The following is a 71423-nucleotide window of genomic DNA, read 5'->3' as shown; positions in this document are numbered from 1 at the left end:
AATTTATTATGATTTGTGTGTAGTTATTTTACTTGGTAGGGGATGAAGCCATTAATGATATCATGAGCCTCTGAGTCATATTATTGTTGTTATTTTAAAAAAACGAAATCAAATAAGCAATAGGGGTTCTATTGTTTTTTTTTTTTTGTGATTGGCCTTCATGGAAACTTAATTATTATTCACTTCAATGAATGATTGAAAGATGAAATTGAAGAGTTGACTCCCTATATGTTCATTTAACTAAACTTGCATGAAAATAGTAAGGGATATATTTAGTCATAATGTTATTCATACTCTTGAGTTGGGGGTTTGTTGCATGAAAATAGGACATAGTCTCCAATTTGAGTAACCCTCTTTAGCTTGAAAGAGTAATTAGGAATTTGTTAGATGATCCCTTTGATTCATTCTCTTTACACTACCCCCTCATTTGCCTAATTGTTCTCATGATTGAAATTTTTGGTGAATTCCCCTACCTTAGTTCCTTTTATTTCATAGTTTTTAGTTGATAATTGACAAATCTCTTAACTATATCTTAGCCTAGCTTATTATAATTAATATTTTTGGTGATTACCCTTAGTCCTTGTGGAAGAATGACTTTTTTTTTTGCCATTATACTTAGGTTAGTGGTTAGTTAGGTATTTTGGTTTAGGAGTTTTGTCCAACGACCAAAATTTCTATTATCACCCTCTGGAGCCAACATCCGCCCACCGAGGCACCTAAGTTGCTCGGCTAGGCTGCTAGGGCTGACAACACTCTTTCGCTCCTTCTTCCTCGTGCCTTGTGCTTCACCATCGATCTCCACTCAACCCAACAATCTCCCACCTGGAGATTTATCGATTAAGTAAGAGAATAGTCTACCCATAAGTACTTGAAACGATCGGCATTATCCCTCCATATGTACCATCTTCTCCAAGAGAAGCAACACCGATGTCTCAACCAATCCCAATCCAACATCTCTCCAAACCCATCATGCTTATGCTCTCACCTAGTTGTAAACCTAAGCATCGCTACCATACTCCCACCTAGGCAAAGCATCCTATATCATATCACATCTTTTCTACACCAAGAAAATGACATCCACTATTGAAAAAATCTTAAATAACACAAACAAACTGATATGGTTCTCCCAAAACTAGATCAATAAATTTCATTTTTTCGGAAATTTTTGGGCTAATAAACTGATCCAGTTTGGAGAAGAATCAGATTAGTTATATGAATTGATCCGATTGTCCTACAAAGTAGATCAGCTTGATAGTTAAAAAAAAAAATAAGGCCGACTATTCCTCGTGACCCATTTTCCCATGGCCCTAAATTCCCTCATAAATGAGCACCCTCTCATAAATTTCCCAACTTGATCCCTCAACCCTAAAATATCCTTACTCTCTCATCCTCTATCCTCCTGCCATACTCTGCAATCCTACATCACCAATTCGCCAGCAATAACACCACCAGCTCCATAAGCTGACCAACCACAACACCACCATCTTTACAATCTCACCAACCACTTCCCTATCTCCACCTCCTCCTATCACTCACGCGTCTCTCACTAATGGTTGAGATTCAAGATTTCTTCTATCACCATCAACAGAACGTCAATCACGAGCACACGACGCCAACCAACAACCAACCCACGATTTTCGTTTCATTTGTTTGAGTTTTTTAGATCTAGGGTTTGAGTTTGATTTTTATTTTGTATTTTTTGTTGCGTTTATTTTCTTTTTTTAAATTTAATGTATATAATTCTTGTATTTTAATTTTTTGTCACTAGTAGAATAATTGCTTATTTCTATCGGTGATATTGCTGCGGTTTTACCCATACACAACAATATATAACGTAAAAAGAAAAGCAAAAATATAAAATAACCATATTGCTGCGGTTTCGGTCGAAAATCGCAGCAATATGATTTGGACGAAATTTTTTTGAAATTCTTGGACTATTTGACCAAATATATTGCTGCGGTTTCTGAGAAAAACCGCAGCAATATATTAAAATAAATAAAAAATTATTATTTGAACCTATTGTTGCGGTTCCTAAAAGACATTGCTGCAGTTCCTAAAAGACACCGCAGTAATAGGGTTTAAACTTTAATAATAAAAAAATTCTAGGGTTTTAATCACTCCTCTTTACCCATCTCTCATTTCATGCCCGCCACTTCAGAGTATGTACAATGGGGCTCTCCAACTAGCTCTCCAACTAGCTCTCCAAGGAGAGAGAAAATGGAGAGCCACCTCTTACCCAACAATGGGGCTCTTAGGTGTGTCTTGTGTGTCTCTCCATGGAGACACTTTGCCAAAGGGCTCTTGGGGGAGATACCATTTGGGTTGATGGAGAGATGGCTCTCCAATGTGTGGGACCCTTTATTGTAATTACTTAATTCTTTTTTCTTCATGCACATTTAATGATCTTTTCTATAAAAATTAAAAAAAATGGTAATAATTATTATGCCAACAAGTTAATTTTCCTTTATCTATAAAATGAGCCTAATATTGGATATTTAAAAATTAGTTTTTCATGTTGTAGGTTAATTCTTCATTCCATGCATATTTATGAAAATTAAATATTAGACTCAATTATATTATTTTTTAAAAATTCTACTTTGCTTAAATTATGAAAAGATTAATTTGTAATTATATTTAATTTACATGAATAATTTAATTATATAACTTTGATCATAATATGAAATGAGGTTCATTTATTGACATGGGAACCACAAAATAATAAAAAGTTGAATGGAGAGCTCTTTAAAGGGTTTTATTGTTGTTGGGTGTTTTTAGACATGGCTCTTGAGAGTAGCTTGAAGAGAGAGAACATGAGAGAGAGCGTGGAGAGCTAGTTGGAGAGACACCAACCATTGTACATGCTCTCAGAATTTCTCTTCTCATGTCTTCCTCTCTCTCTCCCCTCCTCTCACTCTTCAGTTCCATTCGTCTCGCGTTCCGGTCGTGTTCTACCACGGTTGTTCGCCAGATTCAAAGCTCTTCGTCTTCTCCCTTCAGTCGTCCGCCGTTCGTCTTATTCCTTCAAGTCGTCAGCCGCCGTCCCACGCGAAGTCGTCAGATCTCAGCCACCATCGTCGTCCCACGCGAAGTCGTCAGATCTCAGCCACCATCGTCGTCCCACGCGAAGTCGTCAGATCTCAGCCGCCTTCGCCGCTTTCAGCCGCCTTCGCCGCGCGTTCCTCCTCTGTATCGCAGATGTCTCGTCGCCGCCCTCGCCGCCCTTCCAGCCGTCTCTTCTTGCCCTTTTTCAATGTTCGCTGCTTCCAACCGTCTCTTCTAGTTTGTGAAATTGTAGTTAGTTTAAATTTTGGTATTGTAAATTGTTTTAATTTTTTGATGCTGTAATTAGTTTGAGTTGCTGAAATTGTAGTTCTTGATGATCTGTATGTCTAGTTCAATTCATAATTTCATTTCAATGCTCTCTTCGTCTAGTTCATTTCAATGCACTGTACTAAGTTTTTGATGCTCTCTTTGTTTCAATTTTTCACTCCTTTTCATTTTTTTTAAGTCCGTACTAATTTCATTTAACTTGTGGTTTATTTGTTTTGTTAACAAATTTGTTTTTTTTGCTTACATCTGTACCTATTGTTGCGGTTTTCCCAAGAAATCGCAGCAATATACTTTATGAATTTGATTTAAAATATATATTGCTATGGTTTCACCCAGAAACTGCAGCGATATGTTTAAATATTGTTGGAGTTTAAAACCGCGACAATATATTAATTACCTATTGATGCCTCCTTAATTGTTGTGCGGTCAAAACCGCCGCAATAGACCACTTAATGACCACAACAATAAGCATTTATTCTACTAGTGTGTTAAGTTACATTGTCACATTTTTGTTTTTTTAAAGTTTGTGAGTAAGTTATGTATTTTTATGTATAAGATTTTAAATTTCATTTTATGGATAGTTTATATTTGTTGTATTTTGTATATATGTGAAATTGTTAAAGATATTATATATATAGTGAAACGTTTTTTTGTCCTTTTACACCTAACTGAAACTAGGGGTTGTAGCCAGTAGGTTGTGTTGAATATTGAGTTCAATAGGATATGTAGGCTGCCATAGGGGTTTCGAATTATTGGCGCTAGTAGCAAAACTGATCCGATTTTGCAAGAAAATCGGATTAGTAGAATTAACTGATTCGGATTTGTTGCAAAACCGGTTCAGTTAGTGATCAACTGTTCCGAATTTAGACCGGATCATTTGATCAATAAGAGCCGCTCTGGCCTAGCATTTTCGAACTAAAACTAGATCTGTAAGCACGGTTTCGAGCAGATTCGATGGGCTTTTTTCACTAGTGATCGAATTTTACACCAACTCCGATACAAAGACATCAAAGCCTACACTGACTTTGATTCTTACTAACCATCTTGCAAACTGTTCCACCATTATGAATACATGAACGTACACGCCCTCCTAACCTGAAGGTCGGTTCATCTTAGAGACAACCACAACCAAAGGAGGATTTCTTCTTTATTAACCAAACAAGTTAACCACTTACTCTACAACTAAGGAAGCACATTAAAATCTCATCCAACTCCAATAAAACAATCAAATTCGAAGCTAAAGAAGCTTCTCTTTATTCTAGGAACAAATTCACATTGTTCCCAGCTGCACAGAATATCCTTTGCTCCACTTAGGATTTCCAGCACAAAAATGCTTGTGTGTCGTCTTCACCTTGTTCATTTAGCGGTCAATTTACCACCGGGACACTGCTTCAGCACAGTTCTCATCTCTTGGCCCACTATCGATTATCCTGACCAAACGACACCTTACATGAAGTTCCCATACCAATTTCGTGTCCCTTTCTTGTGCTCCCCATGGTGTAGAGTGTTCACACTTTTTGTCCTCCGAGCTATGACCATATCTCCCTTGACAAGCTTCCAAGAACCAGCATCAAACACAATCTTGTGACCCGATTTGTCAAGTTGAGTCATTGATATCAAGATTTTCTTCAACCTTCGGATGAAATTAACATCCTTCAACTCCAAGAAGTCACCATGAGTGACTTTGACACGCCCATCACCTTGTCCATGACTTCCACTACCTTATCATCCACAAGATAGACTTTTCCAAGTTTTTTGAATTTGAAATTCCTAATTAACTCATCGCATGGTGAGGAATGATGAGAAGAACCCGAATCCAAGACCCATAATCCCGAGCACCCAACCAACTCTTCCGAATCACTCATGCTTACCACCAAAGCATCATAATCGTACTCCGAAATCAAGTTAGTTGATGCATCTCCCTCTTCATCACTATCTTGATCCTTTTTCTTCCCTTTTCCATTCCCTTGCTTTAGACAATCTTTTTTGAAGTGTCCATCACCACAATCCCAACAAACCACATGAGCTCCCCCATTCGGTTTGCCTTGCCCTATTAACTTTGATCTTCCATGACTTGCATCTCCCTTTTGTTGATTCCTTCTCTTCCTACTTTCACTAGTATAAGCACCAACAAAGGCAGTGTACCTTTTTATAACAAAGGCTTATGAGATTGAACCAAACCGGTCTTAAGAGGACAAATGAAGATTATGGCTTCAAATTGCAGGGGCGTAAATTCAACGGACTACCCTATAAGTTTCCAACCTGTTCTGGATGGTCCGCAAGTTAAATCCTCATGTTTTGTTTTTGATGGAAACCAAGGCTCGGAAGGATCTTATTGAAAATTAGCAATTTCCGTAGGATATTTAATGTAGTGTGTGATGATGTCATTGATAATGTTGGAGTTATTGTTATGCTTTGGTTTTTGTTAGCTAATTTATTAATTAGTAGTAGCACTCAGAACTAATTTTTTTCTAATATAAATGATGTAAAAAGTGGAATAATGTATGAATAAAAGCGTGTTTTGCTGTACGGTTCGCCTTATCCGTAGTTTAGAAGGGAATTTTGTGAAAGTGTAAAGGGATAGTTAATAAATGGATCTGAATATTATGTGTTTAACCAGGTTGAATTTGCGAACAAGAAATTGGGGGGGGGGGGGTCTAGAATTTATTTAAGGCAAGGAGCTCTTTTCTCAATGGAGATGTGACTTAGGCCTTTCTGATATTCTAAACTATGGACCTAAATTTACGTGGTGTAACAATAAAACTGGGAAGCGGAGTATTTATGAAGCTTTGAATAGAGTAGACGGATCAGAAGCCTGGATGGATAATTTTTCGAAAGTGAAAGTATTAGATCTCCCGATTTTGTGTTCGAATCATAGTCCCATTTTGCTACATACGAATCCAGAAGGCAGTCTTCTGTAAAGTCCCATCGAAATGGAGGCTTGGTGTTTAGAGTTGAATGATGCGAGAAGGCTAGTTAAGAAAGATTGGGAAAAAGAAATTCAGGGATCTCCGATGTTTTCTGTTGCAAAAAAAAAGTGTGAGAATTAGATTCATTGTATTTAATTGGTGTAATGAGTTTCAATTAGGAAAAGATCATGTTGGAGGAGTTTATAGAAAATTGTGATCGATTTATAAGAAGTTTAGATAAAGGGGATATAAATTGCTTTTTTCAAGGTGACTTGGAGGGGGAGGTGAGGGGTGAGCAACTACAAAGACCGGAGATTTATTATCAGTTTTGGAAGCAAAGAGCAAAATGGAGGTGGTTGGGATTATGAGGATTCTAATTCGAGATGGTGCTTTAGGAGGAAAAATCTAGAATGAAAAAGAATGAGATTCTTATGTTGAAGAATGATGAAGGGGTTTGGGTTTTAGAGAAAAAGGAAATTCATCATGTTATTCTGAATTATTGTAAGAACATTCGTCAACAGACAAATTATGTCGACAATGTTAATGAAGGGAGGGCTACAAACAACCGGGAAATTCCAAAAGATGTGGCATGTTTGATGTAGAGAGTTCATGAAGATCATGCAAAAAATCTCGGAAGAAGGCGTGCGTGCTTAGATGAGGTTACAATGGCGATCTTTCAGATGGGTGCTCTTGAGGCTCCGGGGCCGGATGGAATTCCTTCGGTGTTCTATCACAAATGTTGGTCAATTGTGGGGGATGAAAATTTCCAAGCGGTAAGAATTTTTTTTTTCCAGAAAGGGATATTTGCTAAAGGAGTGGTCGGAATCATACCCACATTTACCTAATCCCTAAAATTGAAAGACATGAGATGGCAAGCAGTTTTGGCCTTTTAGTTTGTGTAATGATATACAAAATTATGTCAAAGGTGATAACTAATAGGCTGAAACCCAATTATGTTCTCTCGTGCCGGATAAGAAAAATACTTTCATTCCAGGCAGATTATTAGCTGATAATAGTCTTATAGAGCATCAAGTGATGCCTAAGCTTAGGAAACAGAGGAATGGAGGTGAGTTTTTGGCAGCCTTGAAGACTAATATATTTAAAGCCAATGATAAGGTTAATTGGAAGTTTTTAAAGTGGTTGCTAAGAGAAATGGGAATTTCGGTTATGTATATGTGAAATATAATGGATTATACAATGTGTTAACATAATTTCTTGTTCTATCATAATTAATGAGGAGCCATCAAAGAAGTTTTCCATCTTGCGGGCTTCGACATGGAGATCCATTATCTCTTTATTTGTTCATCCTTGTCATGGAAGTATTCTTAATAATGCTCAATAGTGTGGAGGGGCAAGGTTTAATACAATGGATTAAAGTCTCTAGGAATATCCCTTATGTGTCTCACTTCTTTTTTGCAGATGACTCGCTCATTTTTTTTGAAGGAAAATCCTCAGTCATGTGCGAAAATCAAGGAGTTGCTATGCAGATTCATTGTTTTGTCAGGTGAAGTAATTAATTATAATAAGTCTTTAATTATTTTCAGTCCAAATACTCCTCACAAGTTCAAAAGGTTTATGAGAAGCATTTTTGGTACTCCTTCCTCTGACAGTTTGGGGCGATATTTGGGGTGTAATATTGACGTTGATGGAAGAAATTCTTGAAGTTTTATGCCTTTGGTGGAGAAGGTGCAAAAGAAGGTAGGGAGTTGGAAACATCTTGCTTCGTCCCATGCAGGTCGGCTTATTTAAATAAATGGGATCTTAGCTTCATTATGTCAACACGTTCTTTCGGTGTTCTTATTACCATAAATAGTGGCAGACAAGATGAGTTTCATTTTTATAAGATTCCTTTGGAGGGATTCTAGATCCTCTACGCCTATTTATTGGAAAACGAGAGAGATTGTTGAATTTTCGAAGGGGCAGGGAGGCCTTGGAGTCAGGAATGTTCACTTATTTGATAATGCTCTATTGTTTAAGGAAGTTGTTCTGGTGCATTCGAATTGTAATTCATGGGTGGTTCGTGTATTGAGTTCAAAATATAAAGGATCTAAGTGGATATAGGACTCAAAGCAAAAACGTTTGGCGTGGCATCATGGGGATTTAGGGGATTGTATAGAGTAGTAAGAGATGCTAGAGATGGGTTGATTAAGGTAATTGGGGATGGTTTGTAATAGTCTATATTTTTAAGCAGGTTTAATTAGACGTTAATTATGTATATTAGATTAATAATAATAATAATAATAATAATAATAATAATAATAATAATAATAATAATAATAATAATAATATTTGAGCATAGTTTGATGGAGTTTGTTAAAAAAAAGTATTTAATGTTTTAAGACAAAAGGAAAACTCTATTTTATACGGTACTTGCTTATATGGTTTTCGGACTAGAATTTTGATTTTAGAAACAAAAATTGTATCTCTCAATGTAGCTGCGGTGTCAAAATGTTATTAAGAGTTTCAATCTCTCATTCTCGTTCTCTCTCTTCGTGTCACGATTCAAGGAATCCAAAACATCATCCTGATCTTCGTCTTTTCACAATCAAGCCAAATCATATCTCAGATAAATCAATTGTTCTCTTCAAGATTTTAGTTTGATTACCCCAAGTGATTGAGAATTGAGAAATACTAAATCCAAACACTAGTAGAATAAATGCTATTTGCTGCGGTTTTACCTATACGCAGCAATGTAACACGCAAAAAGAAAAGAAAAAATAGAAATTGACAATATTGCTGCGGTTCCCGCCCATAACCGCAACAATATTGTCTACCAGATACTTTTTAAAATAAAGTGGGGCCTTGAACAACAAATATTGCTGCGGTTTCCACGTAGGATCGTAGCAATATTAGCTGGCAAAAAAATTAAACCGGCTCCTCACTTAATCTCTCATACTCTCTCACTCTTGTAAACCAAACCCTATACTCTCACGCCTCCCTCACCACTCACTCATGCGCCTCCCTCACTAAACCCTAAACGACAAAACAGATCTGACCTCTCTCATGTGATCTCTCTCCTCTCTCCTCAATCAGATCTTCTTTGTGTATAATGGCGGCCATTCTTCGTCGTTCGTCATTCTTCGTCGTTCGTCGTTTTTCGTCCTTCTTCGTCGTTCGTCGTTCTTCATCGTTGCTCTCCATCAACCGTGCATCTTCGTCGTTCTTATTTGATGGCGGCCGTTCTTCATCAGTCTTAGTTGGTTGCTCTTCCTCCGTTCAGATCTATCTTCGTCGACCGTTCTTCCTTCTTCGTCGTTTTTGGTTTGTCGTTTCGTTTCGTCGGCTCGAAGACTCGACTACTCAATAATCCGTCGTCGTTTTTTTTTTCGTTTTTTCGTTTTTTTTTTCATTTTTTTTAGATCTGTTTGTGATTTTTCGTTTTACGATTTTTTTTTTCATTTTTTTCAGATCTGCTTGTGATTTTCGTTTTAGGATTTTTTTTTGATTTTTTTTTCCTATTAGCTGCTTCTTGAATGCAGGCTCAACTCTGTTTGTAGTTCTTTTGATTTTTTTTTATATATTTTCGTTTTTTAAGATTAGTTTTTTATTTTTGTTTTTATTATAATTTTTGTAGTTTTTTATCTTTAAATATTAATAAGATTCATGTCATTTCATTTCCGGTTTGTTTGCGAATTTGGTGGATAGTGGATGGGTTAATGGCATGGTTTTAATAATCTTTCAAATTTAATTGCAAAATTCCAAAAAAAAATTTTTTTTTTTACCTGGCAAGGACATATTGCTGCGGTTTTGGAAAACAACCGCAGCAATAGGCCAAGCTATTACTGCGGTTTTTAGCCAAAATCGCAGCAATACGTAGTACGTTTTTAATAAAAAATAAATATATTGTTGCGGTTTTACCCAAAAACCGCAGCAATATGTTCAAATATTGTTGCGGTTTAAAACCGCAGCAATATAATTATTACCTATTGCTGCCCCCTTAATTGCTGCATGCCCAAAACCGCAGCAATAGGTCACTTTTTGACCGCAACAATAAGCATTTATTGTATTAGTGAAACATAACCCCAAATCATCTTATTTTCTTTCTCCTCCTCGTGGTGGCTGGTTGTTCTGTAAGTCCCATTTTCTCTCTCCCCTGCTTCTGCGCCGGCGCTTTGCTGGTGTTGTCGATTTCGTTGCATGTTGTTATTGTTGGTGATGTGATTCTCCATCCTATACTTATTTTCTTTGCTGCTGCTCGTATCAGTTTGTCTTGTTGTTGTGCATTGTTGTTCGGATAGTGGGCAACATGTTTCTCTTGTATACTACTTCTTTTCAATTTTATTTCTTTTCAAAAGGAAACCCAATTTTGGTTTTAAGAAGTATAAGTTAAGTCATCATCTTTCTTTTCTTTATAGAAAGAACTCAAATTCTAGTTCTAATTAATTTTGTTGGAGTGATTTCATTAATAGTTTCACCTCTTATTATTGATTAGCCAAATTAGCTATGATAAGAGTTTATCAAACTTCAAGATTGAATTGTTATCTTTACTTCATCGATTCAAGATTATAATATAAAATGGTCATCCTTATGCAAGATTATAAGATATGATATTTATAAATTATATATTTTTTATACATTAGAATGGGGAATTATAGTTATTATGTGAGGTAGAATATGTAAATTATACATCGATTCAAGTGAAATTATTTGTGTATTAAAGGTTTGTGGTTAGTTCAGAAAGAATTTAGAAAGTATAAGAAGTTAAATTAGTTCATTTGAATTGTTATGAGAATGAATGTTGATTATTGTTGTTGTGTGATGTTGGTTGGAGCATGTCTATTGGAGATATGTATGTTACAAACCAAAATGGCGATCAAATTTATGAATCTTGGAGGTTGCATATAAGTGTTCTTGAGTTTATTTTGAAGAGTATTGCATTGAGGTAACCTTTATGTTCAACAAAATGTATTTAAAATCCCCTTGTGTTTTATATTTTTAATATCGTATATGTTTATAGTCCTCGCCATGGTTATAGATGTGTTTATATGAGTTAGTTGTGAATCGTTATGGGACAAAAATTGAAGAACACTCTAGTTTTGTTGTTGGGATTGTTCGAAAATAGTATATTTAAGAAATATAATTTGGGTATGATAATGAGAAAAGGATTTCGTAATTTTTTTATCTGGCTTAACTTATGAACTGAGATGAATAGTGGACAAGGTACAGGCAAAGGAAAATGATTCAGATTTGAGTTAAGACTAGATACGGTCGAATAATATGTTATGTTATACCATGTTAAGTTTCTGCTTGTACTTGCCAGCGATTTGTGTTAAGTGGTTGAGCTACGCCAGCAATATATTTTAATGAATAATGAATTTTTTTCCGACCAATTACCAAGTTTGATTATTATATGAAAAACATTTTTGAACTAAAACCTTTTTGATGGGCTGAAGTAAAGTTACAAAGCTTTTCGCTTATTTTAGTTTTGTTTTTGTTTTAAATTTTTCCTAATTTGTTATTTGTAGATTTGTCTTGAAAGCTCGAAGTGGATTGTAAGCGAGAGTTTGTTATGAAATTGTAATTGGATTGATAATTTAGATGTTGTATTGAGAAGTATTCAAATGCTTATTTGAGAATATATAGTATTTATTATTTTAGGAATTGAGTAAAGCGTTATGTACTTTGATATTTGGTTTTAATGATGTATTGTTATGGTCCGTCTTTGGTTCTTCAAATCGAGGGAGATGAGAGGATACCAATCGGTTCATGAACAATGAATTATTTGATTTACTTTTAGATTAATGATGAAAATGATTGTCAGTGGAGCAAAATCTTCATTTGCAACTTTGTGGGTTATTTGGATTTTCATGAATGTGTGATCTTTAAGGGGAAAAATGTGGATCCTTATGATATAATTAAGGAAGTAGAAAGAGTGGTACAAGAAGAAAGAACTAGAGAGGATTGGTTGAAAAAAAGTGTGACACCGGTTCAGGAAGTAAAGAGGAATAATTTGAATGGGAGGTTGGTTATGCTTATAATGATGATGATGTTTGTATTTTACTGGTTGATGGAGCTTGGAAGAAGAAAGAGCATGGAAGACACATGTCAAGAATTGGATGGGTGGGAATTGAGGTTGGATCAGATGTTTACCAAGGAAATAATACGGTAATATCCACTTTTGTTATTCAAAAGAGGCTCAAGCTATACTAAGAGGGTTCTTGAAGCTCATGAATGAAGGAAAAGGAAACTTTTGATCAATTCGATCTGATTCTTCCATGTTAGTTGATATCATTCAGAAGAAGAAAAAAGGGGTTGCTGAAATTGTTAATATTGTTAGTGATTTGGTGAAGTTTTTAGAATTTCTTCACTATGATGTGGAGAAAGTGAGTAGAAGTGTTTTTTTTTTTAGCTAAGTAAGAATATATTAATCACCAAGAAAACAATTACAACCTATAATCCCTTCCAGACATGAACAACCCAACTAGGTTGGCCCCCTCAAAACCTGGAAGAGAAAGAAACAAAATGTAACTATACATTTTATCAGCTTTTGATCTATCCAAATTTGATCTCCATTACTAATTTTCTGAGGAAGAACTAATCTGATTCTTTGCTGCACCAACTTCTTCAGCTTCTTGAAGATGATTTCAGGTTTCCATACAACATGATTCCAGATGGCTTCATTCCTAGCCCACCAAAGCTGATACACCAACCCACTGAAAACAGCAGCCATGAATCTTTTCTGCAGCCCTGATCTCTTGCTCTTCATAATAAAACTTAACTGTCTTGAAAATATGTTGTGTTGGTTTTTCATGTCAAGCCAACCCCTAATCAAGTTTAGGCATTGTGCTGAGTATGTACATTGAAAAAAGAGATGATTGTGGCTTTCAATACCATGTTCACACAACTGACAGGAGCTTGAGTCCTGAACACCAATCTTCACCAGAATATCTAAGGTTCTCAACCTTTGTTTCATCACCAGCCATCCGATCATTCTGTGCTTTGGGATCACTAATCTGTTCCATATTAGTTTGTCCCAGTGCACAGCAGGATGTTCCCCAAGTAATTTTTTATAGACTTTCTGCACACAAAACTTAGACATAATGTTCCAATCATGCTCACTGTATAACAACTTCATTTTGCTTTTAACTTTACAGATTTGTTTCCAATACCAGCAACTATCTGTTAGAGGATCATAGTCCCACCATCTAGAGTCTTTGACATATACCTCATGCACCCATTTCACCCACAGGTTATCCTGTTTTGTAGAAATAGCCCAAACATATTTGGCTAGTGCAGCCACATTCCAGAGTTGGATTTGTCTAAAACCCACACCCCATGCTTGCTTAGGTAGACAAACATGCTCCCATGCTACATTACCTGATTTATTACTGCTCCATTCTCCAGTCCAAAGGAAAGCTCTGCAAATTTTCTCAATTTCCTTTAATACAGATTTTGGAATGATAAACATTTGAGCCCAATATTGATGGATGCTAAGTAAATCTGAGTTCACCAGAGTAACTCTTGCCATGTATGATAAATTCCTACTACTCCAGACTTTTATCCTTGCACACATCTTCTCAATAATCCCATTACACTCAGCCATCCTGATTTTCCTAGCACACACAGGTACCCCTAGATACTTAAAGGGTAGTTTACTATGAGTAAACTGTGTAACAGCTTTTATTCTCTGAATTACCTCATGACTTACCCCTGCTGTATAAAGTTCTGACTTTTGCTCACTGATTTGTAAACCAGATGTTGTTGAAAAAAGTTTAAAAGCCTTTAGCATTGTGTAAAATGAGGGGAAGCTCCCTTCACAGCATAGTATTATGTCATCAGCAAAAACCATGTGATTCAGTTTGCTCTTCTTGCACCTTGGAGTGAGTAGAAGTGTTGCTCATAAGGCTCATGTCCTAGCCATTAAGCAAGGTCATGACATATTTTGTAATTTGCTTTTTGTTGTTTAAGTGCTTATTGTCAAAGAAAAAACAAAAAGACCATAAACGCGCGTGCACAGATTCACGTATGCATATGTAACACATGCTTTAATAAGTCACCCTTATCAATATGGAAGTCTACAATATGGTTGACATGACACCAAGCGAGTCATACTCATGGAATGGGCGAAACGAATATAATAGAGCAAATTCACTCACATGCATGTGTTAAAAGTGATATTCCTAACGAATGTCATTGGACCTACTCAATGATACTTTCTTGTACGAAATAGTAATTGTTCACTTTCACCTAAGGATAAAGCATTTACCACCCTATTTTAATTCATCTTCGTAGAAGAAACTTTTGATGTTTTGTTGAATCTACAACAAATAGCCAACACTAACATTGTTAAGCCAACACGGTGGTGCTATATTATGAAGGTTCAACGGCATCAAGTCCACTAAGCTCATGAATTAGCGACCTACCTACATACTGATAGGATTCGTTCTACACCTTTTAAAATTCTTGTAAGTTTTTCTGATGTAAAAAAAATGCGTTGAATTTTGGGTTAGGCAAAATAACGAGCATAATAAAAACTATGTCCGGCTCAACTTAATAAGATAAATTTCAGTAAAAATAAGTGTAATAATTCTGCAAAAAGAAGTTAAGTTTAGAAGTAAGTTAATTTCAACAAAAATAAGTATGTTAAGTAAAAATAAGTTCAACAAAAAAATAATTGCGTACTTAAGCAAAAATCAATTAAGTTAAACAAAAATAAGAGCCTTAACTGCACCGTGTATATATTGTTAGCACAATCCTATTTGTTATACTTAGTAGGGGAATTATACATGGTACTACTGTAGTTTTGACTTTTTCAATACCCAAATTTGTTCTAGTTTCTACATCTATAATTTGGACAAATAACTTCTATATTATATTTTGTTAAATAAAAGTTAAGTTGGGTGTTAATTAGGGTTATGGGATTGCCTCATTTTGCATGCTTCAGTTTGCTCACAAAAGAAAATCACTTAGTTAAAGTTTTGGGGGCCTTTTTGCGCGCAAGAGTGAAATTTGAGGCGGAAATTGAAAAAACAGTTCAAGAATGCCTTAGTTTGCATAGTAGAAAAGAACAACTAGTCTTTCCTTGCATGTAAAATGAGTTTTTTTTTTTCTGTTTTTGTCAATTTAGACTTCAAGTTTGACCCATAAGAGTTACAATGACCCTCAAAACACTGAGCCTTTTTCAGCATTAAAACCAAAACACGCAAGAGATATGCAAACGAGCCAAAACCGTAATCCTATTTAACCCAAAACTATTTTTTTAATGGAATGTTATGGTAGAGATTTCGTACAAACTACAGTGGTAATACATGTAGAATTCAAAATAATTTTGGTGGAAAAGTCAAAATTATCACTAGTGAAAAAAACCTTATATGTCACTATGTAACATAAGCGATTTTCGTACAACCGCATTCGAAAATGGACATTAATAAACATTAAAAATAAAAGGGAAAGTTGGGAGTACAATCTGATGCAGTCTTCTTGTGGACCGCATCAAATTAAATAAACTGATGCGTTTTTTGAAAACCTGATGCGGTTTGGTGGACCGTATTAGAAAAATGGTTATTTCAGCTCGAAAAAATCCCGCGTCAGATTATAAGCGCAATTCCCTCATGGCCATGAAACATGATGCACATACGCAACCCATGATGTGCCGCCCAACTCTTCTTCCTCATTTCAGTCCTCCCAACTCATTTCTAACCCTCTCTCATTTCGCTCTCTTCTCTAAACCTAAATCTCATTTCTCTCTCTCATTTCAGTCCTGCTTACGTTGTTTCTATCTCTTCTCTAACCCTCTATCCTCCTCTCTCCTTCCTCCTCCCTCCTCCCTCCTCGCTCCCTCCCCCTCCTCCCTCCTCCCAACTCAGCAACGGACTGCACCAACCAAGAATTCGCCGTCTAAACCCTCTGTCCTCCCAACGCTGTTTCGACAGACTACACCAACCACGAACTTGCCGTTGTTCTTCCATATCTCGTCTTCATCAGTCCCCGTCGCCGGAGACTTCATCCTTCGACGGATTGCATCAATCTAGTTAGTTTTTATATTTTTCGTCTTTTCCTCTTCGTTTTTATAATTTTGCAAATTTTCTTGTAACTCGAGATCTAGTTAGATTTTGTTTTTTAATTTTCGTTTGTAGTTCATTTTTTCTTTCATTTATTGTAATATACGTTTTTTAGTTAGATCAACTTTTTTTTTGTAATTTTCTCATTTTCTTTAATTTATGTTTTTAGTTAGATTCATTTCGTTTTTTTTTTTATTTTCGTTTATTTTCTGTAATTTCTGTTTTTAGTTAGATTTAGTTTTTTTTTCAATTTTCGTTCATTTTCGGGAATTTAAATTTTTTAGTTACATCTAGCTTGGTTTTTTTTTGTAATTTTCGTTCATTTTTGGTCATGAAATTGCAAACCTTTGTCATTTTTTTTGTTTCTTTTTTGTAATTTTCGTTTGTTTTTATTGTTGAATTGGAAATGTGTATGCATTGTTTCAGGTATATATATGTATTGTTATAGTATATATATGTATAAAAGATTTTATTTCCATACAAATTAGTTTTTCTATTATATATATATATATTGTTATTGTGATTGTGTTGTGTATGAAAAAGGTTACAAACCTATAGATGGCAGGTGTGCAACTTTTTTTTGGAAATTTTTTTTTTTACAATCTGATGCTGTTTTAAGGTAAATCCGGATCAGTAAATGTGATTAACTGATTCGGTTTTACCTTAAAATTGCATCAGATTGTAATTTACTGATTCGGTTTTAAACCGGATCAGTAAATAAATGGGATATGCTGCCAGCCCATCTCATGCGGACCAAAATCGCATCAGTAAGCCCGATTTTGACAGTATTAGATGGGCTTTTTTCTACTATTGTGTAGTGATACTATGTAGAATTTTCCTACCTTAGTATTTATGGAACTTATATTATAATTATATGGCTTTTTTGTCCCAACCTACCATTAACTTTCAAATTTTTGCGAAAAACTACCTTATAAAAAAATTGTTGTTTTCAACTACCTTACTTTTACCATTTTATTCTTGACAGCTACCTTATGCCAGTTTTCGACGTTGAATTTTGTTTTTTCGGTTCAAAATTGTGGGAAAAACAAAATTACCCTTGTGGAAATTGAGGAGTGTGATTGTTTCAATTTTAGTTAAAATAAAAGAGGAATTTGATGGTGGATTGGTGGTACAAAGTGTCACATACATATCAGAAAGAGAGCGGCGCACATAGGGAAATGGGGAAATTAGGGAGGGAAAAATTTGAAAAGGGTTTGAAGAGGTCAAGTGATATAACGTAACATAATAAACCATAAAAAATAAAAGTCAACGTTAGAAACCGACATAAGGCAGCTCTCAACAATAAAATGGTAAAAGTAAGGTAGTATGGGACAACAATTTTTTTATAACGTAGTTTCTCACAAAAACGTGAAAATTAAAGGTAGTTTAAGAAAAAATCCTAATTATATCATTCTTTAAAGTAAGTGGAGTATATTACAGAGTTATATTTTGATTTATATATAAAGGTAGCAAAGCTGCACCATTGCACAATTCTCCCCCTCTCTCTTTCCTCTCGTTTTCGCACACTCTTAAAATTGAACTTATAACTAAAACTAGAGTTCTTTGTCAAAAACAACCTTTTATAGTCACCTTTTTTTATGAAAAACAACCTTTAATTTTTTTTGCTAAGTAGATTAATATTAACCAGCAACATATTGCAACTTAATCCCTCCAACTAGGAGACAAACCAACTAAGTTGGACTCCCTCCTAGATAGAGCACAACACACATTTATAACCACCTATACTATACCTATTACAAACTTCTTAGCCATTGCTGATCATTTCTAGTAATATTCTTGGGAAGGACATCGAGCACTCTAGATCTAACAACAGTCTTACAATGTTTAACAACTATGGCAATGCTAGGTAAACAATGTTGCCAGTAGATAGAATTACGACTATGGCATATGCTATAAATCAAGGCAGCCATAACATTAATAACTTGCTTCTAGAACTTTGATCCGCTCCCTCTTTGAATTTTCCTGTACAACTGCTGGAGTACCTTTTCATCTGATTTAACTCCAAGCCAATGATTCAAACTCTTTAAACATTCAGTGCTATAGTGATACTGAAAGAATAAATCGCTATGTGTTTCTTCAAAGCTTCCACATATCAAGCAATTGGCATTCTGACTCCCACCATACTTACACAGTCTAGCTATAGTTTGTAGTTTTGATTGTATAGCAAGTCATAGCATAAATCTATGCTTAGGCACACTTAGCCTATTCCACACCATTTTGTCCCATGTCACATGTTGTTGGTCCCCTGCAAACTTCTCATAAACTACCCTTATTGAGTATGTTTCCATAGAGCTGAATTCTTCTTGTGAGTACAACTATTTGATCTGATATTTGACATCACAGATCTTCTTCCAATACCAACTAGCACGAGAGTTAGTTGTGTAACTCCACCAATCTGCATTCTTCAGATAAACTGAACTAATCCACCTAAGCGATACACTGTCTTGCTTAGATTCAATTGCCCATATATATTTACCTAGACCGGCTATATTCCACTATATGATATTCATGAAACCGAGTCCACCTGCTGACTTAGGAGAGCACATTTGATCCCAAGACACAGTACCACTCTTATTATAGAAATGTTTCCCACTCCAAACAAATGCTCTACAAACCTTATTGATTTCTACAAGGACTTTCTTAGGCAAAGTGAAGACCTGAGTCCGATAGGTACGTAAGCTTAGTAAGAAAGAATTCACAAGTCGAGTTCTAGCTGTGTAAGTAAAATTTTTAGAGCTCTAAACCCTTATTCTAGTTGCCCTCTTCTCTATCAGGGCTTCACATTGTGCATTAGAAATCTTTTTTGCACATATAGGTACTCTAAGGCCCTAAATGGAAAATTCTCTTTCTGAAAGCCATATACCTTCAAAATTCTCTTCTCCTCTCCTTCATTCATACCACAAGTGTAGAAGGCAAACTTACCAATATTAGCTTTCAGGCTTGAAGTATTAGAAAATAACTTAAAATTCCTCAATAAGAGATGTATAGATGCATATTTTCCTTTGCAACACATAATAAGATCAGCTGCAAAGCATAAATGGGTGAGCTTCATTTCTTTGCACCTAGGGTGGAATTGGAATTGATCTAGCTCACTCATTTTAGTCAAAATCCTTTACAGGTATTCCATACACAAAACACACAACTGGGTAGAGATGGGATCACCTTGTCTCAACCCTCTTGAAGATTTGAAAATGCTTGTCATGTTCCCATACAACATTAAAGAGAACATATGAGTGGTGACACATTCCATTATGAGCTCTATAAATTCTTCAGGAAACTCTAAGACTTACATCATCGCCTTCAAGAATTCCCAACTGATTGTGTCATAAACCTTCGGAATATCTATCTTCAAAAGACCGCTAGGTTTAGCAGCTTTTCTTCCATAATGCTTCACTAAATCTTGGGTTACCATGATGTCGTGTGCAATATATGTACCATGTACAAAGCTTTCTTGGTTCTCCATTATCAATTTAGGTAACACCTTCCTCAATCCACCACAAATAACCTTTGTACACTTATACAAAGTGTTACAACATGATATTGGTCTGAATTCACTCACACTATTTGGAAATTTTGTCTTAGGAATAAGAGTGATTATAGTTGTGTTCAACTCCTTTAAGATTCTCCTAGTCCCCTGCAACATGTCCAGTATTGCTTCAATAACTTTAGTGATTACAATTGACCAAGCATCTCTTAAAGATGCGTCCTAAAACCATCTGTTCTAGGGGCTTTGTCTCCTGGAATAAACGGTAAGGCTTATATTAACTTCCTTAATTGTGTATGTTGATGTTAGTATCCTTCTATGTTCATCTGTGATCACAGGGTAATCAATTTAGCATTAACCTTCTTCCTCACCCCAACATTTGTTCCAAGAAGCTTTTCATAGTAATGCCTTGGAAACAACTTCTGTAAATTCATGCCAAATCCCATTTTCATCATAGATACTATATACTTGATTCTGCAATCTTCTAGCCTTGATGCTTTGATAAAATAAGGTTGTGTTTTCATCACCATCCTTAATCCAAGCATGGTTTGCCTTTTGAGTCAGGAATTACATGTAAGCTTTATGCTTATAATAATAATCCTTTACTGCTTCCAGTCCAACCTCGGCCACAACTTAATCCCCTGGGTGCAAGTGTAATTCTGCCTAAGCAGCTTGCAAAATATGATAAGCTTGAAGTTCTGCAGCTTGTATTTCAATTAAACCTTCTCTATTCAACTCCTTTAAAGCACTTTTCACATTTTTAAGCTTTTTAACTAGCCTAAACATTTTTGTCACCTGTACTTCTATACTTCATACTCTTCTTATACATTCTTCAAATTGTGGTGACATTCTCCACATTGTGAAGTACTTAAATGGTCTTCAGCCCTTGCCATTATCTGTATATACATATATAATTGCAGGTGTATGTATGGTCAAATTCTCCTTCATTTTGAAAGCAAGCTTCATTAGAAGGAAATAAATCCAACCATGCTTGATTGGAAAGAACCCTGTCAAGCTTTGAGTAAATTCTTGCAGTGCCATGTTGTTTATTATTCCAGGTCTAAAAATTACCATAACTTTTAATGTCTTGCATGTTACAACAGTTCATACAATTTATCAGATCTCTCATCTCCACCGCTCTCACATGGGACCTTATTCTTTCATCAGTGTGCATCATACTATTAAAATCACCACACATTACCTATGCATCTTGAGTTTTCACTTTTTTCAAATCCTCCCACAGTTTAACTCTTTTACTTCTCCCATTGAAAGCATAAATAAAAGAGCAAAAAAAATCCATATCTACGACTACAAGGCATCAAATAACAATGTAACAGTTAAGAAGTTACTGTAATAATTGTTACTTGAAAATTCCCTGGTTTCCAAGCTAAAGTAATTCTGGCTCCATCATGTTGATAAGTTACTTGTAAAACACCACCCCTTGAACACCCTCTGATACAATTTACCCATATTATGAGCTTTTCTTTTCATTTCTATGAGGCTAACAACACCAAAATTAAGCTTATGAATATACTACTTTACATCTTTCTGCTTATTGATGTTATTCAAGCTTCTCACATTCCAACATAAGATCTTATCCATTTTATCCTGGAGGTTCTCCCCCTCCTAGCTTATTCTGAGACAACTCTTGCTCCTTTTCACTCCCTTGTTCAGCCTTGTTTTGTTCCTATTTCAAATACTGGAATATATTTTGTGTCTTAGTCATGGTAGTATTAGCTACACAGATTCTAATAGGCTTTAAGGCCTTCTGAAACCCTTTAGGATCTCCCCCTACATGTGTAGGCACTCCTCCTAGCTCTGTTGTATGTTCTACAGTTGTGATGAGCGCAGGTTAAGGTAACTTATGTTCCTTAGTACCATCTGGAACTATAGGAATCCATACTTTCTTTGAGTGCTTAAACCTACCCTCTTTCTCTTCATGGCCAAAATTCTTACCATTCTGGCATTTTGTTGGCGTCCATTCAAAAATAACAGGTACCTTAGTCAAACAACCATGCTCATTCCATAAATCGATATTATCGGGAAGATCCTGATCAATATCTATTTCAATTAATATACAAGCATATTGTAATTTCTCCCTATTCCTTGTTGCTTCATCACGTTTAATCGGATCACCTAATTATGATGCAATTTATGATAAGATTTCTCACCCCAATATTTTAAATGTATCCTCAATTGTACCCACACAGGCATAGTTTTCAGAGTTTCTCTTTCAAAATCCATTTCTAAATGCCAAGGTTTCAGAATCACAGGCATCTCGTCAAAGAAATAGTGACCCTCCAGTACTGTATCCCTAGAATCCATGGTCTTGAATCTAACTATAAACATTCCCTTCTTCACCATAGCTACCTTATCGATGTTAAATGGCTTCCAAACTCGTCTCAAGTAACCCTCCATCACTTGAATGAGTGGATTAGCTCCCACTACATGTCAAATAATTGATGAACTCCAGAAATCGATCTCCTCGTGAATATCCTCCAATTCAATGGAAACAGGTTCAGTTTGTTTTCTTTGGTTCATACTATGTTCATTCATGTCAACATGTTCTGCTTCATCAACCAAATCCTTCTTCTCTTTATCACTCTCCAACTCTTCCTGAAATTGCTGTAAAATAGGTACAAAGCACATACCTTGCTCTGCAACATTTCCTCGAGCAAAATGTGTGCTAACAATTTTAGCACTTGTAGGAATGGATTGAAGCCATTCATTAAATGTGTGACGAATTTCAAACTGCTCTCTAAGCTCATGTAACAATGATTCAGGTGTCGTCTGTTGACCAATCTCGAACCTAAAATCTAATGCCTCCATACCCATTATCTCCTCCATAGATTTCGTTCTTAAAGCTTGTGAATCTGATGAATATCCTCTAGCCTTTTCCTTTCCTTTATCGATCTTATTACTTCCTTGAGAATTTCCACTAGATTTCCTTGCCATGGCCACAATACAGTGTATTGAGATGAAACTTAGTGAAGAAATTTCAAAATTAATGTTCCATTCATTCTAGAGGGAAGGCATAGTTTCTTTCTCTAGGATCTCCCCCGATTTTTTTTTGTTGAAACTCTATCGTGGTTCCCTTTTTTTTTTTTTTTGGGAACTTAAAACCTTTAACATTTTGTGAGATGAAACCTTTTCTATTTTTCCGTCATTGACCGTTAACTTTTTGCCTTTGAATATGAGTTGGTTTACTTCAAACTTTCTAAAAAATTATTTCCCTCCATATCTCTATTTCATTGATTCATTTCCCCATATTTCTTAAAATTATTTCTCTATTCTCTCATTCTCTCTTTACAATGTTGATGATTGATGAGCCAATGTATCCAATTGTTGTTTTGATAGATGAGCTAAAAAAAATGATGATATACAATAGAGATTGAATTATATAAGGAGGCTGTCTACAATTGCTAGTGCGCTTGGGGAGCAGCGAACCCAAAACGAGCTAATCCCGTTCCTGAGCAAGAATAATGATGATGATGATGACGTTCTTTTGTCAATGGCAGATGAACTAGGTGATTTTATACCCTACGTTGGTGGCAGTGTTGACAGTTTTGCTTCCACCTCTTGAAACACTTAGCACGTTGGAGGAAACATGTGTGAGGGACAAAGCTGTATATGTTGAGTCATTGTGTAGAGTTGGATCCCAGTCCCTAGATGAGAGAAAGTGATTTGGTTGATTATTTCATTCTTTTGCTAAAGGTGAGCTCTCATTGTCTATCATTCATCATTGGTGTTGGCTTCTGTTTCCTTTTCGAATCGATGATATTTGTTATGGCAAATTTTCATTGTTATAGTCAAGCTCTTGTAAATTAGTGTTGGAATTTGATAGACATGTACAGGTGTGGAGTATATTCCATTGAGTGATGAACTTTTCTTTTTAGGGGCCTCTGAGTGATGAACTTAGTGCTGAGTTGCTGGGTTTTTGCGTCTTCAATCTTGTAGCTATGCTTACCTAAACTATCTAGAGGCCATTAGTCTAGAATGAAAGTAAAATTTTGTTTCTCAGAAATGTAAAAGAGAGAGAAAATGAGAGGAGAGAGAAAGAATTTTAAGATGGAGGGAAATGAATCAATGAAAAGAAAGAGAAATAAAGGGGAAATGAATTTTAAGAAAGTTGGAAGTAAACCAACTCATAGTCAAAGCCAAAAAGTTAACGGTACAATAACGGAAAAATAGAAAAGGTTTCATCTCGCAAAAAATTTTCGTTTAAGGTTGTAAGTTGCAAAAAAAAACTTCAAAAGGTTATTTTTCGCAAAAAAGTAGCTATAAAAGGTTGTTTATGACAAAAAACCTTTAAAATTATTATGAATGTTACGAAGGGTTATCATATGATTATGTCATGGAATTAAATAATTGATAGCATATGTATATATGATCATGCTTTTTCAATTATATTAATTACTGGATTGACTTCATGTTAATTAAAGTTGTAATCCAAAACCCTAGCCTCACCCTCTCTCTAAAACCCTAGCCTCCCTTACCTCTTCTTCATCAGTTAGGGGGTTTCATGAATGATTTCATGCATGGTAAGCCCCTTTTTTCCTTATATTTTAAATTTTTAGTTCATTTTCTTGTTTTGTTGAATAAATTAGTATCTCTTTACGAGATTTCTTTAAACCCTGTTATGGGGTTTTTAGTCACTGTTGTGGAGATCTCCTTCTCCCCTATGGGAGTTGTGAGTGTGATTTTTTTGTTTTAGGTATGAGAAATTGTTCTTATTGGTTGAAGTTCGAGACACAATGTGAAGGTATTGGAATCTCGAATGTGGTTAACATGCCATCGATCAATAATGCTATTCCTAAACTATGTTAGAATGATAGTGTATGGGTATAACCCAAGTGTCTTAGCGGCCATACAGAGTAAGTCCGCGAACAAAATACTGGACGCGAGTATGGTAAAGTTATCTACGGCTCCACAAAGTCAGTTCACCCCTGAGGACCGACAATGTTGGCGGACACCTAACAAGACAAAAGAAAGGGAATCGTCCCACCTGTCAAGTGCGTCACAGCCCTACACATGTTGAAAGATTATACGCCCTGTCTGAGGAATAGTACTTCTATAAATACCCCAATGGTACTATTCTGCAGGTACATTCTCTCACACTAAAAATAGCTTATCTCTCTCTCTCTAGTTTCTCTCTCTAAATCCTAGTGGGACCAATTACTGACTTGAGTGTCAGAGGGGTTTCCTCAGAACCACCCCGAGAGCAGCTTACGTTTGCGTATTGTGCAGCTTTCCAGCAAGGACGTGACCGCTCACATCTTAGCGGCCTTGTAAAGGACGCTAACCGTTTCCACACCGAAACAATTTGACGCTAGAAGGAGGGGGCCTCCCAACCTTCTAAGGAAGCAGTCATGGGTGACGCGAACAATGTTAGCCAAGGTAATCCCCAACAGAGTACTCCACCCAATCAGCCAACTGGCGGAACCCGTAAGCGACCACTGGTTACGGCCGGTAGGAACGCTGACGGTACCCCACTTCGTAAGATGCGATCTTTGAACTCTAGCGGACGGGAGCTAGAGAAAAGGATTGACCAATCAGACTATGAGGAAGAGATATTGGAAATTGAAGAACTATACCATTCTGAAGAAGAGGCCCAAGGTGGCTCTCGCCGTGAGTACAGTGCTACGGGCGCTGGTAACTATTCAGCGGGAGGTCATCTGCTCATTAAGCCCAAACTTTCTCCCTTCACTATGGATATACTGATTCACCCGATGACAAGGATCAAAATGCCGACTATGGATATACTATCACACCCGGATGATCATATGGCGGCCTATGAAAGCCATATGTTCCTTTACACCGAGGTGGACGGCATCTGGTGCAAGTTCTTCCCTTCTACCTTGACTGGCATAGTTTAGATGTGGTTTAAGAGTCTCAAACCAGGTAGCATTTCCAGCTTCTCTCAGCTGTCATCCACATTCAGCACTCATTTTGTTAGTAACAGACGCCGCGAGCGTACTACGGGAGAATTACTCCATGTCAAGCAAGGGGCTAATGAAAGCTTAAGGGATTATATCGGTCGCTTCAATGTTGAAGCAGTTTCGATTCCACGGCTACAGTAGGATGTGGTAGTTTTGGCTCTGATGAACGGACTCCAGGAGGGATCACCATTTCGGAATTATCTGGGCCGAAAGTATTACACCTCTTTGGGTCCCGTCCTAGGCAAAGCCAACGATTATATCAGAGGAGAAGAGTTTGACAAAGCTGTAGGCAACCGTGAATCCGATAAGAAGGAGGATAAGCGGAAAAAGGAAAAGGGCCGCGAGAATGATCGCAGCCGAGACGACAAAAGGCAGGAGTCACACATGGTCAAAAGAGGAAATGAATGAGAAAGGGAAAGCGAGAGGTATGACCGCGATCGTAGAGACTGTGAGAGGAGTAGTCGAGAAGGGAGTGAACGCAAGGAGAGATTTGATGCGTACACTCAGCTCACTACCTCAAGGAGTCAGATATTTTTAATGAACAAAGATAGCGACAAATGGCAGCATCCAAAGCCGATTTTCCATAAGAATCGTTATAAGAGCAAGTGGTGCGATTTCCATGGAGATCAAGGTCATCTAACTGAATACTGCCGGCACCTGAAAGAGAATTTGGAGGATTTGATAAGAAGAGGGTACTTCAGTCAATACAAAGCCCAGACCAAGGAAGGGGATCTGGTGAAGCCAGTAAGTCGAAACGTTCAATCTAAGATCAGTGAGATCCACATAATCAATGGCGGACCTATTCACGGTGGAAGTGTGAATGGGGCTAAAGCCAGCCTGAAGGAGAGTTCAGGCACCAAGTCAATTTCAATGAAAGTATGCAATGGAAGCGACCGCCAGGCATGCCAGCCATGTCTTTCACTGTGAAGGACGCAGAGCACGTGGTATACCCGCATGATGACCCATTAGTGGTCACGTTAAAGGTGTCGAACTGTTTGGTCCACAGGATCTTGGTGGATGGAGGAAGTTCCGCCAACATTCTTTACCTTTCCAAATTCGAGAAATTGATGATAGGAAGGGAATATATGAAGCCTGTCAGATATCCGGTGATAGGGTTCACGGGAGCATCCGTGACCCCGGAAGGTTTAGTGAGCCTCCCTGTGAGGATTGGAGATGATGCCGAGGCTCGGGATGTCATGACAGCATTTCTAGTGGTTGATGTTCCAGGCGCTTATAACGCCATCATTGGGCGTCCACTCATTCATGACGTCCAAGGAATTGTCTCCACATATCACTTAACAATGTTGTATGTCACTAATGAGGGAACGACAGCGAAGTTAAGAGGGAATCAGGAAGCAACGAAGTCATGTTACTTAACAACGCTTAAGCAGCCAGCAAAGAGAATGCCAGTGGAGGAAATGAATCCGCCAACCAGGAAGCAAAGATGAGCTTAGAGAAGAGCCTTAGTGAATGAAGAAGTGCAAGATAAGGAAGAACTGATGGAAGTGTCTATGGAAGAGCTGGAGGCTAGGCCTGAGGATACGCCAAGGCCCCAACTAGATGGAGAAACTCAACAGGATATGCTGGCTGAGAATCCGGCAAGAACAGTAGCTGTGGGGACCGATATGGACCTAGAAGTCCGGATTATTTTTGTGGCTCTCTTAAAGGAGAACGCGGATGTCTTCGCGTTCTCAGCAGACGAAATGCCAGGGATAGACCCAGCAGTGATGGTCCATCGCCTGAACGTTGATGGCACTATGCGTCCAATCAAGCAGTAAAAGATGAATTTCTTGGTTGAAAAGAATAGGGTTGTGAAAGAAGAGGTCGACAAGCTGTTGGCAGCTGACTTCATTGAGCCATGCGACGATCCGGAATGGCTGGCCAATGTAGTTATGGTAAAAAAAGCTAGCGGTCAGTGGAGAATGTGCGTGGACTTCACGAACCTTAATAGGGCATGCCCGAAAGATTGTTACCCTCTGCCCAGAATAGACCAGCTAGTAGACTCCACTAGCGGCCATACTCTGTTGAGTTTTATGGACGCGTTTTCGTGCTATCATCAGATAAGCCTTCTCGAAGCAGACAGAAAGAAGACGACATTTATAACATATTGTGGAGTTTACAATTACAAGGCGATGCCATTTGGGCTTCGTAATGCTGGAACCACATATCAAAAGCTGGTGGACAAAGTGTTTGCAGACCATAGGGGAAGGAATATAGAGGCTTATGTTGATGACTCTATCGTCAAAAGTAAGACTGACCGCGAGCACCTAGAAGATTTTGTGGAAACATTCAAAACGCTAAGGAAGTATCAGATGAAGCTCAACCCAAAGAAATGTGTATTTGGGGTAAAGGCAGGCAAATTCCTTGGTTTTCTGGTGAGCAAAAGGGGAATAGATGCGAATCCATAAAAGGTCCAGGCAATTGTAAATTTGCCTGAGCCAAAGGGTGTGAAAGACATTCAGAGATTGACTGGAAGAATGGCGGCCCTTACTCGGTTCATCTCCAAATCAGCAGATAAGGCCTTGCCCTTCTTCGCATTGCTGAGGGGTAACAAAAAATTTGAGTGGGGGGAAGAACCGAGCAAGGCATTCACGGCAGTAAAAGAGCATTTGAAAAGGCTACCAATTATCACAAAACCGGAAACAGGAGATGTGCTGCAGCTATATGTCTCAGCATCGCCAAAAACAGTCGCGGCAGTGCTGCTGGTAGAAAAGGAGAAAAGACAACGACCCATATACTTCACCAGCCACATTCTTAATGGCCCAAAGAGCCGTTATCAGCTGGTGGAAAAGATGGCCTTGGCAGTAGTAATAGTAGCAAGGAAGCTCAGACCATATTTTGATTGTCATCCCATTCAGGTGCTCACCAATCAACCGCTAGAAAAAGCTCTTCAGAAGATGGATAGCTCGGGTCGCTTGTTGAAATGGGCCGTGGAGTTATCTGAGTATGACATACAATACAAACCTAGAACCGCAATCAAAGCTCAAGCCTTGGCAGATTTTGTGGTAGAGGCCGCATATGAAGAAGAGGAAGTAGAGCAAAAAGAAGGCTGGCTATTGGAAGTAGACGGATCTGCCGCTGATAGCGGATCAGGGGCCGGAATAGTCATGACAAGTCCAGAAGGGAACAGTTTCAAGGAAACTCTGACAAAGACCTGGATAAACCATATCCTGAGCTAGCTTCCTTTGCCCTTCACCTAGATGGATGAACTGGATTTGACTTCCTCTTTTTTGAGTGGGAACATCCAGAACTCTAACTAGATCTTAAACTCCAACCCAGAAACAACAGGGTTTACCATTTTTCTTTATTCTGCAATTGAACTTGTTTAAGAACTAGAAATGCAAGGCATGACTGAGAGAAGAAATAGAATTGGATTCGATCCTATGGAATTTGACCCTTTCTCTTGCAGATGCCCTTTCAAGCCGGATTTTTTGAATTTCATTTCCTAGTCAAATACAGAGAAGGGGCTATCAATAAGAAAGCTAGCTTGCAACCAATTATAGTCAAGAGAAAGAATAGAAAGCCTTATCCGCCTATCGACCTTAGCAAGCAAGCTTGATTTACAAATCAAATAGGTAGTTTACTTGCTTACTCAAGAGAGTTAGGATTGAACTATCCTAGCGAGTTTAGCCTTCTTCCCTTGATTCATTCCTTCCTTCAGGCAAGGAGCTAGCTATCGAATAAGGGAGAAGACTGTGATTTGACTTAGCTAGAAGGCCAATATAAATCCTTATCCTAAAAGGCTTCCGCTCCTTCAAAGGCGAGTTTGAAGATAGAGTAGACCTTTGCTCTATGTAAGAAGAAATGGAAGATTCCATATCATTCCTGGTGTACAACACCTCAAAGAAAGCAGGCGCAAAAGGTCAAGAGGATAGGAACGAGCTCTATCTTATGGACATGGCATCGTGAGAGCATCGAGGTCAGCAGCATCTAATCAAATGACTTTTTTCCCTAAAGAGTAAGACGATATGGGAGTGCATTTTTCTGCCCTTCTTCGTATTCTTCGTTATCTGCATGGTACATCATCTCGTGGATTAAAAAATCCTTCTTCATCATCCCATAATGCAAGCAAGCATGTAAGCATGTAAACAACCTTAATGCTTTGTCTGTCGAGGACTCATCGGCTAAGAAAGTGTAAGTGAATTATAGAAGAAGAAGATCGCTTATTTCGAAACCAGAGGTCAAGGGTTTTGTCGCCTCTTTGTACTCTACCAAACCGACAGCCGAAAAATCCTTTCGACATCGTGTCATTATACATAATCTTTCTAGTGATCAACCGCCCTATACAGTTGAGTAGAATAGGAAATAGGAGAACCATCACTATAGCTATAGCAGCTCTAGCCCTTGACTAAAAACCAAGAAAAAGACTAAAAAATGCCTTTTAGCTCTTGTTCGAGTTCTTCCTTGATGACCGGAAGGGGATATTGAAGTATACTCGTAGAATTTCGAGTTGGAACTAACTTATAGTCTTGGTCTCGTCTCACAGCAAGCTGTGTGGTTTAATCCTAACTATAGGTCCTTCATCCATTAGTTGGTATTCCGTTAGCAGTTCACCAAGTGAACGGGTTCAGTAGGGCTCCTTCACGGAGTTAGTGAGGCGACTGAACGAAGGAAAAGTCTCTCCCACTGACTGACGGCGCTCCACTAAGGGACTTCGAGCCAGAAAAAAAAACAAACTGTTTACTGATGGGACGAGACGAAAAAGATCTTTGGCTTTTGAGTATTCACCTTCTTCCCTCCCGACATGATGTCTCCGGTGTTATCGACTTGTTCTCCCGAGAATCGACTTCATTTGGTTTGAAATGGAATCTATTCCGGAAAAAGAGAAAAAAATGATAAGACTGACCGAATTATCATATTATTATTATTATTTCTGATTGAGAAATCGATAAAAAAAGGAAATGGCATCTTGTATTGTATATATGCAAAGTAATCCGGATTAGGGATAAGCAGTTTTGCAAGAGGTCCCTATGAGACAGGTCTGGGTCAGAGTCGCTCAGAATAAATTAGGAGGATCCTAAATATGATATGGGGATATAGGGCTCATCAGCTAATGGAGAAGTTGATTTACAAGCGACCATTTATATTATATAAAGTACGAACGAAAGCTAAGACCTTTCCCCAACTGGTTCGTTTACTTCGAGAGAGAGAAAACTATTCCTACAGCTTTTTTTAGAATACAATACAGAGCTTGAGCCTGACAATAAGCTTGACTTCAAAGACTTTAAAGAAATTTCTCTATGATATGCTTTCTAGGAAGTAGAAGTCCTAGAACCCTTTACCGTGACGGAAGAAAGACGAATCTTTGTACATTCCACATCAAACTCATCGTATTGAGAGTTCCATCCCAACCCATCATATTCAGCATGTCCGTGTAAAACCAACCAGTTCTAGCAGTATAAAAAAAACTGGATATCAAAGACGCGAGTCAACCTCCTTTTTATCTCCTTTTAGTGTTAGTGGCCAAAATTCTCCTTGCCTTTCATTGTTTGATCGAGCTGATAGCGTGCATGGCCTTGAGCGAGTGTATTGACTATAGAGCATACCAACACCGAGCATATAGGCTTGTAAGTGAGAAAGTGAGCATACTAACACCGAGCATATGGCCACGTATTTCTTATCTTTTTCTTTGGCTAGTCCCCGAAAAAGCTTGTTTTTTGAGAAAGTTGGGATTCTCTTCCTGATTTGTTCGCTTCTTGATATAGTCAAAGTAGACTCAGTGGCTGTTTCTAAGGAAGATCGAGGAGGACCGCTGGTGTCTCGACGACTAAGGGAGAAGAAGCAAGTGTCAGCTTCATTGTGCGTTCCGGTTTGGGTATTCTTTTTTTTAATGGATGGACTATCGCGATGGTACAACAACCTTCGCTCTAGTCGACTCTTAGAAATTAGCCTTTTCGGGGAGTTGGTTTTAGTGGTCCAACCTGGTATATGTTATAAAATGAATCTTTTCAGTCTCAGCTCCTTACCTATCCATTGAATGTCAGGCCATATACCTTCTCTCTTGCTTCCATGTTCCGTCTACGCCGACAAGGCATTAGCCTCTTCGAAAGAAAGGAAGATGGATGCCCAAACCCTCTATTCCACTTTTGTATGTATAGCTGTAGGATTGAACAATCCGCTTCTTCCGCCCACCAACCCTTGATGAGCTAGCCGAGCAGATTTAAGGGATTCCGCTTGAAGAAGATGAAAGAGCAGAAGCTTGGAGAGAAATATGAAAGTTCTTTCTTTCACCTGGCTTGAGGAAATGACCTGACTTCCGGATCTCCTAAAACCAAACAGTATTCCGGATCAAGAGTGTTTGTGTCAAAATAAAAGTTGGAATCGCTTCAAGCACACTACTAAGAATGAATACGATCGGCAGGCGTAGGACAGGAAGAGCAGAACGCATCTTTCACGGATTTTATAACACCCCTGAATTTCGAGTGGTTAATTCAATTAAATAATATGAAAATTCTATAGAAAATTCGGCAGAGTTCCGTTTGAAAAATGGACTGCCTAAAATTTAATTTAGGACTGGCGTCCGAATTTTAAACCTGTTTCAACAAATCAGCAATCCAAAATCCAAATTCCCAACAACTCCACCCATTTCAAATACCAACGAAATTCCTGTATAACTACTCGAAATCCAAACGTGTTATTCCACGATTATTACGAGAATAATCGCTAAGGAAGAACTACCTGCACCAAAACTAATTAAAGTTTATTTTAAACTATTACAACCCACCGAATAAAGATTTAGGTGGATTAATATTTACAACCCTAAGTCTCAAAATATTGATTATATATAAGAAATGCACCAGAACAGAACTATTATAATTATATTTACGCAAAACTAGTGGACGTTGCTCTCCGCCCATACCCCGACTCTAAGCCTTCATGTACCTGCATATATCAAGCATGTAGTATCAGCCAAACAGGCTGAGCAAGATTCAATACTGTAAAGCCAAATACATATGCAGGTAGGATGCATTAATTATATCCTACAAATCATTCACTTTTGCAATCCCAATACTAAATAAAACATTGTAAAACATTTTTCTTCATTTCTTTTCCAAACCAAATACTTTTCTATTTTCTCTGCTAAACCGTTTCTTTCAGAATCTTAGAATCATAAATCTATGGAATGGAACGAACTTTATTTCCCATTGGGCTAGCTAGGCCCTCCGGGTAACTATTAGACAAAGACCCCTAGTGTGCACACCCCACAAACGGTCAAACCGTAGCAGAAGATCTAAGTCTGAGGTACTGATCAACGTACCCCCAACTATTCTGTAATGTCGAGACGATCCCGACAAAGTTCCAATTCCTTGAGACACCATAAAGGCAATCCCAACCAGTTTAAAAACATAAAACTATCCATAAATCTTTTCTGTAACTATTTTATAATTCAAGGTTTGAAAACAAACTATCCGTATTAGGAGGAACATCCTCCTATTCAAACCAATCTCAACTCAAGAGAGATACATACCTTTATAATCGTTTCTCGTAAATATGAAATTTTAGTTGAAATCTTATCTTTTGTAGACCTTTCTTGTAACTATTAAAGATTTAAGTAAGGAATCTTACCTTTTAAACTATATCAAACCAACTAGCTCAGTCAATACGGCTCCTCAATGAAACCGGAATCTACAATATAAATGTGTGTACTTCGTAAGTAAAAGACTTGGATACAACTAACTCTAGTTCACAAAGCCATCAACCTTTTTAATTTCACATAAAACATCAAACAAACATATCATGTTCTTTACCATATAAATGACTTTCATGTTCTTATAACGTCTAACTCAAACCGTCTAACTAAAACCCTTACCAAATTAATCAAAATCATCTTACTTTATATAAAATCAACATTAAAGAATCATATGTTCATATGGTAACTCAAAAGTTCATTATGAAGCAATTATATAAAAGTAGAGTTTTAAATCAACTATAAAAATATGAAATTTGAACAGAAACTTAATATGAGCATAACTTTCTCCTACGAAGTCCAAATCAAGCGTTTCTTGAGCCTATCTTGAGTAAAATTTCAATACGAACAACTTTTGTGAAATAGTATTTTTGCTAAAAATGCCGATAAATTGCCTAAAAATGCAAAATACGAACCTGAACTGGTAATTCTACGAATTACAGCACACTATATTCAATTCACTTGAACATTAAAAGCTTCCTACTATTCTAAACTAACTATTAAACTCATGAATGAACATTCAACTCAATAAATTCCACACCCAAACTCTAAAATCAAAAACCCCAATTCAATTTCAATCTAAAAACCCTAACTTCATAATTTTTAAAAGAAAACTTAAATTAGTTGAGGAATTCATCTTACCCACTAATATAGAAGATTGGGGATGAGAAATAACTTGCAAACGCCCCTAATTCGAGCACCAAATGCTCCAAATTACAGCAACGACCCCCCTTTTCTTCCTTGCGCCGCCTACTTCTATGGTGTCACCTCTAGTGGCGGTGTGGTTGTGTCGTCGGCAACTGGTGGTTGTGTGATGAAGGAAGAATTTTGAGAGAGAAAATGGTGAAGAGGTGAAGATGGTGAAGTGGTGAAGCACCGTTTTGAATGTCTTCTTTTGTAGTGTTTTTATTTTTTTTTCTTTCCTTTTCTTTTCTTGTTTTATTTTTCCCTTTTCCCCCTTACATATATGATATTTCCTCTTATTACTATTATTAGTTAAATTACTTACTAAACTTGTCCCACTATAAGCATATAAATTATTTACAAAATAATTCCTAAAGATAAATGAATTTAATTATTAAATAAACTAAAATATATAATATAGTTAATAAATAAATAATAAACTGTTTCAAAAATCGGGGTGTTACAATCTACCCCCTTAAAATAAGTTTCGTCCTCGAAACTTGAAACAATTCTTAAACTCGTAGCGAAAATCCTATCACTTACTTTAGCTCATTAACTTTACATGTTTAGCCAACTATCTATTATTAAAGTACGAAAGATAATAACTATATAGTATCAAACTTGCACATAAACTATCTCACTAGCATACTCTCAACATGCCATTAACTTTCAGTAGATCAAACACTTAATACAAGTCAAAATTATCTTTAAATACTAAGAATTGAAATGAAATCATACTAATTCCACCCTCCCTAAAAAAATTAGTTACGTCCTCGTAACTATAAGCGTACCTATTGAAATAGGTGGGGATATTGAGCTCGCATCGCATCCTCGGATTCCCAACTAAGTTCATCGTCCTTGTGGTTCGACCACAATACTTTCACCAGTTTAACTTCTCCATTCCGAGTTGCTCGAACTTTACTATCAAGAATTTTCATAGGGACCTCAACATATGAAAGGTTATCTTCTAGTTGCAATTCATCAGGTGTGAGTACAGTGAGGGTCACTAATGTAGCGACGAAGTTGAGAAATATGGAAAACGTTGTGAACTCGAGCTATCTCTGGAGGTAATGCCAATCTATAGGCAACTTCACCTATCCTTTCTAGGATCTCATACGGTCCGATGAATTAGGGCTTAACTTTCCCTTCATCCCGAATCGCATTACTCCCTTTATAGGAGAAACTTTCAAGAGTACTTTCTCACCGACTTCAAACTCTGCATGTCGTCTGTATTTATCAGCATAACTTTTCTGTCTATCTTGTGCCGCTTTCATTTTCTGTTGTATCAGTTTTACTTGTTCTACAGTTTCTTGGATCATTTCAGGGCCAAGAACACAAGATTCACCAATATCACTCCAACAAAGAGGACTACGACACTTGCGGCCATACAAGGCTTCATATGGGGCCATTCCTATTGAAGAATGATAGCTATTATTATACGAGAATTCTATCAAGTCCAGTCTATCTTCCCACGAGCCTTGAAATTCTAAGGCACATGCCCTCAACATGTCCTCGAGTGTTTGGATTGTGCGCTCTGTCTGACCATCAGTAGCAGGATGAAATGATGTACTCATTTTCAACTGTGTCCCTAAGGCTTCTTGAAGCTTCTGCCAAAAATTAGATAAGAATCTACTATCTCTATCGGACACAATGTCCTTTGGCACACCATGTAAGCGCAAAACATTCTTCCTATATGCATCGGCTAGCTTTTGATGTTTCCATGTATCTTTCATTGGTACGAAATGGGCAGACTTGGTGAGTCGGTCCACAATGACCCAAATCATGTTATTACCATTAGGTGTTCTTGGAAGTCCAGATATAAAATCCATAGAAATTGAGTCCCACTTCCACATTGGAATCTCCAAAGGCTGAATCTCGCCTTGAGGTCTCTTGTGCTCAAACTTGACTTTTTGGCAAGTCAAGCACTTGGAAACATACTCGGCGACCTGTTGCTTCATGTGAGGCCACCAAAAGGTGATTTTGAGGTCTTTATACAACTTGTCACCTCCTGGATGTACCGAATATGGAGTCAAATGAGCTTCATCTAAGATTTTCTTCTTCAGGTCAGGTATGTCAGGAACACACCACCTATTCTTATAACGAAGACTCCCATCTGCATGGATCTTAAAATAAGCATCTTCAGTATCTTGAACCTCTTCCATCTTTTTCTTCAGAAGTGCATCAGTAGCTTGGTTCTCCTTAATCTCATCGTACACATCTGGTTGCAATGTAAGGGAGTTAAGCTGTGCTCCAACTCGGACAAGTTCGACACCAAAATTCTGAAATTCATCTCTAAGTAATCTTCTCGAAAGTGTTGTGTACAATGAGTGAGAAGATTTCCTGCTAAGCGCATCAGCGACAACATTGGCCTTGCCTTCATGGTATTGAATCTCCATATCGTAATCCTTAATCAGCTCTAACCATCTTCTTTGTCTCATGTTCAACTCTTTTTGCGTGAAGATATACTTGAGGCTTTTATGATCAGAGTATATTTTGAATGAAGTACCAAGCAAATAGTGACGCCAAATTTTAAGAGCAAAGACTACAGCAGCTAATTCAAGATCATGTGTGGGGTAGTTCGCCTCATGAACTTTTAATTGTCTAGACGCATAAGCTACAACTTTCCGTTTCTGCATAAGCACACATCCAAGGCCATTTCTCGAAGCATCTGTATACACCTCGTAGTCTTGATCCCCATTAGGTAAAGTTAAGACTGGAGCTGTAGTAAGACGCTCCTTCAACGTCTGAAAAGCCTTCTCACAATCATCATTCCATTCATACTTGGTGCACTTCTTCATCAACTATTTTGGAAAAATCTTTCACGAATCTCCTATAGTAGCCGGCTAGACCAAGGAAGCTGCGAATTTCAGTCACATTCTTCGGAGTAGACCATTCAGAAACCGCTTGAATTTTAGATGGATCAACTGAAACACCCTCCTTAGAAATGATATGACCCAGAAAAGCCACTTTCTCGAGCCAGAATTCACATTTGGAGAACTTTGCATACAAGTGATTTTCTCTCAGTATTTGCAAAACAGCACGGAGGTGCTCTTCATGTTCACTCGCATTCTTTGAATAAATCAATATATCATCAATAAAAACAACAACGAATTTATCCAAATAAGCTCTGAATACCCTGTTCATTAAATCCATGAACACCGCTGGAGCATTAGTCAAGCCAAAGGGCATAACTGTAAACTCATAGTGTCCATAACGGGTACGAAAAGCTGTCTTTGGGATATCTTTATCTGCAACACGAAGCTGATGGTAACCTGATCTCAAGTCGATCTTAGAGAATACTCCTGCACCGGCCAACTGATCAAACAAGTCATCTATCCTTGGCAATGGATACTTGTTTTTCACAGTGACGTTATTGAGTTCTCTGTAGTCAATACATAATCGTAGGGTACCATCCTTCTTCTTCACGAAAAGAACTGGTGCACCCCAAGGTGATACACTAGGTCGAATGTAGCCTTTATCTAGCAACTCTTCTAATTGAGTTTTCAGTTCTCTCATCTCAGCAGGCGCCATTCGATAAGGTGGCTTAGATATAGGTCCCATTCCAGGTACCAAATCGATGTTAAATTCCACATCACGCTTTGGAGGCATATTAAGAATATCATCTGGAAACACATCTTGATACTCATTCACAACTGGGACATCTCCGAGCTGTGGTCTTTCCTTACTAGTATCATGAATATGGCAAAGGTACATAGGGCATCCCTTCCTTAAATAAGACTTAATGTAAGAGCAGAAATAATCTTCACTGGACGGCGACTATAAAGCACATGAACACCCTTATGACTCTCTATTGTTACTTTTTTTTCGGACAGTCTATCTTGGCTTTATACTTTTCTAGCCAGTCCATCCCTAGTATTATATCAAAATCTTTCAAAGGAAAAACTATTAGGTCAGCGAATAAGGTAGTTTCACCATAAGCTATAGGGACATCTAAATACATCCTATTACACGTGACACTTAGACCAGAAGGAACGAAATATCGGCCTCACAAGGTGTGACACTTTCTAAGTTTAACCTTTTTGCAAAAGTTTCAGATATAAATGAATGTGATGCACCTGAATCAAATAGAACGTAGGCAGGTGTAAAATAGATAGAGAAAGTACCGGTCACTGCATTCCCCTGGTTATCTGCATCTGCTTGCTTAAGATGATTAAGGTTGCCCGTGTTCTTTTTCTCAAGACTTCTCTTAGCCTGAGCAGCATTAGCCGTTCCTGCGCTACGATTTGTAGCTGCAGAAGTAGTTGGGCGATTACTAGCTGTACTAGCAGTGGGTGTCCTCAACACCTCATAATTGCGGCCAATCTTAGCATCAGGGTTAGTGAAACACTCATAAGCTCTATGCCCCTCCTTCTTGCAATAATTACACGTCACCTTATTGCCTTCACAATCCCTCCCTGGATGATTGTTTTCACATCTTTTGCAGAAATAACGACGAACAGGTCCTGGGTTGTTTTGGATTGAGATTGGCTCTGGGCTTGGCTACGGGGCTGAAACGAACTCTGAGCACTCCTTGAGGCTTGTTGACTCTGACCTCCTCTATTGAAGTTACCCCTAAGACCCCGATTATCAAAGTTTCTGCTCTTGTTTTGACTAAAGTTATTACCCTTATCCCATTGTTGGGTACTTTCTTTTGTAGGAGCTTTCATCTTTTCTGCGGCTTTCCTTCTCTCCTTGATTCTCTCGGCATTGCTAGCACGAGTATAAACTTCGTTCAAGGTCGTGAAGTCGGCCGCTCCCATATTGCTAAGAAGTTCAAGATCAAGTTTTTCCTCGAACCTCTGAGCTCTTTCTTGTTCATTTGGGACCAATTCAGGCACAAAACGAGACAACTCAAGGTATTGGTATAAAAGTCTTGGACAGACATATCTCCTTGCTCCAGCTGTTCAAACTCAGATCTCTTCCTTTTCCTCATATGAGGTGGGAAGAACTCAGCGCGTAGCGCCTTCTTGAACTCTTTCCAACCAAATTCCTTTGTCTCCACCTCCTCAAAACCATCCTCATCGTATGTGACTTTGGTGGTAAAATTATCTTTGTTGTTGGTCCACCAGATATCAGCATCTTCAGTGAGATGGTAGGCTGCGGAGTCTACTCTCATCTCTTCAGGGACCTGGAGAGTGACGAAGATCTTGTCAAACTCTCTAATCCAATTCTCCATCTTCACGGGGTCGCCTTTTCCATCATACTTAGGCGGCTTCTTCCCGTCAATTGCTTTATGCACAGCAGCAACTTCAGTGATAGCTACTTTGCTAGTGCTAGTAGTAGAGCTCGTGCTTCCGCTAGCAATTGCACAGCCTCAGTCATGGCCTTATTAGACTCGGCCATCTGGCGCATCAAAGCGCGCATCTCTGATGATTTACTTCTTTCGCGCTTGTGCATCTTGTAAGCACTACATAAGGTAAAAGAACTTGAATCTCGATAAAACACGAGTATAACACATTGATTGTCATAAAAGAATATTAACTCTTAAATCACGATTACAAAAACAATCACATAATTAATGTAAGCATATAAACAACACAGAATATACACTTCCCGTGTATAACCCATCTCACTTTCTCACCTCGGCTTGTCAAAATTTTAGTTTCCTATCATCTCTAACTTAACCCAGTCCTTTATTAACCTAGGCTCTGATACCAACTATAACACCCCTGAATTTCGAGTGATTAATTCAATTAAATAATATTAAAATTCTATAGAAAATTCGGCAGAGTTCCGTTTGAAAAATGGACTGCCTAAAATTTAATTTAGGACTGGCGTCCGAATTTTAAACCTGTTTCAACAAATCAGCAATCCAAAATCCAAATTCCCAACAACTCCACCCATTTCAAATACCAACGAAATTCCTGTATAACTACTCGAAATCCAAACGTGTTATTCCACGATTATTACGAGAATAATCGCTAAGGAAGAACTACCTGCACCAAAACTAATTAAAGTTATTTTAAACTATTACAACCCAACCGAATAAAGATTTAGGTGGATTAATATTTACAACCCTAAGTCTCAAAATATTGATTATATATAAGAAATGCACCAGAACAGAACTATTATAATTATATTTACGCAAAACTAGTGGACGTTGCTCTCCGCCCATACCCCGACTCTAAGCCTTCATGTACCTGCATATATCAAGCATGTAGTATCAGCCAAACAGGCTGAGCAAGATTCAATACTGTAAAGCCAAATACATATGCAGGTAGGATGCATTAATTATATCCTACAAATCATTCACTTTTGCAATCCCAATACTAAATAAAACATTGTAAAACATTTTTCTTCATTTCTTTTCCAAACCAAATACTTTTCTATTTTCTTTGCTAAAACGTTTCTTTCAGAATCTTAGAATCATAAATCTATGGAATGGAACGAACTTTATTTCCCATTGGGCTAGCTAGGCCCTCCGGTAACTATTAGACAAAGACCCCTAGTGTGCACACCCCACAAACGGTCAAACCGTAGCAGAAGATCTAAGTCTGAGGTACTGATCAACGTACCCCCAACTATTCTGTAATGTCGAGACGATCCCGACAAAGTTCCAATTCCTTGAGACACCATAAAGGCAATCCCAACCAGTTTAAAAACATAAAACTATCCATAAATCTTTTCTGTAACTATTTATAATTCAAGGTTTGAAAACAAACTATCCGTATTAGGAGGAACATCCTCCTATTCAAACCAATCTCAACTCAAGAGAGATACACTTTATAATCGTTTCTCGTAAATATGAAATTTTAGTTGAAATCTTATCTTTTGTAGACCTTTCTTGTAACTATTAAAGATTTAAGTAAGGAATCTTACCTTTTAAACTATATCAAACCAACTAGCTCAGTCAATACGGCTCCTCAATGAAACCGGAATCTACAATATAAATGTGTGTACTTCGTAAGTAAAAGACTTGGATACAACTAACTCTAGTTCACAAAGCCATCAACCTTTTAATTTCACATAAAACATCAAACAAACATATCATGTTCTTTACCATATAAATGACTTTCATGTTCTAACGTCTAACTCAAACCGTCTAACTAAAACCCTTACCAAATTAATCAAAATCATCTTACTTTATATAAAATCAACATTAAAGAATCATATGTTCATATGGTAACTCAAAAGTTCATTATGAAGCAATTATATGAAAAGTAGAGTTTTAAATCAACTATATAAAATATGAAATTTGAACAGAAACTTAATATGAGCATAACTTTCTCCTACGAAGTCCAAATCAAGCGTTTCTTGAGCCTATCTTGAGTAAAATTTCAATACGAACAACTTTTGTGAAATAGTATTTTTGCTAAAAATGCCGTAAACTGCCTAAAAACGCAAAATACGAACCTGAACTGGTAATTCTACGAATTACAGCACACTATATTCAATTCACTTGAACATTAACAAGCTTCCTACTATTCTAAACTAACTATTAAACTCATGAATGAACATTCAACTCAATAAATTCCACACCCAAACTCTAAAATCAAAAACCCCAATTCAATTTCAATCTAAAAACCCTAACTTCATAATTTTTAAAAGAAAACTTAAATTAGTTGAGGAATTCATCTTACCCACTAATATAGAATATTGGGGATGAGAAATAACTTGCAAACGCCCCTAATTCGAGCACCAAATGCTCCAAATTACAGCAACGACGACCCCCCTTTTCTTCCTTGCGCCGCCTACTTCTATGGTGTCACCTCTAGTGGCGGTTGTGGTTGTGTCGTCGGCAACGGTGGTGTTGTGTGATGAAGGAGATAGATTTTGAGAGAAGAAGAAATGGTGAAGAGGTGAAGATGGTGAAGATGGTGAAGCACCGTTTGATGTGTTCTTTGTGTTGTTTTTTTTTTTTTCTTTCCTTTTTCTTTTCTTGTTTTATTTTTCCCTTTTCCCCTTCTTAGTGATATTTCCTCTTATTACTATTATTAGTTAAATTACTTACTAAACTTGTCCCACTATAAACATATAAATATATTTACAAAATAATTCCTAAAGATAAATGAATTTAATTATTAAATAAACTAAAATATATAATATAGTTAATAAAATAAATAATAAATTGTTTCAAAAATCGGGGTGTTACTGATTTGATGATAGCTCGTGCAATCAACGAAAAAAGCCTTCTCCATACTTGTTCCAAGTAAGTGAATTGGCATTACCTTAGTAAGCTAGCTTTCTAAGCTAAGCAAGCCTGGTTCTCCAGGTACTGCGGTAGGACGTGGATCGATCATGACGAGAATGGGCTTTTCCGTAATGTAATAGAAGAATCACAGTTCTCTCTATAGACTAGAGACTATCTACTTTGAGAATCTCATACTTAATAGCTTATTGATTGCGTGCGTGCTGTGAAAGTTTCAAATTGATGAAGGTGGGGTCATGGATGGAAGAATTGGGCTCGAGTCCCATAGCCCCGACGCGGCTCCCCCTGCGCCTGTGGAACAAGTTATCCCACCTTTACTAGGTGACCCTGAGAGAATAGCTGCGTGACCGGCTCGGGATCAATTGTTTAATGGACGAGGAGTAGGAGGGAAGAACGAAATTCATGCTAGGTTGTGAGGGAATGCCTTCTTACTCTTGGAGAATCAACTGATAGTCTTTTCGACGAATCCACTGCTTGAGAATCTATCCCTTTTTTACCGAAACGGACATCCATATAAGAGTCTAAGGAATATGCCCACAATCGGGCGATAGACAAATATAATCCTACCAAACTTAGAGAAAGTCTTATTGCCCTAGAAGCCAAAACTCTTAACTAACTCTTAGGCGAAAGGCTTCCATGCTGAAGAGCCTGGTATGAAAGAAAGCTAGAACTCCGAGTACAGACAGAGAGAGGGAGATATTGTCTTATATAAAATAGGCTGTTAGGAAGAATCAGCTGCAGATGTTAGAAAGTGAACTGTACTGCTGCATTCCGTAGAATTCCGGGAATTGGAACTGGCAAAAGAGGAGACTTTTGCATACCTTACTTACTACGAGACTTTCGAAAGACCAACTCTTTTCGGGTATTCGTTGGACTGGCTGAAAGAGGATGACTCCGCTGACCACTTGTACCTTTCTGTCGAGCCTTCCCCTAGCCCACTGGACTTTCAAACAGGAAAAAAAGAACAGGAACTTTCACGCGAGACTGACTAGATAATAAAGCTTGAAACTAGAGCGAAGCAACTCGACTAAATCATAGGTTAGCTTCCTTAGAAGGTTCAACTAGCGCTTAGAGTTCGGTGCGAGGATCAACTCCGTACCCTTCCTTCAGATATTGACTGCTTTGCACGAGCTGAGACAGTGTAGATAGATCCGGATAAGGCAAAGACCACATTCCTACTGCTATAACTAAGACTGGAAATTCCCTCAAAGAAAAACAGACTTATTGTTGCATCGATCGATTGGCTTAGAAGTTGGAACCTTCTTTTCTCAACTCAAATGCTTTGAGTTTAAGTTAGTGTTCATTGCTTACTTGTAAATAGATATTAGAATTTTCTCCTAAGTGGGATAGAAGGAAGATAATAGCGGATTTCCCACAAAATGAATTCTACCAAAGGATTCTCCTTTGAATTAGACCGCCCGCGACCTATGTCAATCAAAGGAATGAATGGTTGACAGGCGATGGATAAAAAGAAGTGGAAGAAAGATGTGCGATTACCACTTCGATTAAAGAGTAAGGTACTTTCTACTTGAACTTCTAAGGTAATGCCAATTTGCTTAAGGGAGGTTCTTACTTGACTTAGGTGTGAAGATACCAGTACATACAAAGATAGAGGTAGCTTAGCTCCTTCGACGAGTTGGCTAGACTCTTATCGAAATTGCGTATATAAAGAAAAAGAGATTCTGAATGAATTGCGCGGTAAATGTTTTTGACTGAACCTCCCGTTGTTCTCTCTCCGATAGCACGCAGCCGATAAGAGAGACAGATAGAAAGTGTGCAGTGAAGGATGTTTCGTTGTAACCAGTCTTTCTTGGAAAAAGGGCTCAAACAATGCCTGTCCCATGCGTTGTTGGTCAACAACCAACCACCTATACAGACTTTAACCACCATTTCTAGAGGCTTGACGGAGTTCAGCTGTCTGGAGGGAAGAATTCAAAATCAAAACGTTCTTATGCCTCAACTGGATCAATTTACTTATTTCACACAATTCTTCTGGTCATGCCTTTTCTTCTTGACTTTCTATATTCTAATATGCAATGATAGAGATGGAGTACTTGGGATCAGCAGAATTCTAAAACTACGAAATCAACTGCTTTCACACCGGGGGAACAACATCCAAAGCAAGGACCCAAACAGTTTGCAAGATATCTTGAGAAAGGGTTTTAACACAGGTGTATCCTATATGTACTCTAGTTTATTCGAAGTATCCCAATGGTGTAAGGCCGTCGACTTATTTGGAAAAAGGAAGAAAATCACTTTGATCTCTTGTTTCGGAGAAATAAGTGGCTCACGAGGAATGGAAAGAAACATATTCTATTTGATCTCGAAGTCTTCATATAGCACTTCTTCCAATCCTGGATGGGTGATCACTTGTAAGAATGACATAATGCTAATCCATGTTCTACACGGCCAAGAAAGTGGGAAAATAGAAAGATGTTAATAACCATCATAGTAGGCATTTTGCTCTTAGTTGTTATTTATTTTCAATATTATCACCTTACAACCCAAAAGAAGACAGGAATTTTGTGGTTTGTAAACGATCTGATAGGTTCCCCCTCATTCTTCCTTTTCTTTCTCTTACTACTAGTATATAATGTGGACGTGGCTTGGGCAAATAGCGCAGGGGTCCCTTATGACCCCGTGAGTGCGAGGGAGTGGCTCGAACAAACCCGGATCAATGCTAATCAGTTAGCACTAGAGGGGCCGCCAGCGCCCGTTTTTGTTCCGGAAATTCCTGAATTGGCGCATTCCTTAATTCACGACGAGCTGAGACGAGCGCAACTTTATAATAGGCTCGCTCCGCATTCGTTCGTAAATCAGTTTTCCCTATCAACTATCGTTGACCTCGTCTATCAACAGGCGGAGATCGAAAAAAAGATCGAGGCTTCCCTTATTCTCGACGGAATTTCTCCAACTCTGTTTTTCTCTGAATTGAACCGCTTAAGGGGATTTCTTTTTTACCCCCATGGTGCTCCCATTTCAGCAGCCACTTTAGCTCGTTATATACGAGAAATTGCCCAAAATGGCACCCGTCAAAGCATTCCTTACCGACGGGTCTACCGTGCAATTCGCAACTATGAATTGTTCTGGTCTTATTATTTACGTAATAATCAATAAAAGGCGTATATCTTGTTCAGGTCGATTAGAAGGCGCTTCCAATACTTGCTTGCCGAAAATCAAAGAAAGAAGGTCCATTTTCCCACGTAGTTCGTCGGTCAAACCAACGATTTTCTTCTCAAAGTAATAGAGAGATCTTTTTCTAGTTAGACTTCTATCAATGCAATGAAAGAACCATCCCTTCCTATTTCTTTGTCTTGTCAGATAGAAAGAAAATGAGACCCCTCTTTACCACTTTAGGGGGTGGGGGTGAAGGGGGGGTTTACATACAACTGAGGCAAAGTGCTTTATGATTGAATCTCAAAGGCATTCTTTTCATTTGGTAGATCCAAGTCCATGGCCTATTTCGGGTTCACTCGGAGCTTTGGCAACGACCGTAGGAGGTGTGATGTACATGCACTCATTTCAAGGGGGTGCAACACTTCTAAGTTTGGGCCTTATTTTTATCCTATATACCATGTTTGTATGGTGGCGTGATGTTCTACGCGAATCCACGTTAGAAGGACATCATACCAAAGTCGTACAATTAGGACTTCGATATGGTTTTATTTTGTTCATCGTATCGGAGGTTATGTTCTTTTTTGCTTTTTTTTGGGCTTTTTCTCATTCTTCTTTGGCACCTGCGGTAGAGATCGGAGGTATTTGGCCCCCAAAAGGGATTTGGGTTTTAGATCCTCGGGAAATCCCTTTTCTTAATACCCTTATTCTTCTTTCATCCGGAGCTGCCGTAACTTGGGCTCATCATGCTATACTCGCGGGGAAGCAAAAACGAGCAGTTTACGCTTTAGTAGCTACCGTTTTACTGGCTCTAGTCTTCACTGGCTTTCAAGGAATGGAATATTATGAAGCACCCTTCACTATTTCGGATAGTATTTATGGTTCTACCTTTTTCTTAGCAACAGGCTTTCATGGTTTTCATGTGATTATAGGTACTCTTTTCTTGATTATATGTGGTATTCGCCAATATTTTGGTCATCTGACCAAGGAACATCACGTTGGCTTTGAAGCAGCTGCATGGTACTGGCATTTTGTAGACGTGGTTTGGTTATTCTTATTTGTCTCTATCTATTGGTGGGGAGGTATATGAAGGAACGAATCAGTGGATTGAAGAATGAAAGCTCGAAGACAAAGAGAATCGAATCGGGCTTTTCCAAAGAATTACTGCAGCTTTCCCACTCCCTTTGATTATCATATACAAAAAAGTCTCTTCCACTTTCCTACCCAATCTCTCTGTATTCTGGCACATAAATGAAGGAATCGAAGAGATTATGGCAGATCATGTTCACCAAGAAATGACCCGAAATTGGATCTTGGTCTATTTGAGATTGTTTTTTTTAATCGTAATCAAAGATGTTTTCTTGTCTCTCGTTTCTTTTCTGAACAAATAGAAGAACCTAATGGATCGAACTCATACAAAAAACCGTCTGTTATAGCTATTCAAGATAGGAATTAGCCTATGTCCACTTTAAAGCATATAACGGCCGGTAGGTATATAAAAAAGGGCTCGTCGAACTACTATACTAAGCGCTTACCTATAAAAGAAAAAAGGTATATAGTATATCGAATTTTCCGGATTCTATCTACGGAATGAGATAGGGCAGAGGGGGGGCATAAGCGCGAGAAACGAACTCCGTTAGGACACCTCCTTCTTTTCTGAATACTGGAGTGACTCTAGCTGCTGCCATAAGCTTTGAGTTTAGTGCTTGCTTTCTCAGACTCTACTATCATGGATAGGCTTACTTTGAGAGGCGCTTACTGGAATAGCTGCTAAGAAGATAAGCTGCAAGAGCGAACTTCCCGCTGCCCTGCAGACTACTCCATAACTAATCTAACCACAGGGGGAGGAGGGGAATAAAGTGCAAGAAAAAGGAGAGAACACTCGTTTGCCTTAGTCAACCTAAATGCCAGTAAGAGTCAGCGCCCTTACTCTTCCCAAAAGAAGGTTTTATGTGAGTGCTTGCAGGTTAGCTAAGTTTAGCATTATTGAGCGGGAAAGGCTATATCCAATGTCAGGGAAGAACCAGACGAAGGGAAGAGAGCACTAAGAGTAAAAGGGTGGGGGAGATATAGTAAGAAAGTGCTTTCAAAGCAGGAGCAGGGCGGAGAGAGCTCGGTGAGGAAATAAAGAAAGAAGGGCAGGGCAGCTAATTGAATAAGCGTTAGAGCCGATGGAAGGCACGGGAATCACACTTTAGCTGAAAAGCGCTTACTTGCTTCAAGACTTATGTAGTGTGCGCTAGCTGAAAAGGGAGGGGATGCGCCTCGCGTATAGGCTCGCTGCTTTGAAAACCTGTGCCAGCCGAAAAAAAAAAAGAGTCTTGTTTTTTTCTAGTCAGCATTGGTAGTACAGGTCCATCCGCTCTCTATCATTAATAGGCTAGCCCATAATAATGAAGAGTGCAGTGGCTTTCCGGAGACCCGCTCTGAAAGTAAGCAAGCCGACTTTCGCCGCCTCAAGTTCGGTTCGATAAGTACTTAGACTAGAGTACAGCTCTCTCTCTTCTTTAAAGAAAAGAAGAAAGTCAAGTTAGTCAAGATAGTTAGTAAGGTTACAGGGGCATTCCACTGAAGAAGTACGGCATCGGTTCTTGCGAATTAATCTGCTGTTGGAAGAAAGCTAACACTATAATATAAGGGCTCGATCCCAGACTTAATAGCATTCAACGAAATAGAGGTTAGCGAAGAGGGAAGGGAAGAGAGAAAGCAAAGGCTTCGGCTAGCGAAGTGAGTGAGCGCGGGTAGGCAACGAAATTCACTGATCTTTCTGAAAACGAGGTCCTATTTCCTTACTCTCTTGAGTAAGCAAGTCAACTACCTTACTTATATACGTAGTTTTGATCACGGCGCCAGGCCATAAACAAGAAATAGCCGGCTAAAGGCCCATAACCGATAGCGAAGTCCGAGCTTAAGTAAGCGAGGGCAGAAAATTGAAAACGAAAGTGAACGTGGCGAAAGGCAATAAGGATTTTGCTCCAGGGAAAAGCTTTTTCTCGCCCCAGAGTCCCGAGCAGCCTTAAGGTTCTCTCCTGCCTCTCCCGAGGGGAGATTTTTAAAACCTTTCTTCTCTCTCCTTACTCTAACGAGTAAGCAAATAGGAATTACCTTACTGTCGAGTGGCTTTCGCTCCTCTCCCTTAGGTATCTGGTTTCTTCTCGTCTGTCTTAGTGCTCTCTTCTAATGTATGGTTAGTTCCCTCCCTTTTTTCTTCGCGATCTAATATCGTTCTGTCTTCAGTAAGACAGGTCTCTATCTCTAAATTCTTTAGAATATCCCCATCTTCTTTGTTCTCTACCTCACTTCCCTTCTGAAAGAATTTTTCTTCTAGAATAGAATTATAGACCTGCAGTTCACTTATTTTATTCCTTAGTGACGCAATTCTTCGTTTTCCCATGTGATCTAGGCCAGACAAGTCATTTATATGTAATGGCATCGTATCCGCCCAGGCTCCACTTTCGGTTTCAAATAATCGTACCCTCTTGGGGTCCAGGGACAACCGGAGAATGTAACTATTCTTAGTCGAGGTGACTTCGAGTGTGGACAACTTAACCTTGAAGTTCGATTTCACTTCTACCAGTGTCTTAAGAGAAGGGTCAGCGTACTGCTTCTCAAACCATTCTGGATGGATCATGGTTTTAGCCGGTCCCTTGAATTTAATCACATTATGCTCGTCCACTGTTTTCAAGTAATATGTTTTCGGTGCTACAAACATTCCTTTTTCTACCCTTTCCTCCAACTTAAACTTACCTAGTATAGTGCCTGAGATTAACTCAGGAGGAAGAGGACTGCCTAGAACAACGGAGTCTGTGTCCGTGTAGTAGCAGTCTTCTCTTGAAATGAAAGGATACATATAGATCCTAGCACTGGCGGTGATAGCAGCAGCTAAATAAACTGCTGAGTTCTGCGGTGGATCCCACCGATCCTCGCCCTCCTCCATATTGTTATGGTACCATAACACCCAATTGTTTTCTTTAAGCTTATGACCGTCTATAAATGAATCCTTCTTCATAAATATGTTATATTTATTGTCATCGCAGATCAAGGTTATCGTGCTTTTAGGGTGAATTCCAAACCTTCCGTACAGCGAATTCAAAAGGTTCTTATACAGAAAGGCAAGGGCGTCATTTCCTTCCTTCTTAGCCTTTAATCTGCTATTATAAAGAGTGCTAACATAGTCCTTGAACGGGCTTTCCTTCTTCTGGAAGAGGTAGCCTGAGAGCGGGATCACAGTGTAGCCTATGTCTCTTGCATACTTTAACTCCTCACTATAGTAGACACCAAAAAAAGACCCCGTTGGAAAGATAAGACCCCTTTTTTTATCCCGAAAGGGAAGGAAGGGTCTCTTTATAGTCTCGGGGCATTCCACATATGCCTCAATAAAGCCAAAGAGGCTATCTAAGTCCTTATCACCCAGATTTCCATGCCACTCAGGCTCACCTCCAGGCATCGGAAAATCATGCATTACATAAGGATAGAGGGAGTTAACGTCGTAGTACTTCATACGAAAGATGGTTAGAGCCACTGAAGAAAGAGTTACCTTGCATTCTATGTCGATCTTGTAGTTCTTCCAATATAACTCTTGGGCTTTTTGCACTACCTCACCAAGGAGATAAATGTCATTTTTCATATATTCGATATACTCTTTTTTCTTAATAAGAAGATTTTCAAGGCTTACCTCGTCATAGGCGATAGAGCCTTTCCCGCCAATTCCCTTGCATAGATTCTTAGCTAGGACATCCAGCTTGCCAGGGAGTAGATGCAAGGAGTCTCTCCTGCGGAATAAGAGTCTATTACCTGTATAGACGGCTATCTCGTAGATTTTGTGGTTCCTCACCAGAGGTTTTAGCCTAAAATTGGAATGATGTAACGCTAGGTGCTTCACCAAGAAAATTCCATCGAATCGTGAGAAGTTATGGAAGTATACAGTTTGAATCGAAGGATTCTGCTTAATAATTTCAATTAACCTATAGACAAAGTCCGTAAGTAACTTATCCTTTCTTCAAAGCTTTTGAAGACTTTAGAAGTGTAATCCTCGCTGTAGTAGGTATCAATTCGACCTTTATCGATCACCACACCGGGACGAACCAGCAAGACATCTGCAGCATAAGGAAAATGAACTTTGGTCACATCCTCCTCACCGGTCTCGGGATCGGGAGTGGACTTGACATCTATTAGTATAGTCTCGGTATCGGCAACCAGGAAGGGTTTCAGCCTAGTTGAACCAGATTTCAGTGCTGTGATATGGGTTGGATAATTACGCTTCCGATATCGGAGAACTTTTGCCTTTCTTGGCTTGATATCCGTTAATATCGAACCTTTAAGAAGGCTTTCGATAAGGATCTTTTCCCTAACCTCGGCAGAGAGGTACTGCGCCTCCTTTAATTTAGTCTCCAAAAAGACTCGGATTGTGACTCCAATAACAAAATATCCTTCGTATTTTTCGATCAAATCGATTATTCGTTCATTTAAAAGAGCATATATCTCACTCTTTGGAATTCACTTTCCATCTTCATAAGTCAAGGCGATAGCACGACCAGCCGCAAAGGTGGTAGGTGTCCCGCCGGAGGTAAACATTGTAAATAAAACATTGAACTTAGCGTAATTCGAACCCGATAAGTAAGGGTAAGCACCCCGGAGTAAGAGATCCATGATAGCCAGACTGAGTTGATCAAAATCGCTAAAAGCGAAGTATGGCTCTTTGAAGGTATGAGAGGCTATGATTAGCCCTGGATGGGGGTGTTGGCATTTAGATCGGTCAACCCGGGAAATCATATGATTCAATAAGACGGAAGCTTCTTTTTGTCTGCTTTCCGCCGTTGTTGAATAAGCTCTGTTGATAAAAGAAAATCTCTCATTAATGGTGTAAACAAGACTTTCCAGTGAGCTTTCTCTCAAAGCTCTCCCACCTTTCTTGATGGGCATTCCAACTAAGATTCTCGCCGCATACAGAATGACAATAGCCATAGTAGTGCTGTTTAAAACGCGAGACGTTAGCATTCCAGACTTTCAGTCTTCGTTTGTCATTTATAATGTCCTCCGGTACCTCCAGACTAAAGAACTTGTCTAGCCTTTGGCTAGAGATTACACTCTGACAGACATCCTTTTCTTTTCTGTCAAAGAATTATCCTCACCCGCAATCCCTTTCTCAATAGGGATTGAAATCAGATTCATCCAAATCATATTGTTGACAAGCTTAAGGGGAGCACCCAGATCGTGAAAGACTTTCCGGTAAATACCGGGTAAATCTTGACTTTTTGTAATAGTACAAATCAAGTTGTCGTGCACCGTGTAAATAGGATATCCGTCCTTTCTCATGTCTTCTATTACACTCATGGCAATAAAAGCATCCTTTTGATGGATGAAGTTGACGAACGTAGAGATTTCAGTCTTCTTTCGATCTCTCTTATCTTGGGAAGAGACTGACAGAGTTACCTTACGTTTCCTCTTTTTTAGTTTGTCATAAACCCATAGAGAATAGGGCTCCATGACCATATAATCTTGGGAAGTGTTAAAGAATTTTGTAGAATACAAAACAGGCCTACCACAGGAGGCAGCAAACCAACCTAAAAGGCGGATAATGCCGATCAGGTGATCCATATGAGCAAATTTCTCCTTCCAGAACTTAAAGCAGAGAGAGGCTATATGGAAGCATTCCTTCTTAGTGGTAATCGAACGGAGATGACCTCTCAGATCATCCGCTGTACTCATTTGGCTTTTCCCATAGATAATGGGCATAAATATGCTTTTAACTAAAGAACGAGTAATGTCTTTGAAGACCTCTTCAGGAACACTTCCTTCCCTAGCAATGAAGGACTTTAACTAAATTTCAATGTGGTTATACACATCTTGGATGCGATCATCCCCGTCCATCGGGATGAGATTGGTTCTCTTAGCCAAGGTATCATCCAACAAGAAATAACTCAGAATTTGATATGCAGACGCAGAGGCGTCTTGGGTAATAGGAGAACTAAGAATTTGGTCAAGAGTAAAAGGAGACTTTTTTTGAACCTTATCCACCTCTACAATAGCCCTTAGATTGGCCAAGAACTGAAAGGGGTGTTTAGCACCCTTTGCAAAATCAATAAGAGTACCCTCAGAGCTCAATAAAGGATCGGTACCTTTCAGGTCATGCAATAGCTGGGATATCCTGCATAGAGCTGCCTCATCAGAAGTGAAAGACCTGTAATGGTAGGCTGCAGCCGTTTTAAAAGCACGAACATAATGATCAAAGAATTCAGGATTATAATCCTCATAGATGCTTATATCTTCTATAAGAATGAGGCTTCGAGCAAGATCACGCTCGTGAAAATGCAAGATACCACTGCGGTAGATTCGACCGCGGAAGTCAAGAAATGCCGGTAGATAAAATGTATAACCATCGTAGGCGGAGGCCATTTCGATAAGCGTTTGCTCGTAACGAGCACGCTGTATGTTAGTGACAAAAGTCTGGATCAATGAGCTATAGTCGGTAAGATGACGGAGCTTTTGCTCCGCGGCGATATATAAATTCCGAACTAACTCAGAGACATCATTGATGTTTCTTTTTGTAAGAAAGGAGGGCATGAGATAGCCCGTATGAACAAAAGATTCCTCATATTTGAGGATTAATTGAAGAAATTCACTGTTGATCTTAAAGCCCTGGCTCTGGAGCTTGTTCATTACCTCGCACAGGTCTGCGGCCTTTTTAAGGCTTAAACTATCCTCGAACTTACCAAAGTAAATAAAGAAATTCTTAATGTTACCAGAACTTAAAAGACGATAACGGTCATGTATTAGACCACTTATTGAATTTAGGTAACCCCCTTTTAAATCAGAAATGTTTAACCATTCTTTACCTTCAGGGTGTTGGACTACCCAATCCAGAGGAGGGCATACCATGGGGAGGTTGAGCTTTAAGGGAAGCAAGGAGGTATCGAATTTACACTCGGCATAGAGAGTGCTTGAACGATAATAAGAACCTTTCTTTTTTTTTAATGTTTACCCCAAAATTGTCAAATTCTCTATGTTTTAACTCTATCAGATCTCTTTCAACCAAGAATTCCACCAATGCTGTCCCGAAAGGATAACATATTTCGCGTTTTGAACGCTGAGGAACCTCAGAGAAAGAATTTGAGGACTTTTTACCGACACCGGATAAGCCTTTATTATACAATATGTGCGCGTTGGTACGCACAAGATGCTCAATCTTTTCGATCAAAGTGGCACAACTAACAGATGATTCCACGTTGAATAAACAACTTAAAATATGAATTAATATTGCTTCGATATCATGGCAGCCATAAGAATTAATCAATTCCTTATCAGCTTCATTAAGCAAATCCTTATAACCATCGGCAGGGGGGGTTCTTTGACCCTTATCATAGGGAAGGACCTTAATCCTATCAAGGTTATCATCAACCTTATCTAGCTTATACTTACCCTTCAGGTAATCCCGGGCATTAGGCAAATCACTCTTAATGAACCTTTCCAAAAGGCTAGGGTTACCAGCAAAAAGACATTCCTCATTGTACTTCATAGTGAGGTCTTCTACTTTAGCCTGGAGGGCACGTAATTGATCCTCATCGTGATGCATATTCTTATGCTCTGCCAGCATCCGATAGACCAGATCTTTGAATTCCTGTTTTACCTTGCTACCAGGGTCAAAAAAACCCCGCTTGAGACTAGATGATACATACTTTCCATGACTCTGAGGAAACTTTTCATTGTTCGATTCATTGGAACCATTAAGTGATTCATTGCCACCAATGAATGCTTTTCTCTTTTTCAGATACGAGAAAAGTAGCAACCATAGACCTAGCTCACAGAAGAAGGGGACTAGTTTCGACAGGAAAGAGGGAACATGGTGTTGTGCTTCTTACCTATTGTATTGGATCTATATACCGCTGATTCAAGCCAGTCCACTCATTTCATTTAGAAAGACTTGGAATTGTTTGATCTCTTTCATTTCTTCTTCTTCAATCATTGATAAGAACTAAAAAAGAACTCAAGTTTCATTCAAATGTTTTTTACTTAAGTTTATATAATATAAGTAAAAAGCAGATCTAAATTAGTATTTCTTCTTTTTTGATTTTGATTAGGACGCATACATTGATAATCCAGTGTGCAATTCATTTTTATGTTAGTCATATAGGTTACACAGAATCGGAGCTAGAAGAAAGGGTAGGTTTAATCTGAAAAGTACTCTTTCATGTTAAGTTAATTGCGTTTCGTAAAAAAAAAATGTATATTCGGATCAGGAACAATCGAAAAAAGCCAGACTAGAACGGTACCCCTTTTAATCCTGAATATGGTGATACCTCCCATTGTACCAACCTACATATGTCTTTCTTCCATCACAATTGGTACTATTTTCATTTCCATTTTTTTGATGAAAAATGCGAAAGAAAAGAAGGATCCTCCCGCTGGGAATTAGATCCTACTCTTTTTCTCCCCTCTTCACAGAAGATGGAGAGATGAATTGATCGCTTGCAGCGCCTAGGTCGGGACTGACGGGGCTCGAACCCGCAGCTTACGCTATCAAATTTGCATTTCCGGCATCAAATAATGAAGCTGAATATGAGGCCGCAATTGGAGGGATGAGAATGTGTTTGGCGGCTGGTGCAAAACACGTACTCTTGAAAACAGATTCTCACCTGGTTAGTGGTTAGCTAAAAGGGGATTTTGGAGTTAGGGGAGCAAACATGATGAAGTATGTAGAGAAAGCTAAAGAGCTAATAGCTCAGTTTCAACATTTCGAAGTGCAAGCAATTTCGCGAGCAGAGAACGCGAAAGCAGACGCCCTCTCCAAGCTTGCCAGCTCCAATTCATTTAGCGTGGAAAGAACCGTCACAGTGGACATGCAGAAAGAAAAAAAGCATTTCGGAGCAGGTAGTGACCGTTAACAATATTAATCAGCAGGGAGAATGGTTTAGCGAGCTGGTGGCATATAAGCTAATAGGAGCACTCCCAAATAATCCCTCATCAGCAAAGAAACTGAGACGACAGGCAAATTGGTATATCATATACCAAGATGAATTGTATAAAAAATCTTTAGCCTACCTCTGCTAAAATGTGCAACTACATGGGAGTCAAAGAAAATCCTAGAAGAAATACATGAGGGTATATGCGGAAATCATATTGGCGGAAAAAGCTTTAGCATTAAAAGCACTGAGGGTCGGGTTTTATTGGCCAATAACCATGTTAGCTGATGCCTAGAGTTATGTCAAGAAGTGTGATAAATGCCAGAGATATGCTCCCGTCATTAACAGACCAGCTAATGATTTGCAGCCTATATTTTGTCCAATCTCGTTCGCGCAGTGGGGGATGGACATCCTGGGGCCGTTTACAAAAGCAACTGGTGGGAGGAGGTTCTTAATAGTGGTCATTGATTATTTCACAAAATGGAGTGAAGCCGAGCCGACAGCACAGATCAAGGCCAGCCAGGTTAAGAAGTTCATTTGGCAGAATATAATGACAAGGTTTAGGATCCCTATGGCCATTGTTTTCGACCATGGTGTTCAGGTCAAGTTCGCGTATTCAGCTGTGTCCCACCCTCAAAGCAATGGTCAAGCAGAGGCCGCGAACAAACAAATCCTGAATGCCCTCAAAAAGAAGCTGGATGAATTCAAAGGAAAATGGGCAAACATGGTACCTGTCGTTCTTGGACAAACAGAACAACAGAAAAAGAGGCAACGGGGGAAAACCCTTTCAAGCTGGCTTTTGGGGCAGAAGTAGTGCTGCCTGTCGAGGTGGGTCTGCCCTCGTACCGGGTGAAATATCAAAATCTGGACGCAAATGAACAAGCACTCAAGGAGAATCTGGATTTCCTGCCCGAAATAAGGCTCATGGCGGAACTAAAACCAGCCGCTTACAAAGATAGAATCAGTAAGGCCTACAACAAAAGAGTTTAGGAAAGGCCACTGGATGTCAACGATCTGGTTCCCAGGAGAACAGCCGCCTCCGGGAAAGCACACGCTGAGGGGAAGCTAACTGCAAACTGGGAAGGCCCATACATCATTGCTCGAAAGATAGGCCCCGGTTCCTTTATACTTAAGGGGATGGACGGGAAGGAGCTGAAAAATTGCTAGAATACTGATGTTCTCAAAAATTATTACGTGTAGATGAAAGGATTGTAATTGACCGAAAGCCTCTGATTGAGTTGCATAAATAATACAACCTTCACTAGTGTTTTGATAAATTTTATTATTTATTTTGCATTATCTCTTTACAGTATTTGTCACCAGCCATATAACAGGCTAAGTGCATTAACGGTCATATGAGAGACCTAGCACAAAAAATTAAAGCCATATAACAGGCTAAGTGCGCTGACGATCATATGACAGACCTAGCACAAAAAATTAAAGCCATATAACAGGCCAAGTGTACTGACGGTCATATGACATACCTAGCACAAAAAATTATAGCCATATAACAGGCTAAGTGCGCTAACGGTCACATGACAGACCTCGCACATAGCTAAAAGCCATATGACAGGCTAAATGCTTTAGCGGTCATATGACAGACCTAGCACAAGAATGAAAGCCATATAACAGGCTGAGTTTGTCACATTAGCGGACGCGACGTACGCGAATAAAAGTAAATGGCAAAATAAAAGGAGATTGATGGCTAACCATACAAGCATGCAAACATCAACAAAGTAAGACAAATAAAGATAACAAAAAGCACTTGCCATAAATTAAAAGCTATTGGCTTGGCGGCCAACTACAAAAAAAAAAAAATATGGCAGCCAATGTAAAAAAGGCTTTTAGATGGAGTCAAGTACTTGGAAACATAAATGGAATAATTGTTCAATAAACGCCAACGACAGGCGAATTATAGCGTCAAAAAGTTAACACTATTATAAACTAGGATGCAAAAGTTAAATACTATTTGAAGAGCAGAAAGAGCTGAGAGATGGCCGCCTAAAACTTCAAGCAGGAGGAGGCCCTGAGTCGCGAGGATCCACGTCAGCAATGGCGTCCTCGTCCGCGAAATTCGAATCCCCCTCAAAAGGCGAGAGATGATGACCGGCAGCATGAGCGTCTTCAATAATGTTCTAGTTAAAGCCTCAAACGGTTTTGCAAACGCATCTCATGGCAGCTGCCCAGCCACCATCGTACCTCTTGTGGAGCTCTGCCACGTAATCATCAGAGGTCTTGAAGTCAGCAACCGCCTTGGCGGCACCACTGGCCTCAGCAGCAGAGGCATCCAGAACAGCTATGCCCTTTTCATTGGCGGCCTCCACCGCTTTGGTCAGGGCCTTGACGTTCTCTTCTGTCTCCTCCAACAAGGCCGCCCGCTCCCTCAGGGTTACCACTTCATCCTCCAGGGGCGCCAACTTATCCTCAGCATCCTTCAGTAGACCCTGGCAAGTCTCCAGAGATGCCTTATAAGTATTCGCCAATCTCTGGTACTCCAGATACTATTTTATCAGCTCAATAGCAGCGTTGTTAGCCTATGGAAGCAAACAAAAGACGTTAGTAAAAATAAAAAATAAAAAATAAAAAACGAGAAGCAACTAAGGCCATACCACTAGCTGGTCGTGAGCCAACCTCGCCAACAGGAGTCTTCAGAGAGCCGGAAGGACGGTCCAAAGGCAATTGCATACCCTTTAGAATACGATAGGCAAGAATGCCACCATTTTCAGGGATGTCAGAGTACAGTGACTCATCCTCCCTGACGTCCCAATTTGGCTGGTAGATCTTGCCAGGGGTGACGGTCTAAGGAGCGAAAGCGGCAACCACTGCATCACTCAGCGGCACCTCCTTCTTCTCAATCCATTCCCGGAATCTATAGAAGATGCCAGGAGAAAGGTTTGAGAGGAAGCTAGGGGTAGCAATCAGCTCCCTTAACTTCTCCTTAATAAAAGAAGTGGACCAGGATACCAAGGAACCACCGCCAGCCGTACCAAGACCGGTAGTAGTGGCATCCTCGCCCTGAACCTCCTCGGTGGCGCTCGGATCCAAGTCCTTTATCTGCACCACCTCATTAGTAGAGGAAGTGCCAGGATCTTCCACTACATGCCTCTTGTTGGCGGCAGAATCATCATGAGTTTGCTCCCGAGAGTGCCCTCTGTTCAGAGTACCACCCCTACTGACGGTCCTAGTAGTAGAAGACCTTAGAGGGACGGCAGGAGAGGTTGGAGCATTAGAGGTGGCCGCAACCACAGGGACGCGAGAGGTAGTACCTGCTCCGCGACCCCTCCTGAGGTTTTGAGGGCCGTTACGATTCCCTCCCCTACGACCATTGGTGGCACCATGCATTGTCATATAGTCGGATGGGGGACCAGGAGGTAAATGAGTCAAGGTCTGTTGATCATCGTCAATGCCGAGAATATCAAAATCAAGATGATCAAGACCTGGAAACACAAACAAGAAAGGTTACAAACGGACGAATGCGAAAAACAAAAAACTGCCAAGTCTCATTAACGTCCTAAACATAGCCCAGTCCGACAAAAGTACTTACCATTCTCATGAACTGATGATAATAGGAGGGCCGACAAGGGCTTGTCCCCCAGAATATATTTGGTATGAGGAAGCCAATGCAGAGGCTCCTTAGACCCAACTGTCCTCCCATCCTCATAGGTGACAGTATAATCCTCAGAGCTAATATAGTCATAAGCCGCTAACTCATTTCTGTTAGCGGATCCTATGGCAGATGCTCCATGTGGGGGTTAGGTTCTGTGAAATGACGGCGCACAGGATAGTCCTCGGGTACTTGCAGTCAGAAGAAGGCATCCTGCCAGTCTTTTAAACTCGTCATCTTAGGCTGCACCGTCATTTTCTTATCGGCAGTCATTAACGACCACCATCCCGTCAGCCGAGAAGACCCATTCTGCTTCAACCAATTAAGATGACGAAACAGGTTTAGCGTCTGGGGAAAATCCAAGAAGCGTACAACCCAGATGTACGCGATCAAGTTACGGACCGCCAAAGGAGTTTATTGCACCAAACAGACGTTGAGCGCATTCAAAATCTTTACTAAAAAAGAGTCCAGAGGGAAACGTAACCCAAACTCAAAATGATGGGCGTAAACGGCCACATGGCCGAGATAACACTCGGTTATGATTGACCCCTCTGACGGCACAATCAGTTGGTATGGGGAAGGCATATGGTACAGGTCCCGTGCCACTCTCGGATAAGACAAGTCTAAGGCATCCCGACGCCATGATTCGTCTATCTCTACAGAAAGAGGATCGCAAGTAGCTTCCTCAGGAAGCCAAAGCGCATTGGTACCTGGTCCGACATCATCCTCCTCTTCTTGGTTAGACCGAGGATTTTCCTCAACCATTGGGGCCTTTGAAGATGAACCACCGGTCCTACGTTGATAAACGACCTCTGTATTATCCTCTTGGGCCATGGCAGTAGTAGGCGGATCGCTGTCGTCACCTAGATTAATAACAGGGGGGTTAGGAGTTACAGACTCCTGCAAGCGGTCGAAAAAACTAAACGGCATTTTAATCCCCGCATTTGCCAAGCTGTCCAACCAGGCATGCTCCCTAGGGAGGGGGGGAACGTCAAGACCAAGGACGACATCTGCGGGGGGGGGGGGGGGGGTGCCTACGGACACGCCTAGCTAGGATTTGGTGTCTAAGTTCCTTAAGCGTCTGCTTGTCACCACTCTGACTAGCAGCAAAGTACTTCAAGACCCCAAAAGATGTTGGGGGGCTAGTTGTATGGGTATAACCCCAAGTGTATTAGCGGCCATACATAGTAAGTCCGCGAACAAAATACTGGACGCGAGTATGGTCAAATTATGCTCTTCAGGAGTAGAAGGGTCGTTAAGGAACTTGGATCTTAGTTCCCTTTCTCTATTAATTGTAGGGGGTATGTCCGCTAACAACCTAGTTCTCCCTACAGGACTAATATCAGGCTCAGAATTTTGGTCAGCAGAAGGGGAAGAGGGTTCACTCTCGGTCATAAAAACCTCATCAAAAGCATTATGGCTATCAGATTGGTCCGACATAACGAATACGAGAAAGAGAATCAAGAAAATGCGGAAGTTATAAAATTACCTGGAAACGCAAATTTCGCCGGAAAAAGAAAAGGAACAAGGAGCCAAGTCGCCGAAAAAGACAAATGAAGCCCCAACACAGCAAGAACAACACTAAAAGCTGAAATCTTTAACTAGAAAACCACCGAAAAACCACGAAAACCAAAGCGGAGAAGACACCCAGAAAATGCAAGTTGAGAAAATGCGAAATTCTTAGTATCACAAGAACCGAAAAGAAGAAACTAGAGGAATGGTGAGCTTTTGAGTGAAAGAAGTTCAAGCAATGGAGTTTGAGTCAGAGAACAAGAGGAAGAAGAAAGAAATTTCTTTTGAGCAAGAGGATAAAAAATTCAGAAAATAAACCGCCTGTTACATTTATATCAAGATAAGTGGCCAAGATTAAATAAAACTCTCCAACTCCCTCTCAGATGTGTGCCAAGGGTCGTGACTGTAGTAAAACCTAATAAAGCGCTGGGCGGGATTCTCGGAAAAGGCAATCATTAACTTTTCGAAATTCTTTAACTCCCTGCAATGACACGTGGCACCTGTCAAACCTACTCCATCGAAAAATAAAAAGTTAAAATACCACAAAAATGCCCGCGTCCATCCGACAACATCCTTAGCGGTCAAGACCCCAAAAGATGTTGGGGGCTAGTTGTATGGGTATAACCCCAAGTGTATTAGCGGCCATACAGAGTAAGTCCGCGAACAAAATACTGGACGCGAGTATGGTAAAGTTATCTACGGCTCCACAAAGTCAGTTCACCCCTGAGGACTGACAATGTTGGCGGACGCCTAACAAGACAAAAGAAAGGGAATCTTTCCACCTGTCAAGTGCGTCACAGCCCTACACGTGTCGAAGGATTATACGCCCTATTAGAGGAATAGTACTTCTATAAATACCCCAATGATACTATTCTGCAGGTACATTCTCTCACACTAAAAATAGCTTCTCTCTCTCTCTCTAGTTTCTCTCTCTAAATCCCAGTGGGACCAATTACTGACTTGAGCGTCGGAGGGGGTTTCCTCAGAACCACCCCGGGGGCAGCTTACGTTTGCGTATTGTACAGCTTTCCAGCAAGGACGTGACCTCTCACATCTTAGCAGCCTTGTAAAGGACGCTAACCGTTTCCACACCGAAACAGATAGACTTCCTCATCAATAGCTACTTGATTCAACAAATACAAGGTGGTTCTGCTGTATTGCTCTATCTGGTTCATTATAGTTTCTTCAAAGACGAATTTGATTTAACCTTTGTTGAATTGTATCTTGTTTTTATTTATTATCTATTGTAGATGTCGTTTGACCTTCAATTAATGAAATTTCTCTTGAAAAAAAATGTTAATTAAAGACGTGATATTTGGCTCTGTAATCTTGTGTCTCCTTTTCATTCATTGTTGCCAATATATAATGTTTACCACAAATCATAATACTACTCAAACTCTAGATTATGAAGGAATCTTAATTACCCAAAGTTAACATCAAAAGATAAGTAAACAATATTTCCTCCATTTTGAATTAAATGAAATGTTTCCCTCAAAATATCTTTCACATAAAAAAGAAAATAAAAAAATTGTCTTATGTATTTCTAAATTGAGGACGTACATACACTAATATTTTTCTGGATGAGTTTGTTGAATTTGAATTGTCTTTCTAACAAAATTACCAACAATTGCCATAGGCGGCTTGGAAAGATTTGAGTGACACAATGGATAACAAAGACTATAAAACCTTCAAATATTCAATGATAATATAAAAATTTTGAGAACACAATGAATAATACTATTTCTTGCTGCCGATGAAAGATTGGCAACAATAGCTGTCAATTGCTAAATATTACTTCGTGCTCAAATTTTATTCAATAGATGGCCACAAGACATACTTAAATGGAGCAGATGTATTATTATTTTATAAGGCTTGCTTATGTAATAAATTAATTAATCTGGCTGAGCTTGTGATCAAGCTCTTTTTCGGACCAATTTTCTTCTTTTGCGAGTTTCTTGAGTCTAACAATTTCCAGGTACTTTGCCTTGTGCACGTTGTTCATCTCAGCGTATGTGATGGGCTCTTCCAACAACGAATTTTCACCATCTTTTAAGTTAAGTGGATACACCTTCGCATCTTGCGCTGGATTCATAAATACAGCTATTGACATTCGCGTCTCTTCTGAGTTTACGATCGCTCGATGATCGGCACTCTTGAACCTTCCATTGCTCATATACTGCTCAATTCAATGCACAACGTCAACTAATTAATTTCACATTTATTATAGAAAATACAGAGAGAGTTCAAGTTTGCGTTTATAACTTACATATATATGATCTCCGAGATTAAGGACAAGTGCATTTTTGATAGGGCGAACAGTGATCCAAGTTTTGCCACCATCTTTCGTAGCTTGTAATCCACCAACATGGTCTTGGAGGAGCAATGTAATGGAGCTTGGGTCGGTGTGTCGTTTGAGACCGATCGCAAGATCAGGCTGCGGGCATTTAGGGTAATGATTTACTACCAAATGTTGGTTAATGTCGCCTAAAGACTTTCCAATAGCATCTTTCTCCAACCCCAAACCCTCAGATAAGAGCTCAAACATCTTGCAAGACAAGTTCCTGAGCTTCTCAGCGTAGACTTCTGTCACGGCCCTCCATTCCTCAGGTTTGTTGGGCCATCTCGAGTAGTCTCTCGCTTGTTCTGGGTAGGTGAAGAAGAGCACCAGTTCGCGCCAATTTGCCACTGCCTCGTCCTGGTACACCCAAATTGTTTTAAATACTATTTTGGCAGCTAAGCCACATGAATAGTTAACATCTAATTGCTAGTGGCTTCTAAAAACACTCATGGGGTATCTTAAAAGCTACTTTTATTGAACATGCCCTTTGATTGATATGGTTAAAATATTAGATACTATAATTCAACTCAAATTTCGAGATCAAATTATATACTTCCTCCGTTTTTTTTAGATGTTACACTTTTATTTTGGGTAATAACTTCTCTCTATCTCTCTCCTATCACATGTTCACATGGGACCCTTTTGCTTTTCATTCTCTCTATCTCTCTCCTCTCCAAAAATTACCTAGGAGTCCGTGATTTGAAAAGTGTAACATCTAATAAAAAACGGAGGAAGTATATACATTGTATGTATCAATTTAGGAGTATATTTTTTGAACAGGCTAACAATAATCCTACATCGTTAATGGTGGCACCAAACGAGTGTGGCATAACCAAGTTATATATGATTATTATTAGGAAAAATTGTCAAGAATAAGTCAACCTTTGCGTTGACCGCTTTTGACAAGTCAACCTTCATTTATTCCAGTAGCAAGTAAAGCTTGTGCATGAATTAGCTTTTAACGAGTTTTTTTACTTATGACCTGAACAACCCCTACAATTTTGTTCAGTTTTAAGTTTCTCACGGAACTTTTATAAAATTCAAACAGTGCAAATATGTTCTAGAGAATAATTTAATGAGTTTTAGAATACACACCTATTAAAACTGAACAAAATTGTAGGGGTTGTTCAGGTCATAAGTAAAAAAAACTTATTAAAAGCTAATTCATGTACAAGCTTTACTTGCTACTGGAATAAATGAAAGTTGACTTGTTAAAAGCGATCAACACAAAGGTTGACTTATTCTTGACAATTTTTCCTTATTATTATTTTCAGTCAAGTAGTAAACCGTTTGAATCTTAGAATTTTTTTGATACTCTCAACTTTAAAGTGGGAGGGTTGCAGGGAAGTTACTCCAAAGTCCGAAGAGCCTTTATGGTTTGCAGATCTTGTTAATCTAAAAATGTATGAGAAATGATAGGGAAATAGAACACCAAATAGAAATTTAGTGCTCTATTCATACCAATGAAAAATGAAATACATAGGCATGCATTTATAATGAATGAAAAAAACTAGAACACTAAAAATTAGGGCAACATATCCCATAATCTGGAAAACCTAATATCCGTCTTAAAGTAAAAAACTTTATATTAAAAATGTGTAAAGATGGTATTCTCACTAAATCTAGAACTGAGAGAAGCCATGTTTTTTACATCAACATTGTTTTTTGCCCACACCTGTTTGAGGATTTGATCAAATCATTTGTTCATTTCTTGCACATTTACTAAAGAAGTCTCTTTAAGTTTCTTTTGGAGGAAATTAAAAGGGTTCTTTGCCTTCCTCCTCCACATTACGTTTACAAAAGTCTTTGTGATTTAAAAAAGGTTTTGGAAGAAAATAATTTCTCAAAGTTTGTCTGTTTTGGGGATCTCAATAATATGCATGATAAGCACCAAAGTTTAACATAGACAAACTTTGGCTGGATAAAATTCTGACAACTATATAAAAAGTACTGGAGTAATGAGCACGACCCAATTCAATTTAGAAGTATGCCTCACAAACTTTTATATCATAAAAAATTATACTCCCTCCGTACCTAAATATAGTTCTCATTTCTATTTTAGGAGTCAAAATTTAAAATCTTTGACCAATTATTCTCATTAATGTATACAAGAAAACATATTCATGTGAGGTCTTGTTAGATTCGTCTCAACGTGTAAATTCATAATATCAATTTTTTATATTTTTTTACTAATACAATATAGAAGATATAATTGGTCAAAGATACGTGTTGGAGACTGTTCAGAAACAAATGGGAACTATATTTTGGGACGGAGGGAGTATATGTAACGATTAGCTTTGTTATTATCTAGAAAATACCTGAAGGTGACTTGAGATGAGGAAGCCACCCTTATGCTTCCCAGGTTGCATCTCAAACTTGAGCTTCTCTTCATCTGGGAGAGCAAAAAACTCCTTAGTTTGCTTACACATTTCATTAATGAGCTCAACATCAATGCTATGATCCACTAACTGGAATATCCCCCATTCTTTACATGCCTCTACCACATTCTTCAGTATTGTCTCCCTCCTTCCTCCGGCATAGTCCTCGTCAATTCCAGCCAGCGAGATCACGGGAATGTCGTCGCTAAACTCATTATGACCCACCTTAGCCTTATCCCTCTCGTCTATTAGGTAACCATCATTCAGTTTTTTCTCTCTGGCTAGGGTTGTGGGTGTGACAAATGCTGCTTGAGGGGCCATTATATTTTGTTTTTTTCTCTTTTGTTTTTGCCTTTTTTGTTTCACTATGCAGCACTTGGTTTTTGTCTAAACTCTTGTGATCCTTAAGTTTAGGTGGTATGTTTTTATAGAATGATTGAGTTGGATTAAGCTATATATATAGGATAATAGGATAGGATAATCAAATGAGAAGTACTTAAAATAAGAAGGATGACAAGGATTTTCGTGTATAACTGTTGTACTAAATGCGACTTGATTTTGTATTAGATAATTTGTATTATGAGTAGAGGTTTTATTTAGCTACCTTAAATGATAAGGTGCTAGCATTTTTAGGTGCTAACATATTTTAGGTGCTAAATGATTTATAGTGTTTGGGAAGTACCTAAAATAAAATTTCAGGCGGTTAAAAAGATTTAAATGATAAGTTAAATTTTTTACTTTTCAAAATAAGGTGACTGGAATTTTAGAAAATCCTTCCAAAATTTTGGCAACAACTAATTTTGCCAAAAAAATTTATCAAACTTAATCAACAATTTTGCCAAACAGTTAAACTAATCAATTACCGTATCAGTTCCAACACCTTACCAGTTTCACATTTATCTTACATTAGTTTAAGTTAACTTATCAGTTTCAGTTTATTTTCAACTAGTATTGCTAAACAGAGCCAGTATAAACTCTTAAATCTAAAATTTTTGTCGAACACCGTAAAACTAATAAAAAAATTAATTGGGTTTTTATACGTTATACCCTTGCTTTTTTTCAGTTTAATTTCTATGTTGTACCCAACCTTTTCAAAATTCTATATTGTACCCTTAAACTTACATGTTTTACTGCACAATGCCCCTATCGCTATTTATATGTTGCAATTTCGTTAACTTTTTTTAATCTCGTGGAACTAATTTAACTTATACATAATTTAACCTTGTATGAAATATTTAAAAAGTCCATTTAGAGACGGACAAAAGCCGTCCCTAAATAGGTCAAATCCGTCGCTATATGGGCTTAGAGACGGATTTAGAGACAGATATTATCCCTCTCTAAAACCCTTGTCGCTAATTCGAGTTAGACACGGATTTTAAAAATCCGTCTCTAAAGTTTAGAGACAGATTTTGGAAATCCGTCTCGAAGCTTAGAGACGGATTTCGAAAATCTGTCTCTAAACTTAGAGACGGATTTTTAAAATTCGTCTCTAAGCTTAGAGACGGATTTTGCGAATCCGTCTCTAAACTTAGAGACGGATTTTAAAAATCAGTCTCTAAGTTTCGAGACAGATTTCGAAAATCCGTCTCTAAATTCGCTGAAAATATAAAAAATATATAAACGAAATTAACAACACGATAGTTCCTAATATTATCATGATTATATTTAATCACCTATTATTACCTACCTAGTTCAAGTTGATCTCATTACCATTTAGGAATATCCCTTAAGTAAACCCGGTTCAGCTCTACAAGGGAAAGGATAAGAAGACTCCACAATCGCAAGAATCGTTGTTCGTAGGAATCGAACTTGTAACCTCAAAGAAACTAGAAGAAGCTCCAACCAACTACACCAAATACAACTTGTATACTTCTCTACATAATATTGGTAATATGTAGAAGAAATATTAGAGACGGATTCAAAAATCCGTCCCTAATTTAGAGACGGATTTTCAAATCCGTCCCTAATTAGAGACGGATTTTAAAATCCGTCTCTAAATTAGAGACGGATTTCTAAAATCCGTCTCTAACTTAGAGACGGATTTTAAAAATCCGTGTCTAAATTAAATACGTGCAATAAAATATTCATATGTAAATTTAGAGACGGATTTTTTAAATCCGTCTCTAACTTTAGAGACGGATTTTTAAATCCGTCTCTAACTTTAGGGACGGATTATCAATATCCGTCCTTAAGTTAGAGACAGATTTTCAAAATCCGTCTATAAATTTATTTCGAGACGGATTTTTAAAATCCGTCTCTAATTTAGGGACGGATTTTTAAAATCCGTCCCTAAAGTTAGAGACGGATTTAAAAACCCGTCTCTAATTGAGAGACGAATTTAAAAATCCGTCTCTAATTTAGAGACGGATTATCAATATTCCGTCTCTAAATTAGAAACGGATATATATCCGTCTCCAAAAATCCGTCGCTATATAAGCTTTTTTTTGTAGTGAATTAGTTCCACTAGATTACAAAAGATAAACGAAATTAAAGATCTATAATTAGTACTACGGCATTGTACAATAAAAAAGATAAATTTGAATGTACCATATAAAGTTTTAAAAGGATGGAGTACGACGTAGAATTCGAAGAAATACAAAAATATAACATTGAAAACTCCTAATTAATTTCTAGTTTTATCTATCATAAGCTCTCTTTTTTCAATGCATCTAACATAATAGGTGATATAAATGAATTCAGCAATTCTGATGCTGCATTATTAGATGTGGAGGGGTGGATCGGTATGGGGGTGGTGGCTAGAGATGCTACAGGTGGGGCATTGTTTACGACATCCCGCCGAGTTCGTGCTTGGTGATCACCAGAAAGCGCAGAAGGGAACACTAGTAGAATAAATGCTATTTGTTGCGGTCAAAAAGAGGCCTATTGCGGCGGTTTTGGACGCGCAGCAATTATGGGCGCAACAATAGGTATTAATTATATTGCTGCGGTTTTTAACCGCAGCAATATGTTCCCATATTGCTGCGGTTTTTGGGCAAAAATCGCAGCAATATATGTTTTTATATTAAAAAAAGTAAAACATATTGCTGCGGTTTTTGGGTAACAACCACAGCAATAGACCCTGGTGCAATAAAAATTTTTTTTTTTTTTTTTTGCATTTTGTAATTAAATTTGTAAGAGTCAAACCATAATGAACCCCCAAATGTATAGCAAATGAGTTTGATATTGATAATAACCACAAATTTCCAAAGGCAAATAATACTGTAAAATGTAAATTATACTCAACACCCAAATATAATCCTGATATTGATAAAATAACTGAATATTAAATTACAATCAAATATATAATTACAAATCTAACAAAAAATAATAAAAAACAACAGTTATAATCAAACGATTAATTACAAAAATAATATAATAAAAACCAAAAATATATTAAAAAAATAAGAAACTGAAAATAAAAATAATCCTAAAACATAAAATACAGATCTAAATAACGACAAAAAAAAGAAAAAAAAAACAGATCTCGCGCAATTGACGGTCAAGAGATGGACGAAAATCATATCTGGCCGATTGACGTCGGTGAAGTGATGGACGAAAATCAGATCTCGCTCATTTGACGTCGGTGAAGTGATGGACGAAAATCAGATCTGGCCGATTTCGTGCAATTGACGTCGGTGAAGAGATGAAGCGGCGACGAAGACTTCGGTTGAGACGGAGACTTCGGTTGCGACGGCTTCTTCGTCTTCATCTCTTCTCTTCGTCTCTTCGCTTGGTCACCGGCGACGAGAGAGGAGAGTGGAAGGAGTCTTCGTGCGAGGAATTGAGAGGGAGTGAGGAAGCGGCAGTGAGTGTTGTTGTTAGTGTTGGTGTCAGTGTTAGGTGCGAGAGGAAGAAAGTGAGGGTGGTGAGAGGAGTGAGGGTGACGGTGAGAGGTGAGAGGTGAGAGAAGAGAGGGTGAAGGAGAGAGGAGTGAGGGTGAGAGTAAACGGCTGTGTGAGTGAAAATAAAACCCTAAGTCTCTAACTGTCTAACTGAGCATGCGTTTATACCCTTTTTTATATATATATTTTTTGATAATATTGCTGCGGTTTTGTAAAAAACAGCAGCAATATATTAAAATATTATTAAAAAATAATATTTTAATATATTGCTGCGGTTTTTTTACAAAAACCGCAGCAATAGTGATGGTCAAAAAGTCAACTTTTTTCAAAATTTTTCCTTTTGTTACCATATTGCTGCGGTTTTTTTGTAAAAACCGCAGCAATATCGTTATTTTATATTTTACGTTTTTTTTAACATGATATATTGCTGCGTATGGGTAAAACCGCAGCAATACTACCGCAGCAAATAACATTTATTCTACTAATGGAAAGCTCTCTTATTCGCCATCAAACTAGCGTTTTGGCATGGCTACAAGCATGTCATAGTGGAGTCGGACAACCATGTACTTGTTTCTCGCCTATAACGACAGTATTTATGTCGGAATTTGATAATATTCTAAAGGACAATTTGTTTTTTTGGCTCTAGCTTGATTTCTCTGAGATGGTCTCATGTTAATAGAGGTGGGAATTATGTACCCCATTATCTTGCTAAACTAGTGCCATTTTGTGTAGAATAAGTTTGGGAGAACTATTGTCCTCTAGAGATTTCTCCCTATGTACTTTCGTATACTTTGTTCTTGGATCAATGCATCATTGAGTTTTTCCCTTCAAAAAAACAAAAAAGAATTCAGCTAGTTTATGAATACCGGCTCGTTAGCGTAATTAGTTAATAACCATAGTCAACTAGGTTTTTTTCGTCAAAAACTTTATGCGGCAAGGTTGGATGTTCAAAAACGGAAAGTAGTATCCAAATAATATATAACGCTGCAAGGTTTGATTTTAAGAAACGCCGCAACGTAATATCTTCCCAACTCGAGACTTTTACACCCAAAGAAAGGTCTAAATACTCCGTACTCGGTATCTCTAAGTCGATGACTTCTTCAGCTATACACGATCATAAACTAAAAAGTCAGACGACTTCTGATAGGTGATATTATATTTACATGAAACCAACCACATCGTGAACTTTATATGGCTTTCCAATTAAAACAATGAAAAACAAAGCTAGCCAAGCAATGTAGCTCGTAAGTTACGGGCTTTCCTAACAATCTGCCTACAAAAATGGTGGTCAACGCTAATTTTCCAACCTAAGGTCTCAATCAACAAATATAAAGTGATGAAGTTCTCATTTTGCCACTTTGATTTTATCAGATCGTTTATCACAAACTTTATAAGGTCCTTTCTAACTATTTATATCTCTATTATATACGGAAAGGATGAGTAATGTTGTCCTCTTTTAAAATGCCTATTTTACTCCCATTTCCTTTCTAAATTACAAAAGAAATGTCAAAATCAAAATCGGTACTCAAAGAAAACTACTGAAAATTAATTTACAACACTAACTCACAAATCACGAAAAAGAAGAAACTTTACAAATCACTCATACAATTGAGAAAATCACGTTAAAATCACGCAAATCACTCAAATAACCAGGAAACTTTATCAAAACTTGAAATTAACATACAAACTAAAACTAATAATCTAGAACGTCAATACATACAAAAATATTTACAAAAATTTACTTACAAATCACTATTCTCAAGAACCATTCACTTTTTTATAGTGGTGAAATCAAAATTTAGAAGTTAGACAAGGAAAAAAACTATTTACTTTTTTATAGTGTTTCCTATATATAATGAAACTTTTACATGTATTTGGACCTATCTTTTTCTATTATATAATAGAGATTAATTATCAAGGTAAAAATGTTTTTGTAAAATATCATTCAGGAAATAAAGTACAACATATCTCTATTATATAAGGGATGGGGGCAGCTATGATGTCCCCGAATGAAGACACTATGTTACCCCATTCCCATTCAAAATTACAAATTCACTTACAAATCAAAGGGAGCTTCAAACAAAGATACCAAAAATATAATTATAACAATCACTTACAAGTCAACTAAAATCATAAAATTGCATAATTTACGTTATGCAAATCACTAAAATGAGGAAACTTTACAAAAACTTAAAAATTCACTTCCAAACTACAAACTATGAAAAAATTGACTTGAAATCAAAGTGTCCACTTTCTTTACAATTTACGAAGTATTGTACTTAATTCAAAAATCAACTAAAAAATTATAATATTAGAAATCATATATAAATTCAATAAAATTTCTATTTTGTTCATAGAATTTAACTTTGAAAAGTAAAAAAATAAAATAAAAAGAATGGTGAGAGGGTTAAGTGACAGAAACTAAACCAATCAAATTTTGCAACTAAAAACCATTATACTTCGTATGTCTAATGTTCGAATTTTGACTCTTATGCCGAAGAGAATCGAGTTGTTGTTTCGAAAACAATTCAA

At 38.3% G+C, this 71423-nt stretch overlaps 6 protein-coding genes across 6 annotated transcripts; 2 read left to right on the top strand and 4 right to left on the bottom strand.

Annotated features, from left to right (window-relative positions):
- Positions 1 to 12660: 12660 nt before the first annotated feature.
- Positions 12661 to 14028, bottom strand: LOC104905159 (uncharacterized). The gene has a single exon (XM_010693610.1). It carries the CDS (start codon positions 14026 to 14028, stop codon positions 12661 to 12663), a length of 1368 nt encoding a protein of 455 aa, XP_010691912.1.
- Positions 14029 to 38033: 24005 nt separating this feature from the next.
- LOC130589584 (uncharacterized) lies at positions 38034 to 39231 on the bottom strand. The gene is made up of 2 exons (XM_057390896.1): positions 38853 to 39231; positions 38034 to 38470 (listed from the first exon to the last, which is right to left on the bottom strand). Exons 1-2 carry the CDS (start codon positions 39229 to 39231, stop codon positions 38034 to 38036), a joined length of 816 nt encoding a protein of 271 aa, XP_057246879.1.
- Positions 39232 to 43644: 4413 nt separating this feature from the next.
- On the top strand, positions 43645 to 44896 carry LOC125498694 (putative ATP synthase protein YMF19). Its single transcript, XM_048646949.2, has one exon. It carries the CDS (start codon positions 43991 to 43993, stop codon positions 44642 to 44644), a length of 654 nt encoding a protein of 217 aa, XP_048502906.1. The 5' UTR covers positions 43645 to 43990; the 3' UTR covers positions 44645 to 44896.
- Positions 44897 to 45610: 714 nt separating this feature from the next.
- Positions 45611 to 46695, top strand: LOC125498689 (cytochrome c oxidase subunit 3). The gene has a single exon (XM_048646946.2). The coding sequence runs from the start codon at positions 45611 to 45613 to the stop codon at positions 46406 to 46408; it is 798 nt and encodes a 265-aa protein (XP_048502903.1). The 3' UTR covers positions 46409 to 46695.
- Positions 46696 to 48454: 1759 nt separating this feature from the next.
- Positions 48455 to 51282, bottom strand: LOC109136226 (DNA polymerase-like). Its single transcript, XM_019252111.2, has 3 exons — positions 50853 to 51282; positions 50404 to 50747; positions 48455 to 50260 (listed from the first exon to the last, which is right to left on the bottom strand). The coding sequence occupies exons 1-3, from the start codon at positions 51280 to 51282 to the stop codon at positions 48455 to 48457; spliced, it is 2580 nt and encodes an 859-aa protein (XP_019107656.2).
- A 10495-nt stretch (positions 51283 to 61777) lies between these two features.
- LOC104905117 (flavanone 3-dioxygenase) lies at positions 61778 to 65612 on the bottom strand. Its single transcript, XM_010693564.4, has 3 exons — positions 64990 to 65612; positions 62600 to 63028; positions 61778 to 62509 (listed from the first exon to the last, which is right to left on the bottom strand). The coding sequence occupies exons 1-3, from the start codon at positions 65368 to 65370 to the stop codon at positions 62222 to 62224; spliced, it is 1098 nt and encodes a 365-aa protein (XP_010691866.1). The 5' UTR covers positions 65371 to 65612; the 3' UTR covers positions 61778 to 62221.
- Between the last annotated feature and the right edge of the window lie 5811 nt (positions 65613 to 71423).

This window comes from Beta vulgaris, chromosome 1 (genome assembly GCF_026745355.1).
Source record: "Beta vulgaris subsp. vulgaris cultivar EL10 chromosome 1, EL10.2, whole genome shotgun sequence".
Lineage (NCBI taxonomy): Eukaryota > Viridiplantae > Streptophyta > Magnoliopsida > Caryophyllales > Amaranthaceae > Beta > Beta vulgaris.
Note: the sequence above shows the minus strand (reverse complement) of the source record. Positions and strands in the feature narration are given on the sequence as shown.

Excerpts from the sequence above, each read along its gene's own strand:
- LOC125498694 (XM_048646949.2), top strand. The coding sequence starts at position 43,991 with ATGTTTCGTTGTAACCAGTCTTTCTTGGAAAAAGGGCTCAAACAATGC.
- LOC130589584 (XM_057390896.1), bottom strand. The coding sequence starts at position 39,231 with ATGGAGAATTGGATTAGAGAGTTTGACAAGATCTTCGTCACTCTCCAG. Across the intron at positions 38,471-38,852 it reads GAACAAGAAAGAGCTCAGAG|GGAGGGATTGTGAAGGCAAT; the intron begins GTTCGAGGAAAA and ends ACAATCATCCAG.
- LOC104905159 (XM_010693610.1), bottom strand. The coding sequence starts at position 14,028 with ATGGTTTTTGCTGATGACATAATACTATGCTGTGAAGGGAGCTTCCCC.
- LOC125498689 (XM_048646946.2), top strand. The coding sequence starts at position 45,611 with ATGATTGAATCTCAAAGGCATTCTTTTCATTTGGTAGATCCAAGTCCA.
- LOC104905117 (XM_010693564.4), bottom strand. The coding sequence starts at position 65,370 with ATGGCCCCTCAAGCAGCATTTGTCACACCCACAACCCTAGCCAGAGAG. Across the intron at positions 63,029-64,989 it reads TCATCTCAAGTCACCTTCAG|GACGAGGCAGTGGCAAATTG; the intron begins GTATTTTCTAGA and ends TGGGTGTACCAG. Across the intron at positions 62,510-62,599 it reads ATCTCGGAGATCATATATAT|TATATGAGCAATGGAAGGTT; the intron begins GTAAGTTATAAA and ends TGAATTGAGCAG.
- LOC109136226 (XM_019252111.2), bottom strand. The coding sequence starts at position 51,282 with ATGGCTATTGTCATTCTGTATGCGGCGAGAATCTTAGTTGGAATGCCC. Across the intron at positions 50,748-50,852 it reads ACCTACCACCTTTGCGGCTG|GATATTTTGTTATTGGAGTC; the intron begins GTCGTGCTATCG and ends AAAAATACGAAG. Across the intron at positions 50,261-50,403 it reads ATGCTGCAGATGTCTTGCTG|AATCCTTCGATTCAAACTGT; the intron begins GTTCGTCCCGGT and ends ATTATTAAGCAG.